Source organism: Rissa tridactyla, chromosome 3, assembly GCF_028500815.1.
Source record: "Rissa tridactyla isolate bRisTri1 chromosome 3, bRisTri1.patW.cur.20221130, whole genome shotgun sequence".
Taxonomy (NCBI): domain Eukaryota; kingdom Metazoa; phylum Chordata; class Aves; order Charadriiformes; family Laridae; genus Rissa; species Rissa tridactyla.
The window spans coordinates 26,956,934-27,029,022 of record NC_071468.1 but is presented as its reverse complement, the minus strand read 5'-3'; the positions used below and the strand labels follow the sequence as shown (position 1 = coordinate 27,029,022).

Sequence of the window (72,089 nt, the reverse complement as noted above, 5' to 3'; positions counted from 1 at the left end):
AAATGGGAAATGCTTTGCTGATGAGTCTTCCAGTTCTTCGATGGGGTAAGACACACAATGATGAGGATGCCCGCTCTTTCTCTCTGATGATTGTTTTTTATCCATTCAGATATAAAAATGTAGACTTTGAATTATCCTAATATTCCTTCACTTTTTCTTTCATGTCTTTCATACCTTCCATTAGTTCTATAATTAGAATAATATTTAGTTAACTAAAATGACATGGTTTAAGCGTGACTACTGTGTCTGGAGATAATGTGAGTGAGCAAATGTCGGCATAAAATTTATAGGTACAGAAACATAAATAATTCTTTAATGAGTCCTTTCAATCTTAACATAATCAGTGGGAAACTAAACCAGTTGGTCCCCCCCAACCATGGAAATATAAACTCACAGCAGGATTGGTTGATTGCTGAAAAACTTAATTTTGGATAAGAGCCATTTTTAAGCAAAGAGCTGTTTACTTAGCCGGGGAAGTTTGGCTATAGCGAGTAGACATCAGAGATGTTTATTATTGGAACCCAGAAGCACATTAATTATGTGATTTGAGTGACTGGGTAGCATCAGCCCCACAGGTTTTGCATGTCAAATGCCCTCATCTCACATGGGGTAAACTGACCCCTGAAGTGCACGCCTGTGCACCAGAGGTTAAAGGAGGACTCTCCTCCATCCCCACCCAAGGTCTGCCAGGGCGGCTGCCCTGCAAATTTATGTTTTTGGGGAGATCAGAGCGCTTTGATATACAGCACGAGGCAGCAGCGTAGCTTCAATTTCACTTACATGTTGTGATTTCCTATGAAAGATCATCTGTCATTGGGAGTTCTTGTAACACATTTGCAAATAAGGTCAAACAATTTGTTCAGAGGTGAACACGGTAAGTATAAACACATTGTAAATATTTGAGTATGAGTTTAATGGTGTTTGAGAGGCTCGCACAAAAAAACCTCACAAATAAAATCTCTATATTTAAAAACAAATTAGAAACTTGCACATTATTTTAGCCTTTGGTGGGCATTCATCATCATTACGGACACTTCTGTTTATTTTGGTTTGCACTGGGGGAAAAGGGAAGGTTTAGAAAGGCCCAGCGAGGGCAGGCAGTGCGGCACAGTGGTGCCGGCCGGCCCCCGGGGCTCCAGCCAGCCCCCGCCATTAGCAGCTGCCGCCCCAGGCCCATGCCCGGCGACCCATGGGGGACCAGCCGTGCCCTCCCACACAAAAACCCATTAGGCATGCCCGAAAAAATATTTTCGGAGAGTAACTATGGTGTACGGGAGCACCAGCGCTGTCTGGGTGACACTTTTGGATGGGAACAGTCTAGTGATGAGTGGCGAACGGATGGCGGGCTCTGAGAGCAGCGCAGGCCTCGCGGTGCTCCTTGGCTTGCTGGTGGGGAACAAACGGTGTTTTTGTAAGAAAAATGGTGAGTGAGTGTCTGCGCTGCATTTTGTGGAGACACTTCATACTCTGGGGAAGGAAAAGCGAAGCTGACCTCCCTCTCCCCGGGCCCCAACTACCTTAGTATCGCTGTTCTTACGACTGGAGGAACCCCTGATGTGCCTCGGTCAGATTGATCAAAGAACTAATGGGAATTTCTTGTAAATCCCGCTCTGATGCGCCATCCCCAGTAGTGGTACAACCTCTGTAACGAAGGCTCCTTGCAGAAACACTCATCGCCGTGCTCCAGCACGCTCCTGCTGAGGCAATTTCTGTCACAAGGGTTTTCAGGCCCCCGTCATACCACTGCATTTTGATACGGCTTCTGGAGGGAAGAATGAAGGAGATGATGTTTCCCCCAAATTTACATCCCTGAGTCATCTCCAAGCAAAGCTAGATTTGAAGAGTATTAAACGTATCGATTCCTGATTCCAAAAAGGTTGGTTTTTTTTTTTAAAAAAAGAAAAAAGAAAAAAAAAAAGGCCTTAAGTTAGGTGTGAGAGCGACGATTTTCTAGTCTGCAATAGGGTTGTTTGTACAGGGCCCAACCCTGCAAACACTCCTGCACATAAAGTGAGGAAAACCATACCTGAATGTAGACATTTGCAAGCTTATGTCTCCAGCTACTAAACTCCTTGAAACGGAGAACTATGTGTATGTGGAACAGTATCTGAAGCATCTGGCACGTTTAGGGGCACTAAAATAAATCATAATGTTAATTGTGTATAAGTATGCAAATTGCACTATATGAAAAATGTAAAAAACAGTGGATTAAAATATAATTATATAGGTGGGACTCCTAGCATCGAAAGCAACCTCTCTGTCCAGTGAAATACTATAAATGATATAAATAAAGAATTCCAGTTCATTAATCTTACTTTTCATATTTGTGAGCAAAATTCACCCCAGGGTTTCGTTTGGTCTCTCCTGAAGTCGTACTATAAATCACATGATGTATAGCATACAAAGAATAATTATTTTGCTAAGGTTTAGGCTAAGTATTCCACTGCCATGTTGCCATTTTTAAGATTTTTTTTTTTTTTCTTCTGTGGCATTATAAATTGCAATGCCAAGATACACTTCATACCTGTTACAGGGTACTGTTTAAAAAAATGGATTCTAGGTGCCAAAATAGCAGGGAGCACCGGCAGCTGCTTTTGGACCTCTGCGTTAGCGAGCCTGCGTGTGGATAGCCCCTTTCCTTCATGGCCGCGGCTGGAGGAGCGAGTGCTGCACGGCCTTTCACGGCTCCTCGGGGAAGGGCGAACTATTGCACAGGGACTGACCTTCCTGACAGCCCGTGAGACACCATAAACCAAAACTGGTGGCGGACTGGACTTAAACTGTTTCTTCTCAGCCAAGATCACACCCTTCTGGAGATTGCTTTGTCCCAGCACAGAAGTGTGAGCTGCTGCAGTAATTCTGCCATGAATGAGAGCCTTTCTTTTGAGTCATATACTTTTGTTTCCAGTCTATGGTGACTTGGCTTACTACTGTGCTGGGGATTATCCCTGCAAAAAAACAGAGCGTGGAAAATGGGCAGCTATGAAACTAGGTTTTTAAAAAGTGTTTCCTTTTATATATATAAAAATATATATATTTATATTAAAATTGGTCTTACTACAGTGAGACTAAGTAAATTATTTTAATAATTAAAATAATATAATAACATATTTTAATACTATAATGTAATAGGAAAATGTAGTACCAAAAATATTGTCATTAATATTATCATTAGTAGTAGTAGCATAATACTCTTCTAGATAAAGCTTCATTTTTCTGAGTGCCAGTCAAACATAATGAATTAGACTGTCTTTTTTCCAAGCAGCAAAAGCCCCAACCTCACAGGAAACTCCATGCAGACAAATCCCAAATGAGCACAGAGGGGTCCTCAGGGAAATGACACAGCGATGGCTGTAGCAGGACTGGGAGCCAAGTAAGGGCCGTAGGAGAACTGAAAAGGAAGAAGAAGTGGGAACCGTTACACATGTATGAAAAGACATTTATGTCAACAGTCTGGGCTCAGTTCTCTTCTCTCCTACCCTCAAAATCCTACCAAAACCACTGCAGGCAGCAGCAGAGTCATACGGGTACAATTTATGGCAGAATTTGGCACAGTGTGTTTCTCCATTCTACTGGGCTGGTGTCCCTCAAAAGTCTGTTCAACTAATTCATAAATGCCTGCTGTAGTTATATTGTCCTGTATTAATGTAAGTGAGATAATATATTGTTGTTACTTCATAAGACCTAATACAAAGTTAATGAAAAAAAATCCTTGGCACTGCAGAAGCTGTGAAACTATATACACTTAAAAGAAAATACTGTAACACAGAGCAGCTCTGAACTCTAATGTTTTCAAAAAAATTCCTCTAGTCCTGGAGGGTCTCTGGAATTTCTTTCATACTGGAGCACTCCAAAACATTGCATGTCACGCACCAGAGACTAGGCTGAAATTGTGTCCTTTGCTCATCCTTTTAATGCCTTGCTTTTGAGGGGTTGTACTTTTTTCATCAGGCCCCCTAAAAGAGGATTGCCAATGGCACAAACAGATATACCTCTGACTACACCAAATGTTGTGTTTCAGCCTTTCTTCAACAGAACCAGACGCTTCAGATTCTGCATTTAAGCTTGAACTGCTGTGTCCTGGCTTACAGATACTAGCCTTCCCTCTTCCCCAGGTGCCTTCTGGTAGAATCCTGAAGTGCATGTCAGGCCTGGGGCTCTGTTAATACTCATTTAACTTACTATTGGCTACAGATATCCTTTAAAAGCCCCTTTCTGCAAGACTATGAAGTTTATACAGATGTATCAGACTGAGTGGGGCAACAGGGCTGAAGTGTGCCAGCAAAGCGAGTGGAGTTGATGCCTGTGAAGAATTTGTTTTGCATCCTTTCCCAGATTTGTTTCAAGGATATGGATTCCTGGAGGGGTGGCCCAGAAGGGATGAGCCAATAGGATATGCAATTTAAAATGGGAAAGAAGGGAAATCTTTATGGAAAAGCCAAATGGAATTAAGAAGGAAAGATGAACAGAGAAAGACCACAGGGCAGAGAGAGTGAGGCTGCAGGAAAGCCATGAGGAAAACCTGAGGTTGGAAAGAGTATGGAAGCAGGAAGAATGCCACGCTGTTGTAGGTACAGGACAGTCAAACTAAACTTCTGGAGCCATTACTGCCACAACTGTTTCCCCTGAAATGAGGGCCAGCTTAAACAATCTGGCCTGAAAAACTGCAGCAGGTCAGCAGCTGAGTCAAAAACTGGTCTTTCTTCCTTCAGGATAATGATTCGTGACACAAAGGTGGAGTGATTGGTATATCTTCATCCACCCAGATCCAATCTGATGCCGTAAGTCTGCACAAAATCTAGTTGAGCGGCTGCACTGAGGGAGGATAAAAAAGATTATGCCTTTCTCAGGATGAAAATGACCTCAGAAGAATTATCTTTCTTATGTGAAAAGAAACCCTGCTTGCCAGAGTCACATTATTTAAAGCTTTTGATTGACCTGAGAGACTTCCTAAACTTTCTTTCCTCTGCCTCCCGCTCCCCACGCTATAAGAGTCTATTTTATTTTTAGATGTATCATGACAATAAATTTAAAACTCCAGGATCTCTCAGCTCACTCTTCCTAGTTGGCGCCTCATTTGAGTAATGGGTCATGAAGTTGACATTCCTCCAGTGATGTATTGCTTGCTAGAGTGGCACTGACCAGGAAAGGCAGGTCAAATAGTCTTTTAATTTAATCTTTTACAGCTAGAGATGAGAACGCTATAAAAAACGCAGAAGAGGATATCCATGTGATACTCTCACTGGGGAGAGTATCCATGGGGGAGAGAGAGAGACAACATCAGGAGCCATGGAGACCTATATCTCAGGAAACACGGCTTATTTTGGGGACCAGCCAAAGACAAAATAACAAGTGAGAGGGAAATGACGGAGAGGTTCTGGGGAATTTTTCACTAGCTGATTACCTTCTGTTTAAAGGTTTGGCTCCAACTTCTTTTTAGGTGGCTTCATCCAGAATACCCTTCACAGCAGAGGAAAACTGTTACTTCTGGGAAGTTAAAGCTGAGTACATTAAGCTTGGTTTTCTGTCTGTGATTTTGATTAATAGTGTTTCTTAAAATACGTGTTGTTTCTGTTGAGCCATTACTCCTGATGGTGTGGTCCTGAGGTTTCTTAGATTGATGCAATTTATTACACTGTTTCTTAAAGTTTAGTGCGTCCTCTTAACTTCATGAGGAACTGGAGTCCACAGAAACAAGAACATTAAAAAAAAAAAAAAAGTAGTGAATTGTTTAGCAGGACACTACCACTTTGCATAGGATTATGAGGCTAGGTTAACCATTTAAACAGTCAAATTCAGGGTGACATGATTTGTTTTTATCAGTTTCCACTCCACTTGACGGAGTAAAGTTTCTCTGATGCAATTCTATTTCTTATACAATTTGAGTTGCCTTTCCCCCAAACCAAAGAACAGAAAGTGATCCTTTTCAAAGTTCTGAATCCCTTTTTCCATCGTTGCCTTGCTGTTTTATTATTCCCCTGGGTACATACAAGATGTGTCCTTGTTTTTTAGCTCCTTCTAGCTTTCAGTCTTTTTGTCTTTCTCTCACCGAAACACAAAATTTTGTAAAACCATCATCAGGAAACCCATACACCAATGCTTCCTTGAATGATCAGACACATGTGCTTGTACTTGCTAAGGATACTGCTATAGTTCCAGAAATCTGATTCCAGAAAGGAGATTAATAGTTCTGACAACTGTCATAGATGAAGGGCCATATTTCTGCTCAGTCCATAACAGTACTTTTTGTTGTTGTTTCAGCCCCATATATTGTTTATGCCGATCCATTTCTTCATGCAGAAATACAAATGTCTATATTTCATCTTTGCTGAAGTCACCCCATAGCATTTTAAAGTTGAGGAAGAAATTCTGATGCCGCTATTCATTCATCACTGACACTGGAAAATTATGAGATATTATGAGAATGTCTCAAGAAAGAAAAATGTTTATATTTGACTTCTCATTTCTTGACCCTCTGAGGCTATTAACTTCATATTTTCAACTTTTTATCCACATCCTGGAAGGCTGGCAAGTCACTCTATTGAATGGAAGCTTAGATTCTCATGAACTTCCCTTATTCCAGCAGGTAGGGCACAGAAAAAAACAAATATCACAAGACTTTGTGATAAAATTGAAAAACTTGGCAGCACTTTTGCCTTCTGCTGATTAGCTCTTTACTCCATGAGTAATCTGATATAAACCAATGGATAGATAGTATTCACTGTGAGTAAAGCTGTTTAAAACAAAACACGCTGAAGAAAGCTCCCAACCTGATAGTCTTGGTTATAGGATATACACCGTATAAAATGTATGCACATACACGCACACATACATGTATCTACATATGCGCTTATACTTACACAGTTAAAAATACTGCACCCGGCTCTGAACTAAGGAGGACTACTTGAGTTATGGTTCCAGTATGACCACACCTTCTTAAATAAAACACCAAGTGATTATTTCTCCATTAATCTTAAATCAAGGGAATCTGTGTGAAAAGAAAGGAATTTGTTTATGGCTTGCCTCTTAAATGCCAAGCTGCCACAGAAAGGGCACAATTGTGTGATTATAAGGTGATCCACAACATGAATTGGCACACATATATCAGGTTGGCTAGAGGAAGCATTGCTTGCATCTTATAATTACAAACCCTTTGGTTTTGGGAGCATTTGGATTTCTTTGTTGTATAGATTCCTTGATGTATAATAAATACATGTGGCAGCCTCTCCTTTAGACAGCACACTTGAAAAACCTCTTTCTCTCTCTTCTGCTTGATCACTGATTTTGAAACTACTTGTAAGAATTTAACTGCCTTTTAAGCTTCAGCTGCCTCTGTCAGATTTACTTTAAATCAGCTAGTGTTGTAAAAAAGATTATTGTGGGGACACACAGCGTGACTGCAAAATAAGAAAAAAAAAAAGGGCATGTATTCAGCTAATAGAAGTAATTCTGGCTTACTTCTGTATTCTATCACAAATCCCCATGAGAAGCACTGGCTGGCATTTGTAAATGGCAGCTGCTGCCTATGAGCTAGCGCAATCAATCTTCATGCTACTGCAGCTATCCACATAAGAATAATCACTGACTGTGAGTCAACAGGCTGAAGCATGTACCATTTATCCCTATCCACTTAGAATGATCAAAATAACAGTTCACCAAGGCAGAAACGAAGGCAGCAGCAGATTCTTATTTTCATATCATATCTAGTATGAATACGGTAGTTTAATACAGAACACTTAGAAACTCTCACCTTAGTTTAATACAGGACACTTAGAAAGTCTCACCTTACATATTCATCTCGCTTTATTGGTTTGATATATTGAGACACGAATGAAAACAACCCAACAGACAATATTGCATTAATGTCTTAGTCATTCTGAACTTTGATATCAACTGCACGCCGGGAAAAACGGTGCTTTGGTTCCAAACATATGATCTTATTTATCAGGAAAGACCGGAGTATGAATTCCCCAGAGCATTTATATTACTGCCTATAAGACGAAGTTCTGCTAAATGGTATTATGGAATTGCCATCACTGGTAACATATTTAAGGATAGGATTTTTATATGTATAAAGATTTAGAGAAGATACCTTTCTAATGGGGATAAAAAACAAAAAAATAAAGGAAAATAAACAGATGGTAGAATCTTTACAAATCACAAGACTATATAATTTTGTCAGGAAAAAATGAGGAATTGTCCTAAAACTGAAAAGTTCCTATGTAGATTTGAAAAGCTGAACCAACCCATACCTTTGTCTACCCAAGTACCACAGAGGATCCATATTCAATTTTGAATGTTATACCCATGTTCTGGCAGCTACATGTGCCAATCAATCACGAATTGACTACTATTAATACTAGATAAAGTAGCATTTCCTTTAATTTAAATGTACTGAATGGATTACATCTGATTTTGATTAGATGCCTTGTTATATTTATATGGTGGGGCAAAGAAGAAAGAAATGGATGGCTATTCTTCTCATTGACATTCATTATTTTGTGTTTGAAATCACACTTTAGTCTCATTTAAGCCAGTCGTTTTCAGCTCATGGGCTGTGGATAAAGGGATTCATGGATTAATGTGTAAAAAGCCTGCCGAAGGTAACTGCAAAAAAATGTTAACGGCTCTCATGAAAATGGGTTCCCATCTCTCAAGTTGAAAAGGACTGACCATACATCTGGTAAGCATATGCTTATTTCAAGCATGTAAGAAACCCAAAAATTTGAATGTGGGCACTCAAAAGCTTAAATTTAAGAAAGGATATTTTGCCTGATACTTTGTTAACCTTGTCTTTTGGATGTCAAATGCCCATAGTCAAAGTAACCATTCATGTGAATCTTCATGTAACTTTGACTGGTTTTGTTATTCTTCTCCAGACGCTTTCTATGCACAGCATGTGCAGTGGCTTGACCCTGGCTGGATGCCAGGCACCCACCAAGCTGCTCTATCACTGCCCTCCTCAGCTGGACGGGGGACAGAAAATACAATGAAAGGCTCGTGGGTCGAGATAAGGACAGGGCGATCACTCAGCAATTACCATCACAGGCAAAACAAACTCGACTTGGGGAAATTAATTTAATTTATTACCAATCAAATCAGAGTAGGGTAATGAGAAAATAAAAACTAAATCTTAAAACACCTTCTCCCCACCGTTCACTTCTTCCAGGGCTCAACTTCACCCCTGAATTCTCTACCTCCTCCACCCCGAGCGGTGCAGGGAACGGGGGTTGTGGCCAGTTCATCACATGCTGTCTCTGCTGCTCCTTCCTCCTCAGGGGAGCACTCCTCACACTCTTCCCCTGCTCCAGAGTGGGATCCCTCCCACAGGAGACAGTTCTCCACAAACTTCTCCAATGCGAGTCCTTTCCACGGGCTTCAGTTCTTCATGAACTGCCCCAGCATGGGTCCTTTCCATGGGGTGCAGTCCTTCAGGAACAGACTGCTCCAACATGGGTCCTCCATAGGGTCAAAAGTCCTGCCAGCAAACCTGCTCCGGTGTGGGCTCCGATCTCCGTGGCTCCACAGATCCTGCCAGGAGCCTGCTCCAGCGTGGGCTTCGCACAGAGTCACTGCCTCCTTGGGACTCATCCACCTGCTCCAGCGTGGGGTCCTCCATGGGCTGCAGGTGGATATCTGCTCCACCGTTAACCTCCATTGGCTGCAGGGGGACAGCCTGCCTCACCATGGTCTTCATCATGGGCTGCAGGGGAACCTCCAGCTCCTGGAGCACCTTCTCCTCCTCCTTCTCCACTGACAGTGATGTCTGAGTGTTGCTCTGACATGTTCTCACTCCTCTCTCTCTAGCTGCAATTGCCGTTGCACAGGGTTTTTTCACCCTTCTTGAAAATATTATCATGGATGCGTTACCGCCATCACTGATGGGCTCGGCCTTGGCCAGCAGCAGTTCTATGTTGGAGCGGGCTGGTGTTGGCTCTATCGGACATGGGGGAAGCTTCTAGCAGCTTTTCACAGAGCCACCCCTGTAGCCCCCCTGCTACCAAAACCTTGCCGTGCCGACCCAATACAGCATGCCAATTTATATTGAGGCACCCAATACTGAACTGTGGTGCAACTAGAAATGTAACATTCATAGTTTTCTGTTAAACCATTATTACAGTGAGATTTTACTTCTGTAAAGTATTTCTCTAATCCTTCTCTTTGTTAGTTTATTTTGGAAAGGCATGTTTATTAAGCTGTAATGCTCACAATGATTCGTATCTGTTTCCTCAGGGAAGCATGTTAGATCGAAGTCCATTACAATAATGAGAAGTTTATTGTATTTTCTAACACATACTTCTTTTCATTAGAGCTGTCAGAATGATGGAAGAATGAATGCTTTGGGTGAATACAAGTATTTCTAGGAGTGTCCTAGAAAGAGTGGCCCTCTTTAGTTGTTACTGATCCAGAATCATTTGTTAACAAATTGCAGTCAATCTCTTTTTCCAGTATAATTCAAGTCACAAACAGCAGCCCAACATGTTTTCTTATTGCTCTCTTAATTTAAAATTGGCTATTTACTTTGATTTCCAAGCACCCTACAGGTTGGCAACATAACTTGCTATTTGTTTTATTTCAAAGCCTCTCGCACAGGGTCCCGTCAGAAGGCTTTTGAAATTCCATGTACACTGTGTTCGAAAGGTACATTTCATCTCTTACTTTATGCCCTTTTTCAAGGAATTCTTGAAAGATAGAGCAGCACAATTTGCCCTTACAGAAGCTGTGTCCATTGGTCCTTATCATATTGTGCTTATCTTAACATGTAATCTAGTCTTGAAGTAGATTCCATTTGAGGTCTTATCTTTCCCAACTGGAGTAGATTAAAGAGGAAAGTCTTTGTTCATTGAAGTGCTGTGACTGACTTACTCTCAAATCCTTGGAATTCAGAGACAGAGCCCTGCAAGACCACGTCTAGCAAAAGGTTTTATGCACTTGCTCAAACCTGAGCACAGCCTCACTGCAGCCAGCGGCGCTCTCTCTTGCTTAAAATTACACGTGTGATCAAATACCATCCAAACTGGACTGAGCAAGGAAAAAAACTGAACCATGGGTGAAGAAAAACAGCAAAATTCAACTATCTCAGGCAATTAGCACTTTTTCCCCTTTTCAATATAGTTTTCATAAATCATATGCAACACTCAGATCATTCAGAAGCTTTCTCTTTAAATACCCTTTTTCATTAGTTCTAACTTCCTCAAACACAGTTTCTGTCATACCTAAGGAACTGTCAAATGTTTCCAAAAGAAGCACATGATGAGAACACTTCTTGGTGAGAAAAATGAAAAGCAAACATGCGCCTGACTTTTCCAAAGCCCGTTAGGAGTTCTGTCTGAATCTCTGTTTTCCTCACATGTACAGCTTTGAACAGAACTCTACGCCTAACACCAAACTGACTGAATTAGCCTTTTCGGCATTTTTCCAGTGACTAGCGGAAAATATGCCCCCTCTACTCAACCTTCTGCTATATCTCTTACTGTGAGGTTGTTTAGTTTCGCTGTGTTAGCATCCAATGCAAGTCATTTTTGCTGCGTGCAACTGGGTCTTTTAACTGTTGTAAACCCTTTGAAGTTTCCTTTTTCTGCAGAGAGGTCAACGCGGTCTTTCTTTTGCCCTTTCAAAAGGACCTTTCATTCATTCCTGTGTTTGGTCAAGTTGTTGTGGGTTCTGCTCTTGCCTGGCACCATGATTCCCTCCTCCACAAGCAATTCCTGCTTTCCTTGCTACTGCTGTTTGTACTCCTTATTGCTTCTTTCATTTATCTTCGCTGACACACCAAAGGAAAGAGGGGGCTGAAAGGGGAGAATTTGGCTGTAAGCTAAATTGATTGCATGTTATATTTCATGGAAGTCTGGCAGGAAGAGTTGAGTGATCTCAAGAGTTTCAGGAATATTTTCGTTCCTATTGTGCAAATCAATCAAAGCGCGGCTCAGCCCCGGCCGCCCGCCCCCCGGCAGCCCATAGCAGAGCTTGCGGCACTGTCAACAAAGGTTTGAATAGAACAAAAGTCTCCCAAGTGGACACTGCATTCACTTGATGGGGTCACATATTACCCAACATTTAATAAAACTCGCATGAATTTGAAAAGGCGTCCCAGATAGACCAGTGACTGGAAAAGTGGTAAATTTAGCCGGTAGAAGGGATGCCCTAAAATCAAGATGATGCCGTTTCATGTGGCAGCTACTCTTCTGTTTAGATATTAAATATTGTGGGTATCTTGGGACTATTAGAATGAACTCTTGTCAAATAAACATATCTACCACTTTCCTGTGATGCTTCACCCGTTATGGATCTGTCATGGAGGAATTTGCTTTGGGCAGGTTGTTTTTCCCCAAACCTTCAATCCGCAGCACCAGCTGACCAGCCTGGTTTTGGATCCTCTGCAGCTTTGCGTGCTTTTCTGTGGCAGAAGTGTAAAGCCGGCAGAGCTAGCGACTTCAGAAATGGCGAGGCTCAAGCAGCGCCTAAGCAATTGCCCCACTACGTGCTTGGGCAGAGATGTCTCCAGCAGATCATGCTCCCTCCCTTTGCACCAGAGCACTGTCTTAACCTTTTCTGAAAAACACAACTGCTGCCTTCTTGTCCTGCCTTCTCCTTTTAAGCCCAGGAGATGCCAAGGCTCTCCTGAAAGTTATAGCCGCTCTGCTAAGCTAGTATTCCACCCTGATAAAAAGCTGATCTTAGTAATCCTGGTTGCTGCTAAAGTAACAAACACTTGAATTCTGGCACAACACGCGAGATTTTAATTGTGTGCCTCCAAACAGAGAGCGAGAAATAATGACTCTGCATTCTTTCTTTGCGAATGCACGGCTGTAGGCTATCTAAAGAACATAAGGCCATATGACGTGTCACTGTTCAAAAATTCAAAAGGAATCCAAAGGAGTACTTCGTGCTTGTTCCTCCCACCTTATCTGGTTCAGCGCTAGCTTTGGCAATCACTGTCACAAGTGAGAGCTGAGGGAATGCTGAGTCTGGAATCATCACTCAGCTAACAGGTTAGTGCCTCTGCAAGATACACGGCAACTTGCAGACTGCCAGCACCTTATTTTGGACACAAGTCAGACCAAAAGGAGGGAATGGATGCAAGACCTCACAAAAAACCCCGTGGCTCTGGGCAGGCCTCCATTCTGCAAAAAACTTTGTGCACCCAGTTTGGGTTTTGAAGGGCAAATCTTGTAATCCTATTTATCAGAATATCTTGCATTTGGGGATCATATTAATCACCCCTCTCTGCAGCACGCCACAGAATACATCATTCATTTGCAGTGTTTGCTTTTTAGTAACTCATTCTCTCAGTGCAAATATGTGTCCAATTAACATATTTATGAGAGGAGGAATATGCAGGTACAATTTTAAATCGATATAAATACAGAATATGGGGAACATACAGATAAGAAGAAAATCCCTGACAAGGGACATATAGGGACATGCTTTGAATATAAGAACTATTTTCATACTGTTTCCTTCTTTGTCTTTGAAGGGGAATCATTTATTTTTAGTAAAATATTCAGGATTAAGTTTTCCAGCTGGCTGCCCAAATTTTTCCACCGGTGCCATGTTTCTGCAGTCAGGAGAGCAATAGTGCACAAAATGTGCCTAGGCTTGCCCTTTACCCGTTGTTATACACTTTGTAGAATAATTTCACCTGTGTGGTTCAGAAACCCAGATTTTGGCTTTATTAGAAAGGCTGAGATTTTCAAAAGAGTTTAGGGATTGACTCTTGCTAAATATAGGTGACAGTTAGGTGTCTGGCTGCAATAATCACTTCAAAACTCTCAGCCCAAAAAGCCCATGTGACAGCCATCAGCACAAGGATTTAGCAGAAAAAATTGTATTCTTGCCGGGACTTCGCAGAGGCAGTCAGAAAACCACAGTTAAGAAACATTTAAAAACAGAACAAAACTGTACCGTCTTGGAAAGTACTCTGATGCTCAGCCAGCGTATGTCATAAACACTACATGAAGATGAGGTCTTTGAGCAGCATGTCCTTCTCCAGCATGAAGCCCGCACAGTTCCGCAGGGCAGCCCCCTCTTTGAAGCCACACAATCCATCCCAGCCTGGCGTATTAACACCATAAACCCATTATTACCTGGCACCCTTCTGCATTCCAGCAAGGATGCTAACTGTTGGATCCATGGATGCTAAGCTAAATGGTGTTACTAACCAAAAGCAAATAATTCGCCTAAAGTGCACAGCTGGTTTCAAGCTCCTGGATCTATAGATAGAAGAATAAGTACATGGGATACACTTTTACTATTAACCTCAGAGTTAATTATTCGGTTCTCTGCCTGCACCATCAGTTATCAAACCAGCTTTGCTGACTAGTACTGAATGAGCTGTTATGCACCAGAGTTCAAAACAGAGGTATGCGGATAATAAAAAATGTGTGCCTAAAACTCATCTGTTTTTCAACTTCAGAGCATATGGTAAATACTTTTTTCCACTGTCTCTTAAAAGCAATTTATGAAAGAAAGAAACAAATAAATAATGAACAAATGACCATGAAAAAAGATATGGATATTGCCATCAATGCATTTTAAAATATTTAAACCTGCTTTTGATTATCTTAGGTGCTTGCCATTTGGCATTTACTGCTCCTGGTTGTCTTACATGCACGTTACATTTAGCATGTAACAAACCCTCTCCAGGCTGATTAAACATAAGCTGAAATGACACACTGCCTATTTCCAGCAAATACTGTTCTGAGTTGCATTGTTAGATTGGTAAAGAAGGTTGGCGGCTAGTTTTATATCTGTTCTCACGGCGAGCTGGCACACCCCACCAGGGGCAGGAGCAGGGCAAGGGAGCGCAGACCGGGCAACAGAGCTGGAGGCAGGCGTGGGACACACACCACATCCTGGAGCGCGGAACCCCGCAGGAAAAATGACCTGCAGCCTCAGGCAGGGCTGCAGCAAGCCCTTAAGACTTTGTTTGATGGAATTTGCCACTTTTCCCAATACATGCAAATCGATCACGATTCAGTCCACTTCGTCAGATCCGCTTTTAATTTTTGGCTGGAGTCACTGATAAACTGCGTTTGGGTCGTGCTGCTTCGAGGAGATTGGCCAAAAGCCCTCGGATCGATTTGGCTCTGTTTCTGCGCTCAATGTGTGAACAAATACATCCGGAAGGAATCATTTCATGTTTACATTGAAATGTGTTTCCTCAAGTTTTCCAGTAATCCACTTTCTGCAAATATTTGAGCCGGTAAAGTCTGATCACACAAACTTTATGGAAAGCAAACACCAAGCAGCCGTCAGCCAAATAAATTAATTTAAAATCCAGGGAGGACGTTTGCAGAATTCAATCGGTACCACTATCTATAGCTCCTAGAAAAGGAGATCTCAGTTCCTCTTGCTGAATGCGTGCTATTTGGTGTTATTAACTAACAGGTTGACAGCTCAAAGATTTGAGCCCCAAGCCTGGGATATACTGTAAGGGGTGAGTAGTAAGGAATATTTCTGTCTACTTAAGCTTGTGCTTAGCCTGCAGTGCAACGGCAGTCTCACAGGGCTTTCGTGTGTAGGTGCTGTGCTGAATCTGGAACTGTGCAATTATAAAATATCATTACACAGTCAGTTAAATGCGGGTAATTTAAACTAGGCCTCCTGCATTTGGTGGGTCCTACGCTTCCCCCCGCCCCCCCCCCCCCCCCTTTTTTTTTATCTTTATCGATTTATTTATTTTCTATGCAAATTCTGGAACGTAATCATCTGGAAAACCAGGCACACAGAAAACAGCGTTGTGGGGCTTCCAGCCAGGTCCAGCACTGCCCCAGGAAACGCGGGGGCACCTTGACTTTGCCGGGTATCAGGAGGCACTCAGCACCTACCGTCACTGGCCAAAGTAAATGAATGCTGGCAGGAGACTGATACACTGGGATTAAAGGTGATATATAATTAGTCCATATGACTTTTGTTGATAATAATTGCAGGTAACTGGCTGCATTCTGCTAATCCGAATGGCTGTCACCATGCACTGAGGGCATGTTATCTACATATGTTATCTGCAAAGGCTTCATATTTCATTTCAAACGTGGAGTTATCCATTAATAAAACAGAAAGCGATTACATTAATGTGCTGGCTGCCAAGACTGCCTAGCGGAACACGTGCGGAGCTTTTTTGCCAGCGCTTCCCCACTGAGCAGCACTGCCCCTGCGCCTCCCCTCTGCAGCACAGCCAGGCTCAGGAGGGCTCCCGGGGAATGGCAGAAACGCCTCAGCAATTCACCGCCGGGAAATGCAACAAGTAAATACTTGAACTATGTTGTCCAGTGAAAAGGAAACAAGACCATCTTGCGGTGGGAGAAGGGGCATGAAAAGATGTTAATCGCATGAGCAGTAATCTCTTTGGCTGCTCAGTGTGCCACACTTGGGCTTTGTTTGCCTTGACTTATCTGGCTTACTTATCCCAATCTGTGTGATCATGGAGGTGGTGGAGGGCCTCTGTAAGTGTGCACGAGATCAGCTACTGGAGAAGGGCAATGAAACGTTAAGGAGGAAAGGTGGTATCATAAAAAAAAAGCAACCTTCAAGGCCACCTATCTAGACAAAAGGGCTCAGACAGGCAATAAAAGCAGAAAATCATTGAGACAGCAATGAATTATGAAGGCTATTAAAACCCACAACTGAATTTATAGAATCAACTTCCCCTGATGTATTATAAAAGTGCTTTTCCCCAGGAACTGGAGATACCAAAATTTGTATTACGGATTAATTATGGCGTTATTTAAGAGAACCGGGGAGGGAGAGTTCAGCTCGATCAAAATAGTGTGGATATTAATAGTGTTAAACTTTCTGAATCTCAAATACTGCCAGGAAATCATTAACATTGCATTTAACAATTTCAGGTACTTCTGGTTTTGAACTCCAATTTTATTATTTATGGAATCCTGATTGCAGAAAAAACATACCCAGCACTTGTATGTAGATTCTGTTTACAAAGGAGCTCTGTGTTCTCCCTGGAACTCGCATAAGAACAGAAAAGTAGATTATGTGGCTTCTTAATAGTTCTTCACAAAGAGTCTTCTGTTTCTGACAAATGGTTTATGCAAATGTATTCTCTGTACTGCATGAAGCAGCACTCATGGAAAAATGACATTTTGCAATAGGGAACAATGAATATTCAATGCATCATTTCTTAGGTGAGCTAATGGACAGCTTGTATTCCACAGCCACTGCCATTCTCTAATTTTGAAATTTTGACAGAGGGCAGGGACGTATCGACCACCAGTGGGAAGTGAAAAGCACTGGCTTTCAGCCTTTCCAACAGTATTCCAAGAAAGGCAATTCAGGACTTTAAATTGCAGTTTGTAAGAAAATGTTCGGTTTCTGCAGGCTAAACTAAAAGGCTGTTTTACAAAGGGGTAGTACGGATAAAAAAATGTAGCTGCATCCTTGAAGTCACAGCTACTGCTGGACTTTGGAAGGGCAAGAGGGCGAAGGCTTCACAAAAGCCTCCCACAGATATTAATCCCTGGTGTGAATGGCACAAAAAAGAGGCAATTTGGAATGTACAGGCTGTATCTTACAGGCCTTATTCATACAAGCAGGCACGCTGAAGTCAATGGCTTTATTTGTATTGGGCTAGGACTGGCCTGAGAGCACAGGCTGCATGAGGAGCCCTCATTTTGCAGCCCAGTTCAGAAAGGATGGGTTGGCAGTGGGAATTTGACCTTTTTAGGACAAAATAGACTGAAGCCATCAGTTCACACACAACTGTTATATACGAATGAGTGTAACACGATGGAGAGCAAGAAACCAAAAGGGGTAAGAAAGGCAAGTTGAAGTAGCTATAATGTAAATGTTTTAAGCCTCCTTTGCCCCTCATGCAGCTCATGTGACAGCAATAAGCTTTTTGAGTTGAGTCCCATGAGTGAACATAACAGTTTAGGGAAAACAGGCAGGCCTCTCTCTCTCCTCCCCTCTGCTCTGCACTCCTGCAGTTTTTCACAAACATTTTTCTGGTTTAGGAGATAGGACACGAGTTGTTCTCAAGAGTTGTTCTCAAGAGTAAGGGAATGTCAGCTTTTCCAATTCATTAGCCATTTGTATTTTGCTCTTAGTAGTCTTCTACAGTTACCAGAAAGCTGGATAACTATACCTTTGAAACTTAGACATTTGGAGATAAAGAATCATTCATAAAATCTTCATGCAGATTGAAAAGAGGATTGGATCTCTTAGGTTCATTTACAGCAAAGGTATTCAGTGTGTGAAACAGAGTAATTAATACCTTTGATCACTGGGCTTTTCAAGTTTATCACGTTAAGTGCAATCGGAGATGTGGAAAACAATAAACATTTCATGCATATAAATGTCTTCTAGTAAGTACTTTTGATTAACAGGGGACCTCAAAAGAGAGATTTGGGACATGCTTTAAAATTTGCATTCCAAACAGTGGATTTAACAGCAATGTTGTAAAATAATAGACACATTAGATATTTCATATCCACACAATCGTCTGAAGTTAAGAGCCCAAATTCAGTGTTCAGTTACCTAGCCATAATGCCCGAATTAGTTCAACCTATAATCCGTTCATTCAACAAGGTAAGCGTGGACTAGAACTCAGCAGCTGAGACTGGAGATCCTGCACTACAGGATCAGATAGCACTGAATCTGCCTCTGTTGTTTTTACAAACTATATCCAGAAAAAGCAGAAACTTACTGTTCAGTCCAGATCTATATAATAGTAATATATGTCAAAAAGAATGTGGTATTACATGTTTTTTAGTTCCATCAGCAGAAGTAGTTCAAGAAACTTTCCTAACTAACTGCTCAAGGGGTAATAAAAAATTCCAACCTACACCTAGCAATATCAGCTGCTCCTAGAGGTTTACATTAACTTTCAGGGATGGTGAAAAGCCCTACCTTCTTTATGGAGGCTGAGGTTTTGCTAAATATATGTTTTTAGTGGCCTTATGTGGACTGTGTGTGCTAATATTAACTAAGATTCTAAGCTGAGCATTGTTTCCAACTTCCCTTGGACTGCATTTCTGGCTGACGAACAAACAAATATTGAAAGTAATTCAGAGAGGAAAAAAAATTACTGAAAACACCAAAGACGTGTTCCATTTGTAGATTTAATTAAGATATCATGTCAATAGAAAGGCACTCAGTCACAGAATAACGATTTCCTGCTGCTGTATATGCACCAAGCCAAAGCTGAGGAGTTTATTTTCAAAGTAGGAGATATTGGTCCTGCCACAGCTGCCACGACAAGTGATATGACACTCTTTTGTAGATAATGACTGCAGTTGGTTTAATAATTTGAACTTGTGTAAATGCTGAACTGCAGCTTGACAGAGAGGAGGAGAGCGTCAGAAGAAGAGTCAGGTCCGTGCTTATTCTTTCCTTTGGGGTCAGTTGCTGGCCACTCTCAGACATTGCAGCCGGGGTGACTGGCTTTTTGGTCAGACCCGTCAGGGTCATTTTGGAGCAGATGAAAGTTGCCAGGGTGACAGACTCTCAGTGTGACCACAGTTTTGCTATTCTTGATCGTGATAAAGGACATCTAAGTTCCCGTGATCCTTTAAAAGCCAACAGGACCTTTCAAAAGCTAATTGCTACTTAGTGTGGATTAAGGTCCTGGAGTTTGTGTCATCTGCCCAGTTAGCTTACCTGGCACCATTCAGGAGGAGTCCAACTTACCTCTAAACATAATTCGTGTGGTGAAGCTGGGGTGTTCTCACACTGTAAAACCATGGCCGAGAAGCTGCACTTCTCTCTGTGGGTCACAGCTGGGAAAGAGAAGGAAATTAAAGAGGCCAGAGTAGGTGGAGCACTCCGACAGCTCCTCGGGGGAACTACAGTCCTCTGAGACCTGTACAGAACCCAAAAAGGTAAGGAAAGTCTTTTACAACATTTGCCTAGGGCCAGAGTGAAAGGGAGATTTGGGATGCCAAATCCAGTCCCAACCACTCTTTCCCTCACCGGTGCATTCAGCTCAGGCTACACACAGCAGAGGCTTTAGACCAGCTAACATATTTTTAGCAAGTAAAGGGCCAGCGGGGTTATTTTCAGCAAATAAAAATGAGGCGTTATTTTGATTTGCAATTTCCAGGGACTATTCCCTTCCGACAAATAAATAAATAGGTATGTATGCATCTTAAACACTAAATGAAAACCCTCAGTTTGCCCAAATTGTTGCATGTCAAGTTGCAGTTAAAAAGGCAGTATTCTCATCTCTCCATCGGGCTACTTCATTTGTTATAAATAAAACCTTGACGCAGACAAAGCCAGAAAACACCATGTCTCGGTAACTTTCCCCAGACAGGCACAGTTAGGTACTATTATGCTTGCAAATCACATTTATGACACTGAGCCTAACATGAAGAGAAAACGGCTTAAAACTTGACCAGAATCAATACCAAGACTGTAACAGGAATTGGAGTGTAAACTCAGGCTCCTATTATTGTAACCTCAAAGTTTCTCTCAAATTCCTTCTTGGAAGTCATGCTTGCCCTACTTAGAAAGATACTAAAATACTTCTTGTGTAACTGCTCAGGAAAAGCTGTACATAGGGAATAAACTACTGAGCTGGCATGAATTTCATTTTACTCTAGTGTTCTGCAATATGACATATTTTACATCAGCTCCACTGCGTAAGGTTCTTCTATCTATCAACTTAAAGAGAAAAGTTTGACATTGAATTTATTTCTTGGTTAATATACTGGATGCTTCTGAAGTCTACACTGAAGCATGAAGTGATAGTGTCTGTTGAAGCCATCCGTTCTTATTGACAAGTCTGGTTAAATTATCAGGTTGTATGTAATTTTATTTGAGTGTAGGAAAATGAAGGTTATAGCCAAGAGCTTGGTGGGGTTTTCTTTCCTGAGATGATGATTTATTCATTTTGGCTTCAATAGCTACGGTGTCAGGCGTATTTTATATTTTTCCAACTTTGACACTTCAAACATTTGATTTCCCTTTGCAACTTCCAACCTAAAACATGTTTCCCATTATAGATATTCAAGTGACTGCCTTGCACACACTGACTTATGAGGCTGGTTTTTATTTTCACAAAATATATAACCCTATTTGAATAAAATACAGATGGTGTCCAATACATTAAACACAGCAAATTTGCCATTCCCTCCTTCATCCCCTCTGTGTTCCCTTCCCAGATTTTCTGTGGCTGTATGAAATCTTACCAACCTCAACAGCTCCAAGAAGACATGGCAACCGAAAGTTGATGCCATTCATATTTGGTTTTCTACAATAAATAATGTGCAGTTTTTTAATTGTTAGTATTTTTCTGTAGGATTCTGCATTTGGAGCTCTGCTTTAAGGTGAGATGCATGTCCCTTGGAAGGTACCAAATAGCCAGCTTCACATGGTCCTGCGGTAGAATTTGAATTAAGGCCATTCAACATGGAATATGGCACCAAATAACTTACCTTCCCAGGTGACAGCTGGAGCAGATTCAATGGCCTCTTACATCGCCAAACAATTCAGCAGGAACAAAAATGCAACATACTAATGGTATCGTAAGTTAACTGATTAAATTAGTAAAAGCTGCTGAAATTAGTTGAAGAAAATTGTTCTGGGTTTGCTATGAAAGCATTAGGATCATAGTGTACACACGCGCAAAGGTTATTTGGAATGCTCAAGATCTGGGTTTTTGAATAAGATTCTATCAGCATCACTAGATGGCATTGGAGGGTGCTTTATCTCATCATAGGAGAAAGGTAGCTTTTGTCAGCAGTCCATAGTCATTTTTACTAGGAACACTAGTAGTTAAGGAATTTATTCCGAGCAAGCTGAAGGCATGTTCTATGCGACTTTGGTGAGGGGATTGCAACACGCAGCAAGAACCAAGGCTGGCTGAGCAGTCACTGCATTGCTGCAATTTCCTTCTGTCACACACAAGGAGTCCACCGTCTCTGGGCTAGAACTGGAAGACTGAAATTCGGACAGAAATAAATTGCAAAGGGTACCAAAGAAATTGAGAACTGATATTAACATGGGCTGGTGACTTCGGAGAGGTAAGAGTCAATTTGTTCCTGAGAATTAGGGTAGAAGTTTTGGTGCTGTATATTTGGTTTTCCCACGCAGCAAATTATACAAATATTTATTATATAAATGGTATCTCTGTTTTTTCTTACACCTTTGTTACTATATAGTTCTCAGGAACCTTTCCTATTACTTTTAGAATGAGATATGTTTGCCATCCTGTGATATTTTTGTTTAGCACCAACATCCACTTTGGAATCACTGCTAATTTTAGTCATCTACTCTTGCCCCATGATTGTTACTGGAAAGATTGTTACAGAATCAGTTGCACCACAGCTACAGTGGTTTCTGAATTGCAAGATTATTATTACATTTATAGAGTTCTCTTTTATTCATACTCTTTAGGAGCAAAGAGGAGTTTGATCCCATATAAACACAGGATTCTGGGACTGTATATCAGAATAATTATAGGTCATGGAACATATGTTGCAATATAAGGCAGCAAAATGGTGATGTCTTTTCACATCTGCCACGTTGACCCACAATCTGTCATTGAACTTTTCAATTCTCCAGGTAGACTGTGAGAGTATGTTTGCAAATTTATTGCCTGTATGACAAAATGAGCAGTATTTTTTGCCTTTGCAATATTCTCTCTGCTTAAGAGCTGTCTTTTATCTAAATTCTATAATGAACCAGAAATCAGAGCCATATACAGATGAAAACCTGACATTCAATTGAAGTGTTTCCATTCTTCAAACAGGCTTTAGATTTGTTACTCTTGGGGACTAAAGGATGGGATGGTAAAACATGTAGAAATAGTAGCGCTCATGTGGATCAACAGCTTGTGTCCAACAATGGGGTAAGACCAGATAGTAAGTCATACAAGGTTTTTAGCAGGTCGTGAACTCATTCAAAGCCAAGGTCTTGTATAAAACATTAAGTACACCCACTTCTAAAAGCTCCCCTGTGCCCCGGTCATCTGTTTGTCTGACTGGCTGCTCCACATTCCTTCTAGTGTATTTATAGAAAGCTGCAATTCGTAAATACCAATTTGTACCGTTATCTTCATACATGCCAGGTACTTGTAATATTGAAAACTGGAAATTGTTCTTAGGGCATACTTGAAGGCAGCAGAAGGATGATAAATAAGAATGGCATTATACCTGTTAAACAGTGAGTGCAAATGTGTAGAACTCTCATTCCTTTCCAGAGATTATTTATTAAATACTATGTCCTTAATTTGCTGTGTCTTGCTAAAGCTTCCACCTTAAAGTAAGGTAACTCTTCATGTTGGCATTGTTTAACAGGAACCTACACACGTGCTCTCTCTCTCACACACACACATGCACACGTATATGGGAAAATCAGTGTATTTTGTCACTTACGTGGTCCAAACATTTAGGTCCAAGGTTTTATTTTAACTCCTGCTTCATAGCTACTTTAAAATCTAACAGTCCGATTCTGGTTTGTGTGGACATAAATCAAGGATTAACTGAATTACACTGGTAAAATCAAGCTAAGTAAGATCAGATTCTGGCTTTACCATTTCAAGTAGCCACTGGATAGTTTAGTCTTCCTTCTCAGCCTCAGTCATTTGCTGAAAAACTGTGGTTAGCAGGGATTTTTTGTTTACAAGCCACAATTTCTAATAAATGTGTTGTTTGCCCTCTGGCTTGACATCAAAGACCGTTTCATAATAAGGGTGGCTCCTACTGAATTATATTTCCCCTCAGTTTGAATGAGGAAGCGGGGCACCTATTACGCAAAAGCAATTGTTGACTGCGTGCAACTACAAAGGGAAGAGATAGAACGTTTTCTTTCCTTCACGTTTTTAAAATGCAGCGTCCGTGTCAACTTGAAAAAAAATCACTTGTACTGACTTGCAAGGAACTTCCTTGTTAAAGTTAAAATGCCAAGGTCCGTGGCTGTGCTGAAGGATGGATATGGACCCTACGTGCCTGGGGAGGTCTCAAAGGCGGTCAGCCCGAGTCAGCCCGATGTGTCTCGCTCCTGCTTAAAACTCAGAGACAGGAAAACAATTGGTTGTTTTTTTAAGAAAAAAGATCAAATGGTCACATCTCAAAAAAACATTAAACAGAGTATGATCGTAAATTCTTTACATAGTGCCTGCTCTTCACAAATCTTCCTCCTCTTCTTTGAGACCCGTTTTCTTCTCTCTGCAATCAATCGATGAAAACTTCACTTGAGTCTCTTCAACTCGAATCTGTTTGACTTCTTTCGACAGTGCCTCACATTTTGACAAGAAGGTTAGGGATACGTTTTCCTGGAAAAACTTGTGAACAGTTTTGCCACTCCATTTTTCCTCCCTCCCCCCCTGCCCCCCCCGCCCCGATAGTAGGTTTTAGCTAGTCTTCAAAGAATTCAGTGCTAAAGAATAAAAGATAAGGCTCTCCCTACCAAAGTTTGAACATCACTGTAGTCATATATTTCTTTCTGACAGCCAACATAACATGATCTCTGGATGTTCGCTATCACCTTCCATATGCTTTGAATTACAAGCCTGCTAAATCATTTGCTTAATCTAAATTATTATCAACAAGAGTGTCTTTTTTTTTTTCTCTAAATACCAACAGTGCATGAAGGCGTGGGCCTTATAAACGTTAATAGGGTCAGCACCCCACATCCACCAGTAGAAGTGCAATAACAGCATGTATTTTGCCTCTCTGCAATTCTCCTTGTAACGCACGCCTCCCATGTGCCCCCAGGTTACAGCGGGCTGTGGGAGAGGAGCAGCGCAGGACAGTCCCACGGGGAGCTGCTGGGGCTCTGCTGGCCGTAATCGTAGCAGGGAGAGCCCACGTGGGTGGCTGTTTTTCAGGATGCTTGTCTGTGACTGAGTGATTAGTCACTAACCTTTGCTCACCTGGTCTGAACACACGGCTGCTTTGACTTATCGTGAGCTGTGGTACAAGGTGGTAAGGTGAATTTCAGAGGCAGGGACAAGGTCTTCACCGTACACATACCATGGTCAGGTCCTGCTCCAGGACAGTGGTCCCCAGCAGTTACCACACCACATACAGTAACTGGCAATAGAAGACCTGCCTTTGCTCCGAGCTGCTGTCCTCCCTGCACCCCACTCTGCCATCCTTCTCACAAATCTTACAAGAAATTTGGTGGTCACGGCTGGCAGAAGTACTACGCAAAATGCCTCAGTGAAGCAGGGAAAGGCAGGGCAAAGCACATTAGGAATAGTTGTACTTACACTAAACTCCCTTATCTCATGTTGGAAGAACATCTCTCTGAGATTCCTCGCCAGTGTCTCCTTGCCCATCCAAGGCCTTCATTCTCTATACAAACTTACCTGAGCTCCTCAGCTGGCAACAGGGCCCACTTGTTTGCAGGCCTCCTCTCGGGGTGACGAATTCTCGTGGCGGTATCACTAATTTCACCACAGATTTCTCTTAGATGTGATGTGAATTGTAACAACCCATTTCTGGAGCTGAATACATGAGACCTCAGCTTTCCACTTAAAAAGATGCATTGAAGTTGGGAAGGAAGCTTTGAAAAATGACCAGAGAGAAAAAAGTAAGCTCAGACAAGATACAGAAAAATAGAAGAACATTATTTTTATTTTGTTCTCAGCAAAGACCAAAGCTCTCAGCATGTCTCCGCTACATCCCTCAGGATGCCGGGCCAGAGGTGATGCTAAGCAGTGCTCGCTTTGTTGCCTGGAGTCTGTTCCCAGTGGTGCGGCTAGTGTCACCCCTTCACCAAACCATCACGGAGATGGAGGGCAGCTCTCGGAGGTGCTCCGAGCCGCAGCCCGGTCGGGGCATCACGGTGCCGGACGGGACCGAACGCTCAGCACAGCCCCTTGCAGAGCCGCAGCACCCACCGCTTCACACAGCTCTCACTTCTCCAGATGAACACAACATCCTGCTTAGCACTTCATTTCGTGCACAGCCAATTGGTTTTTCACTGAGGAAATACGCTCTCCCTGTTCAGCGCGACACGGCCATAAATACGTATACACGTACCCACACGTGCATGCGCGCGGGCAGACATCAGCGGTGTAAAGCCCTGTGGGTACCTTCTGTCATATTTCTACCTTGTGGCTCGAGGAAGCCAGGAAATGTAAAAAGCAGCCAAAATGTTAGGGGGGAAACAGATAGAAATGCCTTTTCCACCGACAACGTGGAGCAGCTCCCAGGGTGACTGGCCCAGACCTGCCAGCTCATTTTGTGCCCTGCTTCCTCCTCCTCCTCCTCTGTGGCTTCCCAGAGGTTTCCATGCCACAAGTGCCAGGCAGGCGCTTTGCTGAATCAGACCCACTGCTGCCAAAGACACTTTCTCCCCATAAATTTAGACTTTCACCAGTGCTTATTACAGCTATTAAATTCACCTATTGTAGTATCACGCCTCTCTTATTAAGATTTTAATCAGCATTTCCACTGGAAAGTCTTACTCTCAAAGAGTTATAAAAGTGCCTGTATAAAGTTGATTACCACTAAAATTTAGAATCCAGCTTCTTAGCTCCCGGCTACGTTTCTTTCTTGCTTACTTGATCTCTGTTTGCAAAAAACTGATGTAAATTGGTTTGGCAAGTTTGTTTAATTCCAGGGATAAACAATTCCTGACTTAAGAGGCATTTTCTTCCGGTGCGTGAAAGTGACGGAATGACATTATTCTAAGTTACCTGACTATAACATTAAAGAATTACCCTGGATATCTTCTTTTTTTCTTTTTTTTTCTTGCAAATGTTGATATATTTTACCTAGGAATGCAACTAAAGAATTTAACTGTTCACATTGTTTTTAAATGCTGAGTATTTTTGGAGCGGTGTACAGTCTTTAATGGTAAGGCAGTCATGGGAGGTTAAAGACTTTCAAAATACATACCAGCAACCCCAGTGCCAACAAGCCATATCACTTCAATGAACTGTGCAGTATGTGTTGGCATGATTTATGTAGCAATTTTAAAAGAATCTGTAGTGTTTGCTTATTACCACAGCATGATTGATGGGTTCCTAAGTGCACGGCGACACAATCAGCTGAGCTATTACGGCTGGGAGTTTGATAATTTGTGAGTTACAGCCATTACAGCCTGTCATTTCAGTCAATTGCCAGAAGTCGTTAGGGTATCGGTGACCTCAGAGAAACTGCGGTGAGACGAGACCCGCTGCCGATGGTGTCACTGTCTCTCCTGCGTAGTCACACAGGCTACGGGCACTTCCGCCCAGCTTCCCTGGCTCTCCTGCTCTCCTTCTCAGACCCTCCTTGGTAAAGCCCAGTAAGAAAACCCACCATTTAGCCCAACGAGTAATTCCCTCAGGTTCTGCTCTCATCCTCATCCCTTCCAAATGTTAAAAGAACGGTAGCAATGTGACTCAAACTACAGAAAGGCAGGCCACTCAGACCTTGTCTTCTAATGGCTGCTTGCTTTGCGACAGGCAAGCAGGTCGACAAAGCCACCGCGTACCCCCAGAAACACACCCCTCACTGGGAGCCACTGGAACAACCTCAGTTCCTTCCTGGAAAAAATATCCCAGGCTTAAGTTTACATAGAATACATTATGTCTAAGTCTTCACCGGATGTAGGCATTTATTTGCAACACACAAAAAAATCAAGCATGAAAGAAATTGTATTTATCTTTTATTTTTTTTTTACAAAAATAAACTATTCGAGAAACAAAAGCACTTTTTTTTTTTCCGGACTGTACAAGCTACAAAACAGTATGACATTGGTCACTTTAGCATTTACTTTATTGCTTTCACTGAAAGCAAATTCTCTAGACACACCATGCCTGTAAAACGCATTTTATATAGAATTAAGGCTAACATTCATTTGACATTATTAAGGTCATTTACTTCATTCACTCTAAGAATTAGGAAGCGGTGCCTCAGAAAACCAAGGATTTGATGATAAAAAACACGAATAACTGCGAGATAGTCATTAAACTAGTGCCGTTCCACCAGCTGGATTGCTTTGCCAGTCTGTCAAAGATGTGGCTTCCTGAACAATTCAAACTCAATTCAACAAAAGTCTTAAGCACAGGCTTAATTGTAAGCATATGCTTAGGCCTATCCCTATTCAGCAAAGCACTCCGCACTTGGGTAAGTCCCTACCCTTTCAGTGGGACTATTCATATGCTGATGTGATTTGCTAGACCTACAAAATGGCTCTTTTAAATTAAAAATGAAACTTTATGATAACATGGGAGGCAAAAATGAAAATTAGCTACGGTCTTGCAATTCTAAACATAACCAATTCCTTCTTCTGGACAAATACGCCAGTACTGCATATTTGATCGCTTTAACACAAATGCTGATTGTCTTCAGTAACATTTGCTATTCAGTTTACAAACTGATATGCTTCAGTTACTCTGTTGTGATTGTACGTGCCCAAATAAATATCAGCACGGAGGATACAGACTTCCCATAGAAATGATCAACTTTCATCCCTGCGCACGCAGGCACAGGTCAGAAACATTATGCTAACCTTGGTTAGGAAAGCCAGAGCTGCCAGCTGAATTTATAACCAAAATTATACCCTAACAGTGTATCATATCTTGTATTTCGCTTTGTTTTTTCTTTTTTTAAAAAAATCACATTTTCAAAATGTCATTTTATTGCACATTCATCCTGGTCATGCAGGTTATTTCTTTAAAGTTTTGTTTAGCACTCTATAGATTAGAATGAGTAATAGTGCAATTATCTCTCCGGCCACAGCCGCCTTATACCTAACAGCTGCCTATATTTATACACAAACAGCTCTTGTCACTCACACGTCACACCGCGCCACTTTAGGTGTCAGTCCGTCACCTTCACATACGTTATCTTGTCAGGATCCGGCATGATACGATTTGAGGCCATCTTGAAGAAGACAAGCTGCCGACCTGCAGCAAACAGGAAAAGGGGAAGAAAAGGAAAAAAAAAAAAAGATTTAGAAGTGATAAACAAAAGATTGCAAACTTTAACATAGTGACATTTCGTCATATTCTTCTTCAACCTATGCATTCTTCGGGCAACCCGAGAGTGAACTCCTTCTTCATTTCCCCTGGTATAAAACTGAAATGCTTTCGTCTGCATTGAATGACACTGAATCTCCTCTGCTTTCAGTGTGGTTTTTGTAATTATGGTCAAGGTACGGCTGCACACAGCTAACACGGTAAATGAAGGAAAGGTCTGAAGATTTTAAAACAAATTTCTCGTGTTCTTTTAAAAAGTTTTTAAAGACTCTCCCACTGATGGAAACAGGCTTGGGTTCAGGGCATTCATTTGATTGTACCGGAGCAGTACCATCATTGCACGCTTGAATCTTTGCAAAACCCATCAGTGCAATGTGTGTTAAACACGACTTTCTCTGAAATTGCTCTTGCTTCGTAGCTTCAGGTTTTAAACAAGTGGGAACAGGGCTTCCACTCCTCATACGAAACCCACCGGCAAGCGATAGCAGCCCGGGCAGTGTAAGGCACCTGCCACACACATCCCAGGCCAGCGCGGGCTGGATTTGGTGAGGTTTGACTCAGAAGTACCTGTGGGCGCCGCAGCACAGTTCTTGTATCTCCCCGTGCGTCTTCCCCTGGCATCTTACTCACATCCCTGCCCCTCGCTGGGTACCTGCCGTCCCACGGACCCCCACGGTCATTGCCTTTCCTTGGAGCAGAGGCCACAGAGACACTTCCCACATCTGTTCAACCTCCGCCTTCCCTCTCTTTAACTTCAGGAAAACCAAACGCCATTTACTCCCAGCCTGCCTCTCTAGGGGGCTCCCATAACACTATTTTCTTTAAAAGTATCACACAGCAAATGCGAAGCCTCAACTACTGAGCAAATTTCCACGCTGCAGATTTCAGGGACTCGAGTGCTCATGCACAAGGAATGACGTGATAAAGGGAATGATAAATAAGACTAGAAATATTGCTACTGCCTCTCATTTGCTTTCAATATTATAACCTGAGACAGGAGCTGCTGGAACTTCCTATGAACTTCCCTGCACCATAATAATTACTTTTTTAGTATGTTAATTAACATGAAAGGTCTGACCATAGACGGTCTGACCATAGACAGTCTGACACGATGACCTAGTAATCGCCGGTTAGCCACAAGCAAGGTTGATATAAATTAGCTTTTTCTGGGTTCCGTAGAAGTCTCTGTTCACACCTCTCAGAAGTACAAGAAATGCAGAAAGCCACAGCAGTATAATGGCAAAACCACCCTGAACCCGTATGAACTGTCTAAAGTTTCTAGTCGTTTGTGATGCTTTGAGAAATGAGGACCTGCCCTGAGAAATAGGCAGGTATATAAGCCAGGCTTTTGAGGTAGATTTATGTCGCTCAGCTAAATATGACTAAAGCACCCAACTGCACACAGGGTAAGTTTTGATTTTAAGGTCAAGACACATGATCACAGAGGTACAGACGGAAAGCTGAGCCTCAGAGCCTAGATAACTTACCGCACTAAAGCCCATGGCAGAGCAAGGACTTTGATCAGCTTGCCCTAGGTTTGGCTAGCATCAGCCACCCTTCTGCTCAAAGGCAGGAGCAGGGGAGCCGACCTGGCCCTAGCAGAAAATGGCAATCGCAGGCAAGAAAACATCCTTGTGTGTGTGGAGATAACACACAGAAGAAAAACGCACCCTGACTTCAGTGGGGGTTTTTATCTTGGGGGAAGATTACAAAAGAACCCGGATTTGGTCCCCTGCACCTTACAGGCACAAACATGTCTTTTTGCTTTGCCCTCCAAGGGAAAAGTGCAGTGCACGCAGGGGGACACTGCAAGCAGAGCCGGTGGGGACAGGCAGCTCTCCTGGGCACACAGAGATGGGACATGGGGCTGGAAGCCAGCCTGACCATTCAGCCCTTTGAACCCCTCAGCCACTCTGGAGCCGCAGCTACCAGAGATTTTTAGCAAACACTTGTAGCATTTTTGTTTCTCAGATTGCTCTGGAGTTGCCTGAAATAGGCACAAGCCTGGTGCAGAAGCAGCGAGCCAGGGACACTTCCCCGCTTGATGTCAGTCGTCACCGACTGCCTGCCTTCAGGGGAACCACACGGAGACTGCCAGCCCCACAGACCTTTTGGAAAATGTATTTCTCTTTTCAACGCGGGTATTCTGTTAAACAGGAAAATGAGTTGTGGTAGCAAATGGGGTTTTCCCCTGGAAGTTCTACTTCTACTTCTACCTGGTCTTAAACCCTCCCTCCTTGCTGTCCTTTAGCCAAAGCCCTACTGCGAGAAGCCCAGTGTTCCCACCAGCGGCAGGGCATCTCTGACACCAGCCAGGAAGTCCCAGCTAGACGCGCAGGAGAACCTGTTTGGTTTTGTGTCAAACCGCAACAACCATATGGATTGGAAAGATTTATTTAAATCCAGATGTTGGACCATGTCCTGCACATTTAACTGTGGAAACAGGTCGCAGGCTTTTGTTGTTGTTTCTGCTGCTGTGTTTTAAAATAAAATTTCAGACCTGTCGGTTTGGAGACCTGTGGTCCATGTGCTGTAGCCCTCTGGTGCCAGCTCCTCTGAGTCTGTCCGCGAGTTCCTGCTCTGCCGACAGCTGGCAAAGAGAAGCCCCAGCAAAACCAAAACTGCCTTGGCTGGAGCTTCAGAAACTATCCCACTTCTAGCTGCTGCTGGTGGCTCCCACAGCCCAGCCCAGAACGCTCCCCACACTGTTTTAAAACACTTAAAGCAGTCAGAATACGCGATTCAGCTGCTGCTTCTGCTCCGCCACATCCGCGACCTACCTGTCCAAGTCGTCTGGTTAGTTAGGACGAAAGCTTTGCACTGGGAGTAGCTGTCACAGATCTCGATGGCTTCGTTGACGTCAAACACGGAGAGGAGGCAGCCCTTATGGTGGTAAGATGGCCAGCATCTGTAGTTCTCATCAGGAATAAAAGCTTCAGGCACCCGTCTGTACTCTGCAAATAACCAGAGCAAAGCAATCGTTTTGAAAGCTCCAGCAAATTGCTTGTTTTTAACAGGCAAAGTTTATTATAACAGCTTAGGAGCAGGATATATGATGGAAAAGGTGACGGGCTAGACTGTACCAGCCCCGGTTTACTCCCAAACGTGTTTATAGCTCTGCACCTTACTTTCCTTTTCCTTTCCACCTTTCTTCTTCTCACCTTTTTCTCCAGAAAGCGTCTGTAAATAGTCTGTGCACAAAACCCCTTCCCCTTCCCCACTGCGTAGGCGAGGCTTTGGTTTTATTAGGAGTTTTACAGGAAGAATGTCCCATTGAATAAACAGCATCCACTTGAATGAACTGACTCACTGTCCCACTTCTCAACAGTGAGCGGAATTGTCGGGGTGAGACCCGACCAGGCGTTCCCAGCCCTCCCTCTCCCTCAGAAGAGCATGCTATTTTCCTCCGGCTCCTTTAGAGAAGGAAGAAAAGACGGGCTTTTAATTAAGCAAACTTTTTTTTTTCCCCCTTTTTTTTTTTTTTTCTTGCTCAGATTAGCACAAAAGGGGAGTCGCTCGATGGGCCTCCGAAGAGAAGGAGGCGGGGGGGGGGGGGGGGGGGGGAGGAGAAGGAGCATGTCAGCGTGGTCCTCGCCCAGCGCCTCCGTGCTGCCCTGCCGATCGCTCCTCTCCCTTGGCTGCCGTTCAGTCTCAGTTGCCTTTATGAGCTGCCTCTTGTTCTCTGTTCACAGCTCCTCTCACTTTCCCAGCCGCTGACGGGGCCGGGGAGGGGTGGGTGTGGGGGGGTGGTTCTCTAATGAATGCATCAGCAAATTCAACTAATCATTTATAAACATTTCTATTTAGCATCCAGGCGCACAAATCGACAGTTCCCTCCTGTCTGTCCCCCCTCCATCCTATTCAAAAAAAACCAAATAACATTCCGTATTTCTTCTAATTGTAGCCATTATGGAAAGCAGAGCTGCCGGCCCTGACTCACAGCCGATTCTTAAGTCACTTTGGTTCAGGCATTTTCTGCCTGACGTTGCAGATTCAGCCTGCTAGGATTTCAGACAGCACATTGTACGAACACCACCAAGTCAAAGGCGAGTGCGTCTGCTACTCTAAACTGCCAGTATTTCAACTGGGAAAAGAAGTACGCATCCACAAGTGCTCATTCACACCACGCAGTCTGAAATAGTGGGGAAAAAATGCACCAAATGCATATTTTTTTTTTTAAGCCTGGCTCATTAAAAGCATCATAAGAAACATTCACAACCAATAAGCAAAATCAGAGCTGATCATGTCCCGCTTAAATCAAAAGCAAAACAGTTTCCATTAATTCAGAAAATGCAGATTCACACAGAAGAAGAAGAAAAAAAATGCAGTTCTACATTACAAATGGTCATGTCTCCATCAAAAACACACGTATTTCTTCTGAAGAAAAGTCATAGCATAAATCAAACTGCTACTGGCTGGATAGGTAAAGTCCCTTTACTTTTGAATCTCTGTGTCAACTGTACAGTATAACAACAACAATTGAATGTAACTGAATAACGTCCTCTTATCTCTGTATGGTAACTGCTGGGTATTGATTTGTACCTCTCAGCCAAGGTCAGTAAAATGGTATGTGCAAATAAAATGCAAAAAAACCAATTCACTGTTGCTGGTGCCATATACACCAATCTGTACCCGTGTGCATGCCATGTCAACTGGATATAAAATGTGACTATCCACAACTTTTCTTCGCACAGCTACAGAAGTGCCACCTAACGCTGCAGAGGACGCCACAGAGGACGTTCACAGAAGGATGGCACTGCCTGTAGCTGAAGAAGATGAAGCATCTGCCTGATTCTCCGTGCCAGCAGGGACCGTGCCCTGGCCCTTCCCGCAGAGCCTGTAGGTCTCCGCACCGTGGCTGGGAGGGAGCTGCAGAATCCCTCAGCACATCCTCAGGGCACTAAGCAGAGCAACCCCACGGTCGCGTCATGTATTTCCGTCCATGCAAGGCAGGAGCCCACCTGGAAGACCCTTATTTTGAATTTTTTGACCGTTCAACTTTTAAACTCTTCTGCGTGCAGATATGCCTCTTAACACACCTATAGCACGCTCTTTCTTCTCGACACTGTTCCCGGTACAGTCCCTTCAGTCAGGGGTTAGGCTCTCAGCCGATGTCAACAGATTTCCAAAGAGTGGCAGTGATTTATGTGACCTGAGGTTCTGTCAGAGGTAGGAGATAAAGTTCTCCCTTTCCATTGACTTTTTCAAGGTGTCCAAGCCAGCTAAATCATTTGAGCAGCTTAGACACATTAATCGACAGAGTTGGGCCAGCAGTAACTGCGATGGTGACGGCGATGGCAAGGCCCTGGCCTGCGGGTGGCAGAGAGGATGGAAACCTCCATGCCGGTGCTTAGGGTGGTCTCACCATGCAGCAGAGCCCTGTGGCCGTCCCTACTCTCCTTGCTGCTCCCCGCCAGTTCTTTCACAAGGGAAACCACCACCATCTGCAGCAACTTATGGGAACACAGCAGCGAAACAGGTACACAGCACCATGACCCACATGCCAAGAGCATTTTCCTTGGCTGGGAGATCACCAAGCACCAGACACGTGAAAATATTATTGCCACTGCAGTCCAAGTGGAAGCATGGAGGCGCACGGGCTCCACAAAGGCAGCCAGACTGACACAGACCACTGAACTCCTGCAGTCTGGGCATCTGAGCCTCCTGCCCAGGCTGCCTGTGGGGAGGGGAGCGGGATGCAGCGAGGGGGAAAGGCAGGAAGGCAGCCCCTCTCCCCGCTGGCACGGCAGGCAGCAGGGATGGTTGCTCAGGGGCGCCTACCCCCAGGAGCATCCCGATGGGAAGGCGGCCACGAGAAGCAGCGAGCGGGACACGCGATGGCCTTGCACCCTGCCTCACACTCCCAAACCAGCCAGGGGCTCCCGCCACCCCGGGAAGCCAACAGGGGATCTCCTCTTAAACTATGACAGTCAGAACTGATCACAAACTCACTGCAACACCAACCGAGCGCTGGCCTGAGGAAACCGCATTTCTCTCCAAAACTCACTTGATCTCAAGCAGGGCAAGGTAGCTGCCTTCCCCGTTTGCACGGCGAAGGCAAATATCCCTGGAATCTCCTGTTTACACAGCGACAAATTAGGCAGCTGACCCCTTAGCCCCTATTTGTACGAGCTGCGAGGAAATGCACTCCTCTCACACGAACCAGAAGGGCGCTCCTGAAGGATGCCCCTCCGTCGAGATGTGCCCCGGCGATGCTGGGTGCCTCCTGCTCCTCCTTGCACTCTCCATTATCCCCAGCCAGCAGGAGAGCTGGGCTTCCCATACACCTCTGAATGATCACCCTGGTCACCACGCTGCAGTCACTTGCTCAATTAAGCAATACTCCACCGGTTTAAAGACAGCCCCAGCTCAGGTTTTTGTCCTGCCAAGACCTGAAACTTGCTTAAATGGAGTCCGTGGAATTTGAAGGCTCACGGCAGTAAATCACATCATAAAAAGGTCAAAGTTCTGGTCGATTTCCAGACTAATGGTGTTTAAAACCAATAAATACTTGCCTAATACTATAAATGCAGCCATAAATTTACACTTTGCATACATACACGTAGCTTGACACAGAGTACATAAAGTCTATCAAGGTAATGGCAAGGAATAGATGAGAGAAATGCAAGACGCTCCTACCGGTATCACAAAGGAAAAAGAATCCTTTTCTCCATCTATCGATTTTGTGAGGATCGAAGCAAATAAATGTAATACAGTAAGCCTGATCTTGATGTCACTTATGACAGATTTACTCCAGCTTAGCATACGGGAGCTCATTTGCTGCTCGCAGGTCTACAAATAAACCCCGCTAGGAAACATTTGTCCTGCCCTGTAAACATCTTGAAACTTCAAAATATCTTGCTATGCTGAATCTGGGCAATCCTCAAAAGTTTTGGTTGGCGACTCCTTTAATAGTTTTAAAATATTTTTACAAGTTTGCTCTGGTCAATCAAAACACACTGTTCCGATCAGGCCAAAATCCTCTTGGAAGTTAGTTTCTTACGGTGCTGGCCAGCCCCCGCAACAGCCACAGCGAGTTTCCAAACGAGCACCTCCTCGTGACAGGTAAGAGAGGCATCTTTAAAAGCCATCTCAGCATCACTGACTGGTGCAAGAGCTATAAAAAAAAAGCCAGTGCATTAAAATCTTATTGTAAATTTTTTCCATCAAAAATCACCTGCGTTGTCCCAAAGCCGACTACAATCTATAAACACACTCATTTTCACTGTACTAGACTGAATCATATAAATAACTCCACAAGTATATAATAAACTATGTGAAACCGCCTGTGGTTTCCCCCTTTTAGCTTGTTTGAATCACCCTAAATCTGACTTTAATCAGTCCTAATGACCATTTATTTCAGCCACAGCAGCCAGATTGCATTTTTACTACCAACTATACAACTACTTGTTGGAAATTTGCCCAGTTCTCTTTTCTAGTTATCACCTGCCAATACACCATGGGTCAACGAGACAGACGCAGTATTGGTCATCCTTGAGAGAGAAATCATGTTGCTCCTTTTCCTCCCTCCCCTTTTCCTCCACTCCCGAGAGGAGCACTGGCAGTCGACTCTGGATTTGCTTTTAATTGCTTTGCTTACAAGTAAGCAGAAAGAGCCTTGATCTTGCCAATCTCAGCAAAAAGCGGTATTGAGCAGCGTTTTGCTCTACAAACAGTCCCCACCGATTCCCAGGGAGCTTAAGGAGAACAGAATCGGATCCAAAATAGACAATAATACACTTATGTTTTTAGGATGCTTCATTTTACGCTGAAATTTTCCTCATGCTTCAGTACCTCCCATTTAAACATGCTTCTGACAACAAGCCTTGCAAAGCTTTATGCACACTTGGGCTATGGAAAGCTATTTTTCAGTACGTCTGAGAGAACGACATGCTAGGCGTATCCCGCCTGCTTCTGCCTTCAACCGTTTCTGACGAATCCCAACTGTCTGGAAGGACAGGCAGGCCTGGCAGGAGAGGGCTTTGCCATCAGACCGGGAGACAGCCCTGCTCCTCTGGTGAGTATTCCCGTCCTTTGGCTGTTTCCCGCATGCAGGCTGGAAGCAGAGTACGGCTCGCCTCTTTTTATATGCTTCTATTGTGCTTACAGTAGAGCCATATTTAAATCCGCATGCAGGCTGTCACCGAAACACACAAATAAATAAGGAGAAGAACGACATGTTCCTTTACATTTTATTCCCCTTAACGTGACACAGCTGGAGCGGCCTTCCTGCCTTGTGCCCCACGTCCCAGGGCCGCTCACTGGGGCTGCGGAGCTGCTCTGCACCCACGGCCGCCACTGCCGCTCACACCCACTTACTGATGGCAACTAGCCCCCGCTAGTGCCACAGACGCTTGAAAGCTGCATCTGGCTCATAAAAACAATGATGCTGATGATGGACGAGCCAGAAGGTGCCTAAGGTCAAATGCATGGGGTATTCAAGCTTAAAGACAGACGCCTACAGGATTTGTAAGACACTCAGTGACTTCGTTAGTGTTCTTGAAAGGAGCTGAGGTCCTAAGTCATCAGCGGAAAGCATTTTGCTGTACGCTGCTACCAGGTTGGACCTAGAGAAGTTTCGAAACAGGGGAACGTTGCTCAATGAACAGGGCATATGGTTTGCACGACGGCGGAGATAAGTGTGAGCAACAACCAACGGGTCACTATGCTGTTATACAGCCCCATTGTATTTCCAGTGCCATCAGGGTGCAAAAGAACCTGCTCCTGTGTCCCTCTGTGTGATGGGATTGCCCAGCTGCTGATGCGAAATCCCTCTGTGCCTTTCAGCCTGGAGAAGAGAGGGGTCCAGGGACACCTTCTAGCAGCCTTCCAGTACCTAAAGGGGCCTACAGGGGAGATGCGGAGGGGCTCTTTATCAGGGAGTGGAGCGATAGGACAAGGGGTAACGGTTTTCAACTGAAAGAGGGGAAATTTAGATGAGAAATTAGGAAGAAATTCTTTGCTGTGAGGGTGGTGAGGCACTGGAACAGGCTGCCCAGAGAAGCTATGGATGCCCCATCCCTGGAAGTGTTCAAGGCCAGGCTGGATGGGGCTTTGAGCAGCCTGGTCTAGTGGGAGGTGTCCCTGCCCAGGGCAGGGGGGTTGGAACCAGATGATCTTTAAGGTCCCTTCCAACCCGAACCATTCTAGGATTCTGTGCTTTCCCCCTCAGCCGGCCACAAAGCAGACGTCCCTGGGAAAGAAACACCAAATGCACAAGTGCCAGATAAAGCAGGAGTCTGGGCTGCGAGGACGGGGCTGTGGTATGTTCGCATCTGAGCCTTCGAGCGCCTTGAGCAGCATGCTTTTTGCCTTCGCATTGTGGCCTGCCGCAGGATACACAAACTGCCTCAAAAAATATTCCAGCAACTTTGCAAAATTTCTCTCTCGCGCTTACACATGTGCACACAAACACACCGCTCCCCTCGATTTCAGTAATTCTTGGGTGGATTTACAATTTCCTAAGCAGGTTGCTATAGTGACCCTGCAGAATATTTTTTCAAAACACTGTTGTACTATAAATGTTTACATACAGCATAATCCTGCCAAATTGTCTTAAGACAAAGGAAAACATGAAGTGTCTGTGCTTTATGTCCAGCCTTCCAGCTTTTTTAGCATTGAGAATGTACTTTCAACTAACGGCAGCAGCTAATTATGCCTTTCTGTGGGCTTGCACACCCTCAGGCCTAATAATGGGTCATCTATTAGCTTTAATGAATAACAAAGCTATCAGATTTACTAGTGTTAGCTGATTTCACGCATTTCTGAGTAAATTCTGAGTTAACTGAAGGGCTGGGGCTTAGCTCAAGGGCCAGACCCCCAGTTGGTACAAATCAGTAAGTAATAAAAACGTTGATACTGGGGCAGGGCTTTACTGATGAACATCAGTAGATTTTTTTATAGTCTTCTTAGTCTGGATAATTAATGGAACGATTTAATCATTTTTAGATAACATATGTCAGAAGAAATACGAGGTTCCTGTTTTAATTCACATTTTTCTGGATTCCAGCAAGAGAGACCAACAGTCAATGGAATATAAAAGTATTTGTTCATGGTGTTGTTTTAAACACTGTAATGTTCCTATATCAACATTAACAGTAGTGTGATTTATGATAACAGAACACATACATAGCTATCGAATGTCTCCCACGCCTCTACTCTGTTTCTAAGATACTAAAGCAAAGTCCAGAGCATAATATAATTTACAGCACTATAAAATCTTTTACAACTGAAGCACAGTGAAAGCTTAATATCCAAGACCTTCTGTAATATGACTATGTCATCTTGTTAAACTTTATTTATGGGAACACTAGGGTTGACAAGAACTTTCTTCGTGTCACTTCCCTACTGATTATCAATATCACCTTTCTCACTTCATGGTGTTCACAGGAGGAGGTCTTCCTTTCAAAAACATAGGTTCAGATAGATAATAGACTGTTTCCTCAAAGTTTATGTTTTAGTTATGGCCTTAGATCACTCGCCCGAGATCATGATCTCTTCTTCCCTAGCACGAATTTACAGTGTTCTATCCAAGACAATGGATAATTTAGCACTTAGACCTAACACAAATTCTGAAGCACCATTACCTGAACCTTCCGTGGGTTGTTTGGTTTTTTTTCCCAAAAAAGAAAACAAAACAAAATCTTGCAATTATTGGATCTGAATTCTCCTCTGGTTCTGCTTTTAGGATTTCAAAATAGATCACACACCATAAAGGCCTTATTTTGTCACAACCCTTTAGATGCCAGAGGAGACTGGCATTATTAATTCTTACCATTCCTACCATTTGAGAGAGCGAAAGTCCTGGGAGACAAGTCACCTTGTGAGATTTCCATCATCTGGAGTAAAACTGATGCAAACTTGTGCCTGCTCAATCTTGTCACACTGGCGTATGAATGCAAAGCTCTGATTAACTCCGATCTGGCCTAAGAACCACACCATCACCTCTAGTTTTATCTTAACCTAGCACTGGCTTGGAAAACACCCTCCTTGAACTTTCATTATGCTGCAGAGCAAGGCAGAAAAGGTTTAAAAAAAAATTCCACAACTTTAAAAATTTTTTTTCTTTGCCTTCAGAGAGTAACAGAGTGTCCAAATTACTCCATCTGCTCAGCTGTTCACCCATGGTTTCAGCAGTCAAGATGCCAGCTCAGCTGGGAACATCCTGCCAGCAGGAAGAGGTTGAGCCCTTGGACACCAAGTCCTTTCCAGCACCACTGTCACCTTCTCCTGCACCTTCACCGTGCCACAGAGGAACTGCTCATTCCATAATCTCTGGATCATTTCTAATTAATAATTTCTAATTCCATAATCTCTGGACTGAGAATATTAAAGATTAATTCTAGCATGGTGTCACCAGTCAAATACTGGTTGAAGAAGGCATGTGTTCAGAATAAAAGTGATACGAATGAGTAGGTAGGCGTATTTTCACCCTCACAATATAACTTCTTCATACTTTTCTGGCAAGGAAAGGGAGCCTTAAAATAGAAATAAATTACAACCCCTTTTCTGTTTGGTTAAAGTACCTTTAGAACAAACAAGAAACAGGCCTGCACATCTTAAAGGCATGGCAGCTAAGTCTGAAAACACATCTCATCTAAGCGTAATTTCCACTAAGATATCTGACTCCTCAGGCTTGCCATTGGTTGAGAACATTTTCCTATCAAGGAATTCAATATTACACTCACGGTCTCTACAATGTAGACTGGCCAAATATGTTACACAAAGCATCTATGACTTTTCTACATCTTTGCTCATGCTGTAGAGTGCCTAAGTCCATGAGCAGTGTCCTACAAATAAAAAGGGCTCCTTGGACAGAAGGTCGTTCCTAACCGTAAACACGGGTAGTGGATGCTGCGTTATATTATCCAGGACTCTACGGAATTAAACTAACACAAAAATGTGTAATTATTACAGTAGCCACACATACATGGAGCTCAGCTCCACATTGGTAGAAACCTGCAGCGTTACATTTGCTAGCGCTGTCCTAAGCTTCTCTCCCTGAGGTTCTTCATAAACATGACAGCCCTCTAAAATTCAAAACTTCATCTTGTCCTGATATGGCAGTTAAATCTGGAATCAACCAGCATCACAGAAAAACTTCAGCCCTCCTGGCACTTCTTCAACAAAGGACGTGTTTGTACTATTGATTGTGCTGCTGAAAATAATTTTGCTGTGTTGACAGGCATCACTCAGCACAGATTGTGATGAAAAGCTGAAAATTAGAAAGTTAAATGAACACCTGCAACAATTTTCCTGCCAATTTTACAACAAAATAAATATTGAATTATTCTGATAAGTGGGTCAAATTCATCCCTGGTGTCATGGCCCTTTGAGGTTAACAGCGCTACGACAGGAATGAATTCGGCTCCTGTGTCTCTTTCAGAGAGCAAATGCTTCACTGAACTTTTCAAACCCCCTGTGCCAACATTCATCTTCATTTAGAACCCATCTTTCCCTCTTTACTGAGCTTTTGCAGCAAAGCCATAATTTTCCTATCAACTTGCAGTCAATTATGTTGACAGTTTGACATGAATATTGTACGTACACAAAAATAATTTGCAAAACAGCTTTTCCAATTGTTAGGCTTAACAGTCATTTCCATCATACATAATCTTCTTTGACGTGTGTAATTCCACAAGCTATCCTTCCGGGAAGAATATGCATCCCTCTGTATCATAGCTGCTTGAATAGTTATTTTGCATACCTGTGGTGCTGCAGAGATTCTATGAAAAAGCTACTATTATACAGCTTCGTTTTCATCCTGTCCTTTTTTTTTTTTTGTTCCTTTTTCATTCTATTGCTACCAGACAGCTGAGGAACAGCTTATCTTCCTCTTGCAAAGCAAGCAAAAAATTTTAGTGTTCCAATCTACAAGTGCTTACGCAGCAAGAAATTCCTCTAAGTCCCAGGAACACCACGGAGGGTTACGGCATCTTGATTCCATTCCCCTCGACTCATGTTTGGGCAGGTTCTGATACACCAGCAGCAGAGGAGTGTGTGGATGAGATGAAAAATTCTGCAGATCTGCTATGGAGAGCAAGGCTCTCCCCTGGATTTCCTTACCCCTATTACAGCCTGCTCAGGCCTGTGGATGTGCAGCTACCTCATTTCATGAGAAGGGCTTCAGAAGGCACCCAGCAAGCACAAAGCAGACAACAGATTATCACGTGCATGATTTCAAGGGCCACTGAGCCCCGTTTTCTCCACATTTGCCCTTTCGAACCTCAAAATAAAGACAAAAGTCTCTAATTTTAAGTTTCGAGAAAAAACACTTTACCAGTTTTTGGCATCCGGGTCGTATTCTGCAGGTACTCTCCACTCTTATACAGATCCAAAACTCTCTCCAGCTGAGCAGCCGTCTCATCTATTCCCCAGTGAAGTTCTCCTTTAAAAGCACAGAAAAAGAATGAGTTAGGTGCGGACAAACCTGCACAGGACAAAATGAGGTCGCACTTGAATAAAGCCCTAAGCGTCAGAGCCCAGCGGTGCCCTGCTCTATGGCGGCGGCGTGATGTGGACGTGAAATCCCCCAGTTACTACAAACTGGGTTTGATACCTGGCACCAGCCAGGCGTGGCAAAGGCTGCCTCGTCCAGCTGGGAACCCCAGGCCTGCGGGCAGAAAACACGGCGGTGAGCTCCCCACAAGCGATGAGCTTTAGCCAATATAGACTTTGCTTGTTAATTAGCTATAGCCCGGCATCATTAACTTCCCCATTGAATGCACACAGTACAAGGTATAAAAAAACCCTAAAACAATGCACCAAAACCCCTCAAATCAGATTTACAGGCACATGCAACTGCTCTTGTCCCAAAGGCACTACCTTGGTAATTAGCAAAGATTAGGAAAAAATTCTTTGCTGTGAGGGTGGTGAGGCACTGGAACAGGTTGCCCAGGGAAGCTGTGGATGCCCCATCCCTGGAAGTGTTCAAGGCCAGGCTGGATGGGGCTTTGAGCAGCCTGGTCTAGTGGGAGGTGTCCCTGCCCAGGGCAGGGGGTCAGAACTAGATGGTCTTTAAGGTCCCTTCCAACCCAAACCATCCTATGATTCTATGATCTTTGGTAATGTCTCTTGCCTCTGGCTTCTGAGGTATAAAAGCACCACTGCTACCATTGGCAATGAGGAAGTATCCTTTTTTTGATCCTTAAAATTCCCCTCGACAGAGACACAGGTTCCTCCAGATCCTGCAAGGAATTGCATTCGGATGCAGTTCACCCCAGTGCTAAGATGTCAGGAGGAAATAAATACCTCTGTGAAGCCTAGATAAAATCTCAAAATGGGATTTCTCTGGTATACAGGGCCACTCCTGCTTTCTCTGTATGGGGGAAATCTTATCCTGGATAGAAAAACAATCTGGTTCTATCATACTGAACATAAAAGCAGCATCCCCCACATCCCAAATGTGATAGTCACACTAAAAAAGGATGTATTTGGCATTGTCATGTTTATTGCGATTACCTGTTGCATTGAGTATCTTATCCAGTAACGGTCTCAGTGAGGATGGAGCACTGTGTGGAAGAAGGTACGTAAAAAAAAACCTGCAACAGAAAAGTAACCCATATTGAAAAATTAAAAAAAAAAAAAAAAAGTTTAAAAATGTCTGTTAACTACTGAATGACTTAAGGAATAAAATTCCTACTGCTTATAAGCCACTGACCTATTCAGGAAATATACTTATATTCTATAGTCAAATAAATATATAGCTGAGACTATTCACACAGCTGTCTGGCATACCTAGACCATGCTGTTACATACAATGCTGCCTTGTAACTATGTGTAAATGTTCCATTAATACAGAAATTTGCTATGAAGCCCCGTGGATTGTGATTATTTGCAAAGCTGTCTGTACTTTAATAAACCAAAAGGATGCCATCAACTCCAGAAGTCTTGGGGTTTTTTTGAAACCTTGAGAGCGCATAAATCAAATTTCTGCTCATTTCAAATAATTGACTATTCTTTTTTTTCTACAGTTTTCTTAGAATTTCAAATGAATTGCGAGGAGAAAGCCTTCTTCTATTGTTTTAGTGCCACCGCAATTCAGAATGTCTTCTTTGCTCTCACCATTTATCTGAATTCAAGATGCATTCATGTACATATTCATTGACGGATGTATATCCTTCATTTTAACATTTTTAATTACAAAAGAAAAAACAACATGCCTTTACCATCACTTGACGTATACTTAATTTTCACATTTTTCCTTGAAATTTCTATTACTCTGCCGATATTACTACCCATTGCAAAGTCAGTGTCATAGCAACCTAAGATAGAGATGGACAGTTTAGGATCTGACAACACAAATAGAACTATCAGACATAAATATTAGGCAACGAGCAGAACAGGAATATAACTGGGAAATTGCCCTGCTTTACATCTAACCTGCGAAGTAGATGGTTTTTTTCATATACAGAGACCACATTGTCAAATAGAAACCTCCAGGGACTCATACTCAGGAGGGAGACTAGCAGATGTCTTACATAAGCACAAATTAAAAAATGATGTTACCAACAGCAAAAATTGATGATAGACACAGGTATTATTGAGCTGACATATTCCACTTGCACAATGAATACGTCCTTGAGATTTTAACTCCCTTTTTCATCCCTTCTAAATATTATAATTATTATTTAAAGATATAATGAATAATATAAATGCCATTTTTGTATTATTAATACATTTAAATATACTGATTAAGCGGGATTATCCCCAGGTAGGTTTTCTTAGCGATGCGTATGAAACAGCTAACATAAACACATACAGAAACCTAAAGAGCAGCATAACATTTGTAATGAATAATTTGTCTGGTAAATTTACCAGACAGTGAGGTAAATTTACCTCACTTTTTTGGTTTAGAGATTATCCATCAGCAGAGTCCGGCTGATTGCGAATAGTCCTTCGCAAAAATTTGGCAGCTGTCATTTACTTTGCTAAACGCTGGACGGACGCGAGTCACGGAGGTTATTGTTTTTCCGTGGCTATATAAATATACGACTTGCTCTAATGCAAACACCCACATGCGAAATTCTGACATGTAGAGACATTGGCGCCTGCACAACTTAATTGCAGGAACATTTGTTATTCATCGATTCCAGGGCCAGTGGCATCCCTTGTGATCTGCATAACGCAGATTGTCAGATCCTTTTACATTTGTTCCTACAGCCTCTTTTTCCTTTCTTTTTTCTTTTTGAGAACGATCTGATCTTAATTTAAGAATTGTCAATGACGGAGAATTCATCTGAGCCATTGGTTAATAATTCAAAATATTAATTATCCCTACTTTTAAAGCTGTCCAGTGCTTTGCAAATTGTTCCTCCAAACATTTGGAGGAAAACCCGTAGAGCCACATTTGCGACAGAAGGTAACCATGTGAAAGTCAAGACGGGCCAGTTCCTGCGCAGTGGAGTTTTTTTGAAAATGTTTTCTCTCCTTTAATTATTTACCTCATAAAGAAACCAGCTAGATAGGCTAATTACGCGTTCAAGGCTAGGGCCTGCTATATTTTAAAACTGCAAGGGGTTTATGTGCTGTTTGACATATCGCTGCTTTTGACTTCTACCTAACAGCACCAGCAACCCCGTCCTGAGGGCAACCCCTAACCCCACAGCCACAGAGTGCATCACGAAAATATGAAATTAGCCTGTACCTAACAACCTGAAGATTTAGCTTTCCAAGACAAGCGCACAGAGCCTGTCGCTAATGCCCTAGCAGAGGCGGTCGCGGCCCAGCCTAGCATGGATCTGCTGTTGGACAAAAACCCGCTGTCTCCACCGAATTAAGCGCAAGCAGGGGCTGAAAACACTGGGGCGTGGTTCAAAAGCGATCCTGAGAACTGTAATCGGAGAAGAAGACCCCTTCCTTCAGCCAAGACCAGCCACCTGCCACGAGCCCACCGCACCGCAGGCGCGTCCCCCCGCTTACGACCCAGACGGATGGGTGCCTGCTAAAGGTTTCTTAGCCGGACCAGTACAAACTGTCTTAACCAAAAGCTAGCAAGCTAAGCAAGATCTTTAAGCCAAGCAAATGGAAACGGAAAATTCTGCAGGACAGACTGAAAACTGCGCTGCGCAACTGCAGATGGCTGTCATGTGGTGCAGCCCATTTCAGTGTGGTCAGCTAATGCAACACACATGCTGGTGAGCGCCCTGGGACCAAAGCAGAAGACTCTCTTTGGAGCGGCCTCTCCTCACTGTGGTCTGGCAGGCAGTGAATGGCACGATACTTGAAAGGGAAGTCTGAGAAATGAGCACACCATGATGGCATTGCTTTGAGATCCTCCATCCTCCTATCTGCACCAGACAAGGCGGCCGCCTGCCCCAGCAGTGCCCGTCAGCAGGAGCGGTGGTGGCAGGACACGGCACTGAGCATCGGCTACCGGCTCCCCGGAAAGCAGCGACATGGCTCCCCAGCATCCCGGGCCCAGCCCTCTGAGGGAAGCAGTGGCCGACAGGGGAGAGCCGAGACCACAACACAAACCCATTGCCCAGAAGGACTGCGCTGTAAATACGGAGAAACCTTTCAAATCAAATTTGGAAGACGGATGTGTTGGCCGAACGCTTTCTTCAACGTGGCCGACTGGTCTGGTGTGACCCATCACCTATGTGTCCCCTGTCATGGGCACTGCGCTGCTGGGAGCGGGAGCAGCACCACAGAATCACAGGATCGTCTAGGTTGGAAGGCGCCTTTAAAGCCATCGAGTCCAACCATTAACCTAACGCTGCCAAGCCCACCACCAAACCATGTCCCTCAGCACTACATCTACACATCTTTTAAATACCTCCAGGGATGGTGAGTCAACCACTTCCCTGGGCAGCCTGTTCCAATGCTTGATAACCCTTTCTGTGAAGGAATTTTTCCTAATATCCAATCTAAACCTCCCCTGGCGCAACTTGAGACCCTCTCCTCTTGTCCTGTCGCCTGTTACTTGGGAGAAGAGACCCAGGAGCCAGTCCCCCAGTGCCTGGCCACGCAGAGACGAGGGGCTGGGAGGGGAGGGGGGTGAAAAGGAGCACCCCTTGCTTCCACAGGTTTGGCATTACGCCCCAGATGGTCAGTGATTGAGGGGGCTCTGTTGTGGCCCCTGAATCATCTCAGCGCAGAGCTAATGGGCCCCCACCTCCACAGGCACCGTTATTCCACTCGTATGAAAATCTCTGCTTGGGTGAAGAATTCAGTGGAATGAACCCAACGTAAAATTAGACCGACAGCGGTGAATCACACTCAAAGCATGCAGAACATTTCCAAAGCTATAAATGCTACGTATTTTCACAAACAAAACAATTATTCATGGCTTCACTTACTCTTGGGTAACGGTTCTGAGACAATACGTACTCGTTGATGTGAATAACTAGAGAATGCTGGAGACTTTTTGCTCGCTCTTAATTCACTTTCACCTTACCCGATCACGTACCTGTAGGCGTTGTAGAGATTCCTCTTCTCATTCATATTCTGACACCGTCCCTCAACCGAACAGGGCAGGGTGAAGTTTCTCGCGGGGAATTCCATGAAGCAGTCGCTGTTACTGGTGCAAGAGCTCTCCTCGATGCTGGCATCGTCCAGATCCGTCACCTTCAGTTCCCCATCCACGATCACGAACTGCCGAGGGCGAAAATCCAGTAATGTCACGGAGCCCAGAGGAGAGTGAGCCAAATAATGCAGAAGCCGAACTAAGCTGAGACATATCTGAAATGCAAAAACGTGGGTACCTTGCGTTATTTTCTCAGTACAAAGTACATAAAGGAAACCACTTTAGCTGAAGATATGTTCATAAATATATGACTTAATGTAAGCGTTATAACTTATCCTCAGAACTGAATCCTGCAACTAAGGTATTTTTCATAGGATTAACATAGTTGATTGTAAAACCCTTAGAGACTTGAAACAAAAATAAGCTTCTTTACCAGTGCTTTCCCACAGTATTCTTGACGCAAGGCTCATTGTTGCTATTCTTACTTTTAATAGAAATAAAAGCATTAACTTTTAATAACACATTACGCACAGGCCTTGACCACGCAGCCTGATGCTGCTCTTTTACAAACTCCAGATCTGGGAAGTTTTGGCCGGACCGCCCCACGCCTGGAGCTCCAACTGCAGACGGTGTCTGTGTTGCCTCCATACTGATCCTGCCTTTTGACTGCTTTTATAATTTTTTTTTCCACTGGTTCCTCTTATGTTTGCCTTTTTCCGGGGGAGAAGGAAGCAAATTCCCAGAAAGAGGAGCTCCACAACTCCTCCGTAACTCTTTGTTGTGCCTCAGGGTACGGGTATATGTCCATCGACCTTGGTGGACCCGCATCTGCCACTTGGAGGTTGGGGTGGGAGCTCTGTGCTGACGCTGCACTTTTCGATTGCAGGTTAGGAACTTGAGTAAGTATTACTAGACAGCAAACCCAACGAATGTTGAACTCAGCCCCCTTACCAAAGTACTGGTTTCAATTCTTGCATCCCTTTAGAGTCCACTATGTAACGTATTAATGTAAATGTAGCATTAATATGAACACAGTTAAATACTGGAATTTTTATTCTATGTGTTAAATTAACAACAGGTCTTATTCAGTCTAGCAAGCTTTTTATTGTTTACATATAGTCTTTGGTTTTGGTTAAAATACACTGTTAAGGCCACGTGCATTGAAGTAGTCAAATCCAAATTCAGTCCCGGGGCATAAATGGTATACCCAGGGGAGCACCTAAACACATCCTTCATCAGAAAGCTGAGCACGTTTGAAGTTATCCCTCAGAGACCCTTTGCCTGTGGGACATTAGGACTACCGTACACTTCTGTAATCGTTTTCCTGCTTGACCAGGCTAGAACATTTTCATCCTACTTAACAGGATACCACAGTTCACATGCAGATGCCTGCAGGTGTAGATGAACTCATGCCTGGTTATGAGACGCCAGACCTGACCATCCTTTTCTTCCTCTGGAAGGACACAGGACTCATGTATGTGCCATCCCGCAACACGCTGTATATAAAAGGCACATCCCACCCAAACTAACCCATAATATGCGTATCTTCAAATGCCAACGAACCCAGAATGTAGCTTGGATAAAAACATAGGTTGCCATCTGGAATTATTGCCGTTTCTCAAACGCCAAGACGCCCCTGCTCCCGCACTGGGAACCTCTGTGACCAACCCCGATGGGCTGCTGCCCTGCGTACCTGCTGCCAGGCACTGCAAATGCCCCGCTACGACAAGCTTTAAGCACACAGACAAAGGCTTTGCTCTGTATCACGCCATTCTGCTGAGTGTAGATCTGGGGAGCAAGCTTACTGCTGAGTCGTCAACACAAGGAAATTATTATTTGTAGGAATAAGGTCATATATTTAGACAGTCGTTTTCAGGACTGGACCACAAACAAGTCTCACCTATCAAGAAGACGTGATTTTATTTCCTCCGCCGTCCCTGCGTTAGTTGCGTCCTAGACAAGCTAATGAGCACAACATTATCTCCGACGTCATTACGGTGGGCACAGGAATGTTTCATCTGTAATTCCACCTCTGTGAATCAGCTCAGCACCTTCATCTAATTCTCCTTCATCTCCCTTTGCAATTGCTTGCTCAGAAATATCCATGCTGGATGGAAACATCCCTGTTTATTACCCATAATCTAACACATCTCTTGGTCATTTACTTCATACACAGTTGCCGCTACAGTCCATTATGTGCATTCCTGGGATGAGATAAGCCAAAGACAGGTCCCGTGTTTCAGGAGCTGTGACGAGCACCTCTACCACTTATCACGAGCACACTCCTTTCAGGACAAGGCAGCTGAAGCTTAGGGCAGGGAACACACTTGCTCCGTCTATAGAAGTAAAATAAACTCTGCCAGGGAACATTCCTGGGCACAGAAACTTAATCCCACACGTACACTTGCTCGCATGGTCTCTGGCCTGAGTCCAACCGGGACCAAGGCTACTCTCCAGCACCGTCCCCAGGCATGATCCAGAAGGAAGCACGACCCAGCGACCACTTCCAACCGGCACCCTGCGTGCAGCCACCCGGCCTTCAGAGAGTGCGAGAATTCAACCGTACGGATGTGGGCAGCACCTTGCCGCTTCGTCTCCGAGATCAGTTGGGCGCACATTGAATTTTCTGGTAGAGGTGTAGCTGTGCAATCCAAAGCGGGTTAGATGAAGACTGCTGCTGCCTCGCAATGTCTTAGGAGTGAGTTAACCTCAGCCGATGACACGTCCCAACATATACTGAGCTGAGCGAGACAGCGGTGTCTTGATCAAAGCATTGCTGCAGTCTGGCTTCATTCTGGACAAATTAAGTGTGACCTTCGTGCTCCTGGTAAACTGCCAACGCAGTGGACAACCCGGGTTTGAGATTTGTGTACATTTATTTCACTCTTCCCCCAGTAAAAAACGAACAGAGCAGGAAGCAGTAGAAAACAACTCTAAAACCGACCTATGATAAGGATCAGCAGCGAAATGTAACATCCTTCTATTGTTTAAATCCCAGTTGCAGAGCACAATGCTCAACGCCAAAAAATCCTGGGCCTTGAGCTTTAACAAGTAAGAAATGTTTGAAGATATCATGTAAAAAGCATATAACTAGATAACATTGACATACAAAACAGCACAGTATCTTAAACTCTGCAGAAGGGGAGTGCTAAATGTTGTTTCTAAACCAAGATGCAAAGTAAACATTTAATAAACGTGAATTGCACTGCATAGTACATAACCCCTGGTTCAGGCTTGATGTTCTTTTGAATTCATTGCTCTCTCAAAGGTCCTTCTAAAACAGTTGTTACTCACTCGAAATCTGTCTTCCCAGGAAGTCTGTAAAAGCTGGATCATCTCTAAAGGCGAGCCTAGTTCAGTGATGGTCGTCAGCGTGTCTGGGATGTCGTTGCTATCTTGGTAGCAATAGCCATAGAGCTGAAAAAAAATCACAACCAGGCAATATTAGCGTAAGGTATCTCGGCGTGCTTCTACATTTCTCCCTGGATGAGGTGCAAAGTAAGCGTTTCTTACAAGGCTCTGAGCTCTACACACTGTATTGCCTTGAAGTCACCCCCCATCCCACCCCCAATAGCTTTTGTGTCCTCTCATTTGAGGAACACTCCCCAGTTAGCTCGCAGAGCCTCTCGTGGGCACCATACAGCACAAGGCCAGTGATGTGCCCCCTGCGTACCCCTCTGTACAAGAACTTATCTCAATGAATGTTTAAGAAAAAAACATAATCAAAATATCCAGGAACACAGAAATGGAATCTATCTGAGGAAAATAAGTTTAGGCTATGCAATACCTGCCTAAATAAGACTCATTTTCTGCTTAAAAGACATCACAAAATAGCTTTTAATGACATTTCCCATAGGACTACTGTTTGTACATTGAGTGGCAATGTGCAGTTCAATGACACGGTAGCTCGAAAAGCAACTGCAATGCCAAAACTTCTTTTCCCAGCCAGACATTGCCTCTTGCTATACTTGATGGACTTCCGTGTGCAGTGTCGTTAAAGAGGGGCAAATACTCCAAAACATTATCTGCCAGTAGCTTCTTCAATTTAAAAGCATTTAAATGGCAATTTCGGCTATGCTCCAGCTCCTTCTTGTATTTGCTTTCCAAGGACATTTGAATGATTAATTTTCACTTGCACAAATAATTGCACAAGAAGAATATTTAGAGACTGTGGAGGAGAGATGTCTTGCTTTATATGGAGTGGGACAATGTCTGTCAGGACTGGGGGACAGGCTTTTACAAACTCCCTGCCAAGCCCTGGCAGAGAGGCAGTTAAATGAGCTTGTGATAAGGATCTGATTGCAACTTTCCAGCCAGAACAGCATGCACATGAAATAAAATTAAATGTAATCTCTGCCCCCAGCCAAATAAACCATGCAGTAAAAGGGTCTGCGTGAAAACACGGCATTAAAAAAAACCGCCCTGCTGCTATTCCTCTGCTGCCTTCTCCCGAGTAATGTGACTTTTTTTAAAAAAAGCTCAGGGAAGATGATGAGATTGTCCTCTGAGCTGAGGGGACTCAGATACGGCCCTGCAGAAGAAGCCGGGCTCACGCAGCCCGGAACGGGGACCAACCCCAATGCGGCAGGAGAGCAGGGAGCCAGACCAGCCCTCGCCATCACCGGAGGGAGCGGTGCCAGGCTGAGCACAACCATCCCCTGTGAGCGTATTCGAGTCTCCAGCATGTTCTTACGGCTTGTGACCCTCCGGGTCACAAGAAAAGCAAAGACCAGGCTAAAAGTCAGCAAACACGGGATTTGTTACGGACCGTTCTGTCGGCTCTGACTGTAGCTGGCTGCATCCAAACGAAAAAAGGGTGCCAAAAAATGTAAAAGAAGTACACAATTTTTCTTCTTGGTGTAAAAACGGCACTGTATTTCAAAACAGCTGCTTAAACACAGACATTAACCTAAACACAAAAAGAGCTAGAAGATTTTATTTTAAAACACGCCGAAAAGATTTTGGCATCGATGCACAACAAAGAATTTGTGATAGATGTCAATATGAACATTCGTAATAGGAAAAGGGACCGTTCTCTTTTCCGCCACAACCACAAAAAAGATTGCAACAGCAATCATTTTTTAATCTAGATTCACACCGGACTTGGTTTTGTTCCTTGTCATCCGTGACACCATTTTTGTGCAGCTTGTTGACAGGAGTTAAATCTTTGTGTGCTGCAAACTATCTTAGAGGATCACATCAGCACAATTCTGTTTAAGCCTTCCGAACTAACAAAAAATGAAATGAAATTAAAATATTTAATACGATATATAACTTTCCTCGGAGACAAGCTGGATTCTGCAGTCCTTACTAGGTGTTTCACATCTCTCTTGCATAGGGGCAGACTCAGAAGGCAGGATGAAGCTCAGGAGGTTTGAAAACCCTCACTTCCGAGTGTCAAAATCTAACATCTGTTTCTTCATCATCTGCAGAGTTCAGCTCTTGTCTTTAGCACAGTAATACTATCCATTGGGGAAAAAGCCATACGGGAAATCAGAGAGCAATCCAGTCTGGGAAATGGCAGTATCACAGTAACTGTCGGGTCACAGTAACACCGAATACAAAAAAAAGATGATCAGTCTTCATTAGACATCCTCAACGTTTGTGAAAACCATTCCAGGAACAGAAATACAGAAGACAAACAACAATTATATATTCATTTGATTATAAAAACATAACACATACGGATCTGTGCACACAAAATACTGAGAAATTAGTCTTATTGTCTATTTATGTGCGTATGAACACATAAGTAGAAATGAGTTACGATATCTATTTGTGTCTATTTTATCTCAAACCATGAATGCCAATAGTAATAATAATGATTTAGTTTTGTTCTCAGAGAGCTGGAACTTCGCTCATAAGTAATTCTTTCATTTTAGTATCCAATTTGTACCTTGGCAAAAACTCTTCACTGCCTGAGTATCTGAGTATTCGGTGTATATTTTACTGTATCAATACACATTTATTCACTTCAGCCATTGTGGAAGCTTAAATGACCTGATCCAGTTTTGGTTTCATATGAAATTGCTCTTTATTCTCACAAGAAAATTTTCTTACATGAGTACTGCTGAATTTAATCCATCTTACAAGCTGAAAAACACAGTACTGAGCAAGTTAGTGTAGGTCTAACTCAAAGAATATATAATCTAACCTGAGCTCTTTATTGCTTTTACTTAAGTGAAAGCTCTCCAGATGCAGTGTTATTACATAATTACATAGAGTTATAAAAGCACAGAAGTCTGAGATATAAAGGATTTATTGGGCCGCATTTATACTTTTCTAAATGAACTCCTGAAACTAAATGCAAAAATGCACATGTAATTACATGGCCATATTTGTGTGTGCAATTACCATGATTACAAACTGGGCAAGTCCCAACAGCCAGTTAAGCATCTAAAATGGTTACATTCATCCCCTCCTGATGAACCACCACCCAGCATACAGATGTTACAAAATACAGAGTATATATAGACGCAGAATATTCCAAGACGGTAATTCTCGGGCCTTTCGTTTAAGAAGCCAACTTACTAAGACACAGAAACAACCAGTACAGAGGTACTGCCCAAAATACTTTTTTTTTTTTTTTTTCTCTCCCCCTTTCCTGTTCGTTTTTGTCCGATCCATTTTAAGGTCTGAAATGAGACAAAATGGTTTGTATTCCCAGACGGTGAAGTAAGAAACAGATAGCTGGATGCATACAATAACAAGAAAAATAACCACACGGGGAAACTGAATATAGCTGGAAGCAAAAGATGAGCCAAAATATCTCCTCTATCTGCAATTCTATTAGGCTGGACATCATTCTCAGTGTCGGAAAGCTACACTTTAGATATATTCCAGAGTGATGGTTTTCATACGCCTTTTCAGCATGGTTCCAATTAAATGAATGGAAAGAAACACAATTCCACATCTTTTTGCTATCTCCAGTCACTGCATTTAAATGCAACCCCGATATTGTGTAGTACCTAATAGCAAACAGTCACAATATTGGGATGCCTTTCTGTCTGTTTAGAAAAAACAGGTGCCGGATACGAAATGTTGACCTGTTCTCACATCGTGTGCCGTAATTCATTTCGAGTTTCCCCGCATCCTTCCCTCGCTGTTTGGATTTTCTCAGTCACAAAGGCTCGGTCCCGTGTTAGTCCTTAGGCACCCCAAACTCCCACTGACTCGGGTAAGTTTTTAGGCACGCTGGGCATCCAGGGTCAGCCCCTGAGAAAGTTATATATCCTCCTCTTTGTAGGAGCCCATGTCCCTAAAGCCGGTCCGTTCACCTCCCTTTACAATTCCCTTTTACTACAAATGATGGGGACGGAGGTGCCCCTTTCAGAGGAGCTGGGGCTGGGGGGGGAAGGCGAAAGCGGAGGTCAGCCCCTACACAAAAGCCGACAAGCTTACTGAATAAAAACACAAAATAAAGGAGCTTATTAAGCTGTCATCAGCAGGGTAAGGCTGTGCAAACAGCGGGCCCTCCTGCTTTGGCGGAGGCACCCTAGACGGATTTTCAGAAAAATAAACGTCAAGCCAGAACCTCCGCCGAAGTGCTGCATTTCGTTTATAGAAGTGGCTCAGTCGGGAAGGGTTGGACTGGCCACCTTCCCCGAGCAGGGCTGTGCCGGGCTGCAGCAGAATCACTGCCTTGGCTACTGCAGGGCAAAACTGTCCCCTACAGATCACGCCATTTCCATAAAAATTACAACGTGTTGTGAATTTTTTTCTTTGCCTTGCTAGTTTTTAGCCCTAAACGGTCACAATCTTTAGGTTTCCTCTACAACCACAAAAGCTGGAAACTTCCCCCTTTTTCCTTTAATGAACGTGAGATTTCCCAGGAACTTCGAGAACGCTATTACCAGCTGTAATACAAGTGACAGGCTCAACCGCATCACACCAGAAGTAGTTTCTAGAAACCTAGTTCTCTTCTAATTTGGACTTGCCCAAACTGACTATAGTAAGGCATAACTGCTCCCCACAATAGAAAAGTGCAATTTTAAAAAAATCTCACTTTTATGAAGAGCAACAGCAGTCAACACTTGCCACAGCCTTTATTTTGAAAAAATACATGGACACAGGGTTACTTAATCAAGCATGGTTGTGTCAAGCCTGTATTTTGTAGCGACTTGGTGCCCAGGGGAAATAAAAAGCTCCCACTGACATTGGTAGCCATTTGGTGAGCCGTTTGTTTGAGGTGCTACATGTCAAAACCAGAACAGCACAATTTAGAAGCTCTTCCACTTTATTGCTATCAACGTGAACGTAGCATTTTTAATACAACCTATCCTTGGATTCCCCTTTCATTCCTGGAGCACTGGGACAACCCCTGCAAGAGCAGGAATGCACACCACTGTCTGATACAACTATGATTTACCGATACATGATGTGAGATGTTTACGTCACTCCAAGATATCTAGTCATTCCTCGGGTTTTAAATATTTCCCTTCACTGCTGATGGTATTTACATAGGTAAACATATACACAAGCACATATATATTTATATATTTGTGTATATATGACGTATATATGTGTATATGTATGTTTCTGTATATAACATATACACACAATATTTGTATCTATATGTTAATATTTTTAATATATATAAAAATACATTAAAATATTTTTATATATTGCCACACCTACTCAGCCCAAAAGCATCTGCAGACCTGTAACACTCATCTCCCTGGAAAAAGGATGGGTTCCCCAAAAGGCCTAAACTAAATAAAGATCGATCCAACGTCAGCCTTCCTGCTACAGGATATATAGAGATGATGCATGAGAAATGAATTGGTTTTCCTCATTGAGATCTAGCAACCAAGCCCTGCCAAGCGCTGAGCTTCATGGGAAAAAGACTTTCATACAGGGCGTCCCCAGCACCGCGCCGAACCTTTCAAGAGTGGGACCAAAACTGTGTGCTGAAAGCTGTAAGGCAGGATTTCCTCTGCTGCTGGATGCGGGAACCGACAGCAAGCAGTGGGTAATTCAAATGTTAGGCTCTAAATTCACAGCTCTGCCCAGGCTTTTATTTATGAATGCATTATTATGATTAGCACTAAACTCCAGAAGAGCTAGAAGGTACAAGAATCTCATACCTGGCACTGTTACTAAACATGGAAGTTCATTAATAGAAAAATTGCAATGTATTATTCAGAAACGCACGCATATGTGTATCTAACCATATCTGTCGGTATATCCACAGAGGTACACAGATATCTCCATATATTTTATATATATGTGTGCGTGTGCGTATATATCCATATATACCTGCTGTTCTGACACATATTACGTTGGCTATAATCTTATGGTTTAGCAACGTTATCTCCCTTTTACTCTCCCTGCTTTCCTTACACTCTGAAGTGGAAAATTCTTCTACTAAAAACATTTACAGCACTTTGAATTTGCATTGCACTGCACAAGCTCAAGGCCCAGCCCTGCAAATATTTAGTCACACAAGCAGCCTACTCTTGTAAAGCCTCCCAGTGAAGACAAATAGATCACTCATACAACCAGTTATATATCAGTTGCAGGCACAGTTCATTATCTTGTAAATAGCCAGACCAGAAGCTCCCCTGACCTCCATCCACAGGACTGCATTCAGTCCCACAGCACCACCAGATTAACCCTTCGTCATGACATGATTTTTGCACTACAAAACTATCAAATAACCTCTGTGCATCGCATGTTTGGAAAAGCTTGACTTGCATTCATCTGTATAATTCTTCTTTCTTAGGTATCCGAGCCATATCACTGTGTACTTTATCATGGAGAGCTTTAAAATAAGCCTGGAGTCTATCTGCAGCTACGTAGTCGAAGCAAAAAGCAACTCTTTCCAAACTATGCTGCTCCAAATTTGGCCTAAACCAATATAAAACATCCATGTTTGGTGTCTACTACCTAAAACGAGTGGTTCAGCCGAGTGTGACAAAAAATAACAACTCCTTTAAAATCAGTCTAGAGTCAATATTAGTATTAGCATGGTGCCTGTGAGAACTAGCTCTTGTCAAGTTTTTCATGGCCGTCACAGAAATGAAAAATTGCAATGGGAGTTAGATGCCACAAGGCACCAATCTGAACTATCAGCTGACTGTGTGGGCACAAAAAGCCATGAAAAAGACCTTTAAAAAAGCCTCAGATCGTGTATCTGACACAGACACTTCATAAACCAGGGCTGGTTTATGCGACACTTCTAAGTGTGGGCCAACTCACACCTGAGTCCACCAACACTCTCTGTCTCTGTGGAGTGAGCAGAGGGGCAGAGCTCCGCCAGCCCTGGTGTGCCCTTCCAGGGGTCATCTCCTGCCTCCTTGGCCAACCACTGCAGCGCTACCAGCTCTTCTCAAAATATGGCTGCAACGAGAAGTCAGAGCATGTAGAAAAGGGCCAAAACCATCCACTGAAAGGACAGGATATGATAGGATAATTTCAGTTGGAAGGGACCTACAACAATCATCTAGTCCAACTGCCTGACCACTTCAAGGATGACCAAAAGTTAAAGCACGTTATTAAGGGCATTGTCCAAACGCCTCTTAAACACTGACCGGCTTGGGGCATCAACCACCTCTCTAGGAAGCCTATTCCAGGATTTGACCACCCTCTCGGTAAAAAAATGCTTCCTAATGTCCAGTTTAAACCTCCCCTAAAGCAGCTTTGAACCACTAAATACCAAGGAGAAGAGGTTTACCTAGCTACTCCACATTTGGATGGGGGGGGGAACAGGGCAGGGAGTGAAAAGAGAAACTCTAAAAAGCACGTGCTTTCTGTTGCAATTCTGCCCTGGTCAAAACTAATTTCCAGGCCAGGATATTCACAGGGTGGAGAGGCCTTGCTCACTTGTCGCTCCTACGGAAAAAGGCAAGCAGCAAGGGAGAACTTGACGGTACCCACAGCATCCCGTGGTGACCAGTGATCTCCCCAAGCCGCTGCACAGAAGGAGCAATGCCATGCTCCCCTGAAGGCAACTGGATGAGGTTGCAAGTCATCAGCTCCCATAAAGGAGGCACAAATTCGAACCAGAGTCTTCTGGAATGATTTACATAGCACATAAAACTGAGAAGCAATCACAGAAATCATTCAACAAATGATTGGGATTAGTTTTATGAATGCTGCTCTCAAAAGGACAGATGATGTGGCCCTGTTAACTTATGTGATGGCACATGCCTTATGGAAAACTGTTCCTGCCAACAGCTTTGTGAGTTGAATGCCCTCTGCCATCCCATGCAATTCAATGGGAAAACCCGTTATTTGGCGACTTCAGCATCAAGACATATAGCTTGCCTTCCACTGACACGAACGATTAGAGTTGGTTTGCAATTGTATCAGCTCTGTGCTTCCAGCAGCTCTGGAGTTCTTGTTAACAGATCCTTTCTTCACTCTTAAAAGTGCAGGATAACATCTGGGCCTTTTGGGAAGCAGTCTCGCAATAAAGAAGCACTTTGTGTAATTCTGCTTTCCGCGCCAAACCGCATCTGTCTGCTCTCTCTGCCCTTCTCCACTCCACCCCAAGCTCCTTGGGGCTGTGGGGACATCTGTTAGCAGCAGCGAGCTGTCTCCACCGAGCCATCAGTAGGTGGCACTGCCTGCTTTTTCCTCTCCACCCGCATAAATGTCCAGTGCTGACCCCCTGTATCGACCACCAGTAACGATTTTGAAGGATGCCCAAGTGACTTAGACTACCTGTCTCCTGCAAGGTGCGTCTACAGCAATGTCAAGCAGTGACCAGAACAAAGACGCAGCTCCATCTCTGCTCACTGGGCAGCGGCAGTGGCAGCTTTACCAGAGGAAGGAGGTGGCCGGCAAGTGGTGCAAACCTCTCCTGCCACCTCACCAGGATTTGGCAGGCTCATCTGTCTGGGACCTGAAGTTCCTCTGATCCTAACACCAGTTAAACAGATGGTGTCAGCCTGGTCTTGCACCATGTGTGGTGGCCTCATTCATCTTTAGCCAACCTGACCCAAGAGCAGCTCAACTGAGCTACTTCAGAAAAGCATTAGAAAAAAAATTCCCCATCTAAAAGGTCCCCCTCCTATTTGCACCAATCCCCTACGAATAACTGCATGTGGAATGCATGGTCAGACCCCAGCCAGCCCCAGCCTGGAAGGTTAATTCTCATTAGGCGCTTGGTTTTGAAAGGTTTGCTCCCAAGAGCTGTGAACCTCTGCTGGGGTTCTCCCAAATTCAGAACGACAAATTCTCCATGTAGTCACCCACCAGCTTGCACCGGCGATCGAAGTACTCTTCTCAGGCCAGCCGCCCACAAAGTTGTCATGGTCACACTCCAGCCAACTGCAGATCAAGGCTTGTTGCTGGGAATCCTGCACCATTGCCACCACAAAGGGGATTCAATGCCCACCCGCTGGCAACAGGGAAGAGGTCCCTGAGTAGCTGTTTCCACCATGGCTTGATCTGCCCTTCCCCCTCCCTGCTTTCTGTGAAAACGAGAGTGGATTCATGCAAGAAGGATGGGGAAATACCAGACCTTCAAGAGTCCATACAGTCCCTATGCAAATGTCTTTGCACTGGAAATTAATTGTATATTGACTTTCTTCAGGCTTGGAAAGACTGTTTACTTCCACTCGGAATAAGCTAACTGTATACAAAGCTTTACTATTTTAATTCTCACATTAAAATTAAAACTGACCTATCCTGCTGGCTATGCATATGTATAGGGAAACCATCAGCGTAAAATGGCTGTTAATTATCACATGTAAAGAAAAGAAAATCTCATTTAAAAATAAGTACTTAAAAATATCATGACCGGCTAGCACATCTTAAGTCGACTGAACTTGTCAACAGCAAGTGATGTATTACTTTCAGTACTATTCTAATCAATGAATTTTCTAAGCGATAAATATTCTCTCTGTAATCATGACCACATAAAACAAATCCATAAAAAAAAAAATACACTAGTGCTAACTGAAGCAATTCACATAAAAACTGCTTTGACATCATACCTTGGATGGTGCCTTTTTTTAGTGCAGATGCCATCCCAGTATTTCATCCGTGTGTTTTAACTTTACGCTAAAGCTGAATAAGCCAAATGAAACGGCCTTGTGCGGGCAGCCGGCAAACCAGCGGTTCTGTTAGCAGCTGGTGTCCTCCACTGGCTTCAGACAAAGCCAGCCCTTTTCCCCGAGCTTTTGTGTTTGTTTTTAAGAAAGCGGTAGCTCCTTCTTAACTGAATCATTGTGAACTAACGCTAGAAGTGCTGATAAATAGCTGTCACAGAAATAAGCTTGCAGTTTTCCAAAGGTCTGCGCTTTCAAGCCTTCCCTCCCCTCTCTCTTCAGCTTCAGCAATGCAAAGAAAGAATTCCTCCAAAGAACCGCTTATGCCCATGAATGGCAACACCCTTAATTCTGATACTCCAGGGCTATAATTACATTATTACAGTAAATCAAACATTGCCTTTGTGTCTTTACAATCGCGCTCATTGTTTGAAATTAACTGCAAATGGTTTGATTTTCTTTTCTTCCTCAAATACGGGCAGGGAGGAATTAAAGCACACTAAATCATCTTCCCCACTAAAATGCACGGAAAGCCGGGGATTCAGACAGCTGCATTTGAACTGTGCAAGAAAAGAAACCGCAGGACGGAGGGAAAGGAAGAGATCAGGCACCGCATTTGACACAGAGCGACTGCAAAGCAATTAGCGGGCCGCTAAATCCTCTGTTACAATAAATCAGTGACCCAGTTCCCCCTCTTTCCCCAGTGCCCTTCATTATAAAATCAACTTTAATGAACTACCCCTCTCTTCCCCACTCCAAAGCAAATACATTTCCACTGCCGTCTGCACCTGCCCTTCCCACCGGCTGCCGCCCCAGGGAGCCTCGGGTAGCCCAGGGCGAGCGGCAGGGGCAAGGGCGGGGGGGGGGGGGGGGGGTGCCGATGGCACTCCGGCGGGCATGCCAGTGATGGGCAGAGCACGGACATAAAAAAACGACGGCGAGCTGCCTTCGCCCCAGCGTTGGCTAATGCGAAACCGCTCTCCCTCTTGCCGGTTTTTCCACGTTTCTTTTGATAGACTTGATTCGCCACATCTGCCGGAGCTGACACATCTGGCTCCTTCCCCAGGCGGAGGGCACGGTGGATATGTCAACGTGTTGTCTGAAGGCAGTGGTACTTTCTGGAAAGAGCTCTTTTCCCCCTCTCTATCATATATTGTACAATAATCAAGTCTTTTAAAAGGATGGCTAACAAAAAAAAAAAAAACAAAAAAACAAGGAGGGGGAAAAAAAAAAAGCTGATTTTGACAAGAGACAGGCCAGAATGGGAACTGCTGAGACAGTAAAGAACAAGCCTGTTATCTTACAAACTACACTTCAGGCTGTCAGCTGCCAGAGATTTACAGGAAAAACCCCTTTCCTAGAACTGAACCTACACGGAACTTTTATTTCCAGCAAAAGAAAACTCATGAACGCATTCACCCCGAATAGCCCCTGACCGGGGAGCAGCCGGGGCCGCTCCGCGGCAACCGGGCGCAGGGGGAGGACCGGACCCGGCACGCCGAGGGAGGACCGGCTGCCCCCGCCGCGCTCCCCCCTGCCCACGGCGGCCCGGCACAGTGCGTGGATGGGTCGCCGGGTGCGGGGGCCGCTTCCCCTTCCCCCCCAAGCGGCTTGGGGAGGCGGATGAAGCCCCCCCGCTGTCCTCAAGCGGCCCCGCTTCGTCCCCAGCGCCGGGAGGGCGGCTGCGGGGAGCCGGGCGGGCGGCGCTGGCAGGTGGCAGCGCGGGCGGGTAAAGCATCGCCCGAAAACCGCCCGGCTCCCCCCTTCCAGCCCCGAGCCGGGGCCCTCCCCCAGCACGGCAGGGTGGCAGGAGGGTGGCATGTCCTTCCAGCTATTTATAGCAGCCGGCTCGTATTTGGGTATGTCGGGAGCCGCCGGGGGGTGGGGTGGGGGGGGTAAGGGGCAAAAATGAGGTAAGGAGGAAAGGCAGAAAAACTCCCGGGCTTTGCTGGCCCAGCCAGATGTTGCGTGGTGCCCGTGGCATCTGTGGGCAGTGTGGGTCCTACTACTCCAATGGAAGCTGCAGCGCCTCTCAAAAGACAGAAGAGAAGAGGGGAGGAGATTTTGAACCAGTTTCCTCTCCCTCGGCCACAAACCCTGGACAGGGATTTCTAAGCCCTGGGCCAGCTGCCGCTTAAAACAACCTAAAAAATCAGTCTGGAGGTCGGTAGATCGTGTCCCCCTTTGAGATTTTAACAGAGACACAACCAATAAATTTCACGTTTCTCGCTGGTGCCCGTTTTCTGCGGTGGTTTTACAACTCCAGCGTGGCACCAGAGACCCACTCCTGGCCCACACGGCTGCCCCGACCCTGCCTAGATAAAGCCTGTCAGGTCGTGTTTTTTTATAGTCTCCTTTCAAGGTGATGTCTTGTCAAACGTTTATCCCTCACTCACGCCGCAGGAACCTCGCCCCGCGCGTCCCTCGAATGAAATATGTCAAACAAGAAGGTGGGCGATGCGCGGGGGGCTCGGGGCTCTCCCGGTCTCAGGCTGCCAGCGCTGCCAGGGGCTGATGGAGGCGCAGGGCAGACAAAAGAAAACGCGATGACAAAATCGCAGCGAAACCGAAAACATGTTTCTGATTTAAGCGTCATCTATTTTTAAATGGGGTGGCATGTAAATATGAAGCCCTAATTAACAGGCGGGATTTTTGCCCATGAGAGCATTTTCCCGGCGCGGAGGCTGAGCGCGTCGCTCCTCCCGGCGCTGGTGGAAGCGGCTGCTCATCCTCCGGCCCTCCTCGCCGAGGGACACCCCACGTCTCGCCTCCGCCTCCCCCTCCAGACCCCACCTGACCCCAGGAGGAGTGAATCACCGGCGGCTCCTCCGAGGTTGGCTGCGGAGGGAGCGGTGCTGCCGGCAGCCTTCGGCAGCCCTGGGCCGGGGCACCCACTGCCCACACACGCAGAAACACCGCAGCGGCTGCTGGGGACCCCTCACAGACAACGCAGCCCCCCACCATTTTGTGAGGAAGACGATCTATTTACAAATTAACCTTTCCAGAGCGGAAAGCTACACAGAAGTAGCATGGGTAAGAAACACCAGTGTCCACCAAAATGACCTGGCAACTTTAAAAACCACCCACTTCAAGTTCAACCTGGCCAGCTCGCTTCCACTGAGCAAGAAAAACAATCCTGGTGGGGAAAAAAAATATCCCCTCCGCGTTTACAACTGCAGGGTGTATTTCCTGCTGTCAACTCAATCAGTAACGATGGCTGCACCCAAGCACGGGTTTCCCAACAAGAATTCATCACGGCAACAGAGGAGCAAGTAACATCCTTCCTAGGAGTACAGGTCTTTGTAGCTTGCTAGATGTTGTTCTCCTTATGTATTATAGTTAGACCTGGCACCGCTGGGGAAATAATATGGAAATAGGAAGGAAGGAAGGAAGGAAGGAAGGAAGGAAGGAAAATATCTATTTTATTGTCGTGGATAAATCATGACTGCCCTTTCTTTGAACAGTATATGAAACTCGAGAGCTTTGATCGTTGGGATCTGAAGTTCTCGTGGGGGAGCTGGTACTCCTGCTGCTGCTGCTGCAGAAACACAAAACTCCTTTACTCGATTCAGTTCAAAAAGCACCTACTGTGAGACCGTCTGGTCCAACGTTCATTTTTTATTCTACTGCAAAGCTCGCGCTATGCGGAACGCAATAGGAATTTCCATACCAGCATTTACATCCGAATGGACCCGTTGAGATTCATGCTGATGTGTTACAGTCCTACCATGCAGCCCTTCTGGCAAGTGCGGCGGTGCCGGCGCAGTGACTAACACCCGGCTCGCCCCAGCCGGTGACTCCGTCGCGGCGGAGGCTGCCAGGGGTGTCCCCTCTGCCCCCTTCTCTCCAGGGGATTGCACCCGAGACGGCCTCTATTTCCGACATTTCGTGAATGCCTTTCAGCCTCCCGAGTCCTCCCCTCAGCCCTCTCCTCCTTCCTCACCTCCGTATTATTTAGGAGGATCAGAAGGCACGCCGCAAGGCCGGACGCGGCTGGGTTTGCTCCGCATCGGGCACCCTTCCCCGGGCCCGGCGCGCCCCGCGGGGGCGAATCCCTTCCCGGCGGGGAGGTGAACACCGCCGACGGTGCGCGGCTGCCGGCAGAAAGCGCCCATCGACGGGCCTCCCGCCGACCCGCGACGGGGAGGGGGGGTGCGGAGCCGCCGTGCCCGCGGGGACCTCCGTCTCGGAGCGCAGCGGGGGGGTAAACCCCGGGGGGGGCTCCGCGGCACGGCCCCCCAAGCCCGCTCCCCGCTCACGCCGCCGGCAGCACCCACGGGCTGCCCGCGGCGAGGCCGAGCAAACGGCGGAACCCCCCTCGCTGCGCGGGGCTCCGCGTCCGCCCGCGCAGCGCCCGCGCACCCACCTGCAGGACGTTGGCGTGGCGCAGCCGCTGCAGCAGGATCATCTCCTTGACGATCTTGTAGGCGGCCAGGCGGTAGCAGTCCCCCAGGGCGGCGAACTGCCGCACGCAGTGGGCGATGTCGTGCCCGCCGAAATCCACCGCTTTCAGCGCCACGGCCAGCGTGCGGTTGAGGACCGCCTTGTAGACCGCCTTGGTGTACCCGGAGCCCAAGTACTGCACGCCGCTGACATTGCGGATGTCGCGACAGCCCAGCAGCGGCGGCTCCAGCGACAGCTCGGCCGAGGCGCCGGCCCACGGCCCCGCCGCAGCCCCCCGGCCCCGCGGCCGCGGCTGCTCCGCCGAGGTGCGCGGCGGCGCCAGGTCCATCAGCCGCCGCTCCCGCGGCCGCAGCGGCCGCCGCCCCGCCGCCGCCGCCGCCCGGTGCTGCCGGTAGCGCAGCACCTCCTCGTAGCGTTCGCGGATCTGCCGCGCCAGGGCAGCCCGGCTGCCGCCGCCGCCGCCCTCCTCCGGCGGGCGGAGGGGGGCGCCGGGCGGGGAGGGGGGAGCCCCGTCGCGGGGCGGCGGCGGGTGCTCGGAGCCGGGGACGAAGAGGAGGTTGAGGAGGGTGCCCAGGAGGAAGGCGAGGCAGCAGCCGGCCGCCACCGCCGTCTTCCTGCGCCTCATCGCCACTTCGCTGCCGGCTCGTCCAGCCTTTCGGGCTTCTCTCCTCTCGCCCCTTCCCCGGGAACCAGCTCCGAGGCGCTTTTTTTTTTTTTTCTCTCCTTTTTTCTTCCCCCCCCCCCCTTTTTTTTTCTCCTTTTCTCCGGGCTGTGCCGGCGGCAGAGCGGAGACCCGGGCGCTCAGCCGGAGCTCAGCCCCTTACGGCGCGCCCGCATGACACTTGCCTCCCTGCTTTTAAGCCTCTGAAGCACTTATTATTAGCGGGACGCGGAGGAAGGGAGGGCGGGGGGGCGGAGGGGGGGGGATCCCCGGCTCGCTGCCCCCGCCGACGCGCACTGATTGACAGCGCCGGCCCTTCCCGCCGCCCGGACGAGCAGCAGGGGGGCCTGGGAAACGTAGTCCCCCACGGAAGCCCCGCCGGCCGCCGGCGAGCCCGGGAGCCGGGACTACATCTCCCAGGCTCGGCCGAGCCCCCCCGCCTCCGGCGGGGAAGGAGCGGGGCGGGGCGGGGCGGGGCGGAGCGGAGCGGGCGGGCGGGCGGACCCCCCCGACGGGCGCCGCGTACCCGGGGCTGGGGGCTGCCGGGGCAGAGCGGGAGCTGGGTGGCTGTGGTCCTTCCCACGCGTGTCCGTGCGGCGAAAGTGATGCCCTTGTTCCCGCGCGTGGCAGCTGGGGGTGGGGGGCGGAGGGAGGGGAAACACAAGCACCCACGTACCCACGGAAGGGGGGTTCCGATGCCTTTTAACGGCAGAAGGAGGGCGGGGAGGAGAACTGGGCAGCGGAACGGGGTGCGTGTCACCCACACGAGACTACAGCCACAAATCACGGTCTCGGCATGGGGTAGCCCCTGCCCTGCTGGAAATGTGAATTGCAGGGGTGAGTGCTAATGACATGGTTATCCATCAAGCCCGCATTACGATGCTGTTAGCAACTAATTAACAAACACAATCAGCCCGCCAAACTTCCACAAAGGAAAGCCCATCAACAAGAGAAAAGCCGTAAAGAGTCAGGCGAGGCAAAGTTCACCACAATGGAAGCGGGAAATCATTTCCAATAAGGGAAAGGAACGAGCCGTTTGGGTAATACACATCGTACTTTCCCCCCCAAAAAAAAAAGAGGAAAAAAAAAATAAAGAAAAGAAACCCTCGGCGACGGCTCCCAGGAGCCAGCGTGCGTGCTGTGATGGCCAGCGTTTACCCCAGCGCCGGCAGAAAGCGGAGCTCGGGAAGCTAAGCCCCAGCCCCCGCCCGCCCGCCCGCTGCCGGCGCCCGGGGACCGGAGGCGGCGGCGAGAGCGGGAGGAGGAGCCGGGCGGGGGCAGCCCGCGGAGGGGATGTGGGACCTCCGCCGTCTCCCCAGCAGCCTGGCCTTGCCGGCACGGCCCACCCGCGGCCCCGCACACACCCGCTCGCCACACGCCGCACCAGGCGCCCCTTCCCGGCGGGACTCCCGGAGGCCGGCACTAACCACCGCATAAAAATAGCGGGGAGCGCGTAATCACCAATTAAAATAAAAATAACACGGGTGGGGGGTCGAGGGGGGGGTGTCTGTGCCCGGCGGGGCAGCAAGCTCCCGGGCACGGCGTGCCGCCCAGCCCCCGCGCCCCGCTCCGCGCTGCCCCGCGGCCGCTGCGCGCCGCTCCGCGGGACCCGCTCCGCCCGCCGGGGCGGTGCCACCTGCCCTCCCGCGACTGCAGGGCACCACGGGCGGGGGGGGGGGAGTGAGGAGCACCGTGGGGGTGTTGAATAGCCGGGCTTTTATGCTTGATGTATCCGTAGGAATTGGTGGGGGGTTGGGGTTTTTTTTGGGTTTTGTTGTTGGTTGGTTTGTTTGGGGTTTTTTGGGGGGGGGAGCTTGGGTTTTTTTGGTTGTTTGAATTTTGGAGCGGGATTTGGGGTCTTTACCCCCCAGTCGTTTCTGTTCTCATTAGCGGGAGCAGCGGGTTTTTTACCTTTCAGCCACGCCAGGGCAGCTTCGCTGCGGGTTTCCCGAGCCAGCCCCTGATCCTGCTGTGCTCAGTGGGAATTCACGGGTGCGGTAGAGCAGGCCGGGATAATTTTTTTTTTTTTTTTTTTTGCAAAGTAAGCGTGTTCATAACATACGAAATGCGTTTCTAAAGCCGGTGGGACACCTGCAGTCCTCCTCGTTTTGAGTGGGAACCCCCCCTCCCCCCGCCATCCCCGCTGGCGGCTGGAAGTTCGGCTTGGCTTCCCGGCGTAGGGTTGGAGATCTGAAGGTACCGGACCTCCCCTCCGGCAGGGCAGAGGGCTCCCGAGGCGACACCACGCGATATTATCCAGCCGGTCATCTTAAATGGCACGTTGCGGGTCAAGCCACCCCGGAGGGTGCGCGCCTCCCGAGCCAAGCGCAGCCACCGCGCAGCAGGCGCGCAGCCCGCCGTCCTGCGCCCCCCCGCCCCCGCCGGGGAAATCACGGCGATTTGCCCGTGAACACTTGAAACGTGCACGCTCGGTTGGATTTATGGCTTGGCTGATGCTCGCCAACACTTTCTATTACCGCGCAGATAGGGTCGGGATAAAGTCGGAGCAGCGGTTGTGCAAGCCGGGAGGAAGGGGACCTGGAAGCAAGCGGTGTGATCTCAGCGGAATAATAGTTCTTACAGGCCAAACCGGGGGCGACCCGAGGCCAACAACCTCTCGCAGGGGGGAGCCGGCTCCTCCGAGGGGCCGTGCGCCGCACGAAAGAGGATGGAGCCCCGTGGGGTGCAGGCAACCCCGGGGGAGCGGCTGGGGGCCCCCGGCGGGGCCAGCGCGGAGAGAGGGGGAAGTTGGCTTTTCCGGGTACCTCCCCGCATGGCACCTGCACCCCGGGATGCTATGGGGGGGCGGGTGCGTTTGGTGTGGGGGGGTGTACATCTCCGCGAGGTGGAGGTAGTGCCCGCTCTTCTTGCGGGACGGGAAGGAGCAGAATGGGGGGGTCGGGCTTCGCTTGTCACCGTGAGGAGGCAGGGATTTAAAGGAGAGCAGCCCGGGGTGGAGGGCGAGCCGCCCTTCTTCTGCCTTCCCCTTTGCCTGCCCCCCCAGAAATGCGCCGCTTCGGGCCGGGCAGCGCCCGGCGCCGCGGAGGCTGCGCGCCCGCGGAGGTTGCACGCCCGCCTCCGGTTCGCCGTTGTTTGCGCGGTTTACGGGAATACAACCGGGCTGCAAAACAGATGCTCCGCAACCCATTAAAGCGGGCCACCTGTTTTTCACATCACGCCCCATCTCAAAGCCGGTTTTCTTCATTATATCCCCCCCGACAGATACCATGAAATACATCACTCATTTAGATATGGGAGCCGACCTCTGGAGGACGACTTGCGCCGAGCACTTTGATGTTGAGAGACAGATTTCAAAAGACAGAAAAGCCCCTTCCATGTTTCTAATTACCCCGCGCCCGGGGCCTGCCACTGATTAGGGCGGCGGTGCCGGGGCGAGCCGGGCGGGCGGGCGGGTAGCCCGGCCCGGCTCTGCTCTGCCCGGCTGGGCCAGGAGGGGCTGCCAGCCGCCTTAAACCGGGCTGCCAGGAAAACCAACACGGGTGTATAAACAGAGCTACCGACTAAAGTCAACAGCGAGCTGCGGCCAACAGCAAACAGCCCGTGCCGGCGTGAAAACGGGGCAAAAGCCTTTTTTTTTTTTTTTTTGGCATCCAAACCCGCACCCCCGCACCCCCCCCCCCGCCGCTGAAGGAGATTTGGGAGTAGACGAGATCTGCTCCCGCAGCCAAGGCCCTTCTCCTTTTTTTTGCAAGGCGGTGCGCTGAAAGCATTACAGACCTTGCTAACACTTCTCCTCACATGCGAGCCTTTTATCTCGGCAGCGCAGTTGGAAAAGCTGAATCACCGCGGAGAGAGTGAGGACTGAAGGGTATTTTTTCATATGCAACAGGCTGCTCTTTATTTGATCTTCGCAGTCCCTATTTCTATCAATATTCCTAAAGCTGAGGGATCAAACACGGAAAAATTAAAACCATGCTACCACGCTAAATAAGATTAAGATCGTGGCAATATATTGACTGCTCCTGGGGGAAATCATTTTGTTGCTGCGGGAGCCATGGCCGTCCTGGAGGCAAAGCTTGTGTTTCAGGAATGGGTGATGGGAAAGAGGGGTTTGGGAGTCTGCATCCAAACCCGTCCAGAAGCAACCTCAAGCCAGAGTGCTCCTGTCCCCCTCTGTGCTCCCAGCCTGGCTGCGTGGGCATCGATGCTCTATGGAGCCAATGAAATTTGCCAAGCTAAGCTCAACTATCCCTGGTTTTACATCCACAAGCAGGTATCTTCAAGCGAGTCCCACTGTTGGTCTCAAGGGATTTTGATTCCAGGTCCCAACAAAGAAGTCCCACTTTTTCAAGCATGGGTAGCTTCAAGATCTCGCTTAAAAACCACAACTGGAAACATGTTTGTGGGAGCTGGAATCCTTCAGAGCTTCTGCTGGGCATGTTTGTTCTTCCAGAAGTGTTCTGCGCTCACATCACTCCCCTTTGATACTTAGGAGTTAATTTTTTTTTAAAGGACTTTAAAGGACTTTTGAATTCCTGGCCACCTGTTCTGGCTGCTTTTGTGGAAGGAGAGCTTTTTTTGGAAAGCGCAGCTTCAGCCGTGAGGCCAGAAGTCCCTTGAAAACACAAGTCCATGTCCTGCATGCCTTTTTGCTGAGGGCCCCTCCATGTCCAACCTCTCCGTCATTCCCTGCTTTGCCAAGGTCTTGTCAGCTTTCAGGGCAGGGTGGAAAGCCTCTCTTTCCTCAGGGATGTGGGGCCAGCAGTGGGCCCTTGCACGTGTCTATTTTGTAGCCTTTTGCAAGTTTTTTCACATGGCAAAATCTTTGTAGTGCTTTTTACTTTAAACAAGATCTCTTTTTTTGATATTGTTTCTTCCTCTTCTCTGAGGAAACCCACCCCCTTGTATATTTGAAGCAAGCTGAGATGCAGCCAATTGTATTAGTTCTGGCTGGAGCAAAAATGCATAATGAAACACTGGATGTGTGGTGCGAGTCCAAAATAAATGGTCACTAGCAGAGCCAGCAAAAACCTGCAAGCACAGACAGTCTGCAAAAAAGGAAAAGCTTGGACTCTACCTGCGGTGCTCTGCATTTTTCCAAAGGGAAAAATGAACTTTGGGGTTTAGAGAGCTTGTGAAGAGATGCTGGGGCACCGTGCCTGTTTGATTACATTTGTGAATTGTGATGAGCCTTGCATTTTTTGTGAATACAGCATCTGTAAGTGGGAGAAGGTGTTTTATCTCCTAACCTGTATTCTCAAAGCACGGCAGTTTGGTTTTTACGTGCCAGATGTCAGTGTGCCCTGATTCTTCAGGCAGCTGGGATTAAAGCTTCCCCGTATCAGAGAGGTGTTACAAGGATAACTCCATTAATGCGTGTGGAAATCTGGTACTGCAGCGATAAAGACCTTGTAAATATTTACACAGACAGAGCAAGCTCATGGAAATTTTACATTATTAGCTTAACTTCATTACAAGGAAGTAGTTGAGAAACTCAGCGGTATATTACATTTGCTTTTATTTTTAATTAAACATTGACAACGTATCTGGTGCTGCTTCAAGCCACAAGATTCGGAGAGTCGCTGCTCTAAATATTTTACAATCTGCAGGGAAACACCAAGTCCCAAGCCAAGGAAAAAAGTTACATAGCTGTTATAAGAATAAATCTTGCCAGTCAGACCTTTTACACTTTTAAGAGTTAATAAAATAGTGGGTAAAGAACAACCAGAGGATATAATTTATTTGGACATTCAAAAGCCTTTTGATAAACACCCATACAAGAAACTGTTAAGGAAACTTGGTAACCACAGAGTGAGAGGTAAAGTCCTGTCATGGATTAAAATCTGGTTATAAATGGGTATGGAATAAATGGCCAATTCTAGTAGGGAAAGAGATTAATAATGAGGTGCCCTAGAGAGCAGGACTCAAACCAATATTGTTTAATGCTTTATTAATAACCTGGGGGTGAATAGTGAAGTGGCAAAAGTTGATGTCAATAGAAAAGTACTTAGCTTAGGTCAGGAGCGACTTCAGAAGAATTTAATAAAATGGCAGGACCATGTGCAGAAGCATGAGGGCGGCTTGGAGAGTGCCTTCAAAACCTTCAGCAGCACTCCTGCTCCTCCTGGCACGCCAGGGCTGGCAAAAGGACAGGGCCTGTCCCGGGTCTCTACAAAGCTGAGGGTAGGCAAGCTGAGGACAGGCAGATGTTTCCAAGCATCCCAAGTACTTTTTCACTCCTCACGGTTACTGCCCAGCTCCCCTAGTTCATTATGGCAGGAGGAAAGACTGAGCTCCCATATGGGAGGCCCCTCGACTAGTCTGTGAATAATAACCCTGCAAACTCCTCCAGTAATTGTTTGAAAAAGCTGATGTCAGTTCCCATGGCTGAGCATTCCCCGAGGACATGCCAAAGGCTCTAGGTCACCTCTCACAGGCATTTCAAAAATTACGTGTTTGGTCTGATGCGAGTGGCATGGCAGCAAGCCTCAAGTCCGCTTAGTCTAAGAACATAAGCTCCTGGGTGCTGCCTGGCACCTGGAAAAACAAAACCTGCCAGCACAGCTGGGGTGCAAATGTCTATATGCAAATAGCAGTCACATCATCTAGTGCATAACGGGGTAAAGGCATGGGCAGCTGCCTGAACTTACTGCCACTGAGCTTCTGGGGGAGTTGCTTAGGTGAGTCCTTGACTCTCCGGCTTTTTCTTCCCCCTGATTTCAC

At 45.7% G+C, this 72,089-nt stretch overlaps 1 protein-coding gene across 1 annotated transcript; it reads right to left on the bottom strand.

The window, feature by feature from the left end:
* Positions 1-25,994: 25,994 nt before the first annotated feature.
* Positions 25,995-65,574, bottom strand: PKDCC (protein kinase domain containing, cytoplasmic). Its single transcript, XM_054196569.1, has 7 exons — positions 64,707-65,574; positions 50,637-50,759; positions 47,286-47,557; positions 43,337-43,416; positions 42,156-42,263; positions 31,657-31,830; positions 25,995-28,804 (listed from the first exon to the last, which is right to left on the bottom strand). The coding sequence occupies exons 1-7, from the start codon at positions 65,367-65,369 to the stop codon at positions 28,719-28,721; spliced, it is 1,506 nt and encodes a 501-aa protein (XP_054052544.1). The 5' UTR covers positions 65,370-65,574; the 3' UTR covers positions 25,995-28,718.
* Between the last annotated feature and the right edge of the window lie 6,515 nt (positions 65,575-72,089).

Coding starts and splice junctions, on each gene's coding strand:
- PKDCC (XM_054196569.1), bottom strand. CDS start 65,369: ATGAGGCGCAGGAAGACGGCGGTGGCGGCCGGCTGCTGCCTCGCCTTC. Junction 42,264..43,336: donor TAAGATACTCAATGCAACAG/GTAATCGCAATA, acceptor GTGCTTTTAAAG/GAGAACTTCACTGGGGAATA. Junction 28,805..31,656: donor TAACCAGACGACTTGGACAG/GTAGGTCGCGGA, acceptor TGTTTGCTGCAG/GTCGGCAGCTTGTCTTCTTC.